This window comes from Hibiscus syriacus, unplaced genomic scaffold, assembly GCF_006381635.1.
Source record: "Hibiscus syriacus cultivar Baekdansim isolate YM2019G1 unplaced genomic scaffold, ASM638163v2 tig00113725_pilon, whole genome shotgun sequence".
Lineage (NCBI taxonomy): Eukaryota > Viridiplantae > Streptophyta > Magnoliopsida > Malvales > Malvaceae > Hibiscus > Hibiscus syriacus.
In genome coordinates, this window is record NW_024063471.1 from 1525618 (window position 1) to 1597706 (window position 72089).

Here is a 72089-nt window from a genome sequence, read left to right on the forward strand (position 1 = left end):
ACACCAAATGGGAAGGCTATGCCGACTGGAGGAACCGACCAGCTTTAAAGAGAAAACATGGTGGCATTTTTGCTGCCTCCTTCGTGTTTGGTAATTGGTTTGTATATTATATATAGCTTTATCTGTTAATCAGCAATGGACCAAAGAGGATTGACGGTGTATTGAGTAATTCGCTAAAAATTCATAGGTTGGTCTTCTTTGATATAAAATCCTGCCTATATTTATAGGTTAACAATTGAGTTTTGGTGTTGTGTTTCAGTGGTGGAAGTACTGGAGAACTTGGCGTACTTAGGAAATGCCTGCAACCTGGTGATGTATCTGTCAAAGTACATGCACTTATCACCATCTAAATCGGCAAACAATGTCACCAATTTCATGGGCACTGCTTTCCTTCTTGCTCTGCTTGGAGGATTTTTGTCCGATACCTTCCTCACCACTTATCATCTCTACCTGATAAGCGAATTCATCGAATTTCTGGTACTACTTCAGTTCACACTGACTTATTATTATTTTGTTTCAGTTTTGCATTCTGCTTATTTTTCTTTATCTTTTTTTTTTCTTTTGAGAAAGCAAATAGTTATAGCCTTTGCATGAAAGATGAGTACTTTCAAGAAAACAACAAATTAGACACAAAAATAAAAGACAATGGCCAAACATCTGATTGTACAAAGCATTAAAAGGTTTGAGGGCCGTCATATGCTCAAGCAACCCTATAACTTCGGTATAGTAGATCCATGGAACCCTTGGTACTATTTGAACTAATTGAGTTGAATAAAAAAATTTGAGTTAGTTGAGTTGATGAGTTCTAATTTATAACTCTTATTTGAAATTCTTTCGACTTCAATTGAGTTGTTTGAGTTTCTGTTTAAATTTAATTATAAATATTTATAATGTTATAATACTATATAATTCAAATTTAAATGATTTTCTATAATCATATATGATATTTATATATATTTTATTATATTTTTTCATGCATGATGTACATATATCATGTAGAGTTGATAGACTCACTCTAACTTAAAAATCAATTCACTAATTACTAAAATTTTTAACTTATTTGATTTATTAGAATTTTATTTTATAAAAGAACCAATTTTTTCAAATTTATTCATCCTTGTAACCAATTCAGCTCTTTAGGTTTGATGTCCAATGATATTACGAAACGGCAAATTTGAGTGATAAAATTCAGACAAGGCGGGACGAGTAAAAGGTGGGGTCCCCATGGAAATAGAAACGTATCCAATCAAAGGCAACGCCTTGGGGATGGGGATTCGGAAGGTGGAGGGGGACCCCTGTATTTCTGTCGCACATGAGAAACTTGTTTTGTTGCTGGGTTTAGGCAAAAGATAGTAAACATGTATATCTATCTTTGTCTTTATTGCTTTGAAATCTTGTCCCTGTTTGGAAAGCGCACCAACATGGGACACATGCTCACTGTTCATGTTTGACGCCTGTTCTCAAAACGTCCTAATCGTCGCAGCTTTGGGTGACTGCCGGAGGCCACGTTTGCGGTTTGTCCCCCAAGTAGCCGTAATGTCCACCTCTAGGATACGGTCATTTGATCCACCGATGACTATATTAAGTGGGACGAAACTAGAAGTTCGAATCCATTATATAATCCCTACATTTCTTTCTTAATAATGGGTAAATCATCTAAAGTGCAAAAATGACAATTTAATATAGAGAAAATAATCTTAGTGATCAAAAATACCTTATAATATACGATTTTAACCAACCTTTTTTGGATTTGCCAAAATGACCAACTAAATCGTAATGCGATCGATAATTCGCAATGCGATCTCCGGTATCGCAAATCAGTTTCCAGATTCGCAACGCGATTCTGACTATCGCATTGCGATTTTCCAAATTCGCAATGCGATAGTCCAAAATCGTATTGCGATAGCACTGTTCACCGTTACGATAGCACTGTTCACCGTTGCGATAGCACTGTTCACCGTTGCGATAACACTGTTCACCATTGCGATAACACTGTTCACCGTTGCGATAGTGATCAAAATAAGAAGAAAACTAATCAATAATGATCTTGAAGGTAGTTTACCTGAAAATAAATATAGTTGAAGGATCAAATCGTGAATGAAGTTGATTGTTATCTATGAGCATTGTTTATCATTCTATCTTAAAGATTTTTAATTATTGAGTAATGTTTTGTTTGTGATGATTATGATGATAGTGAGCATTGTTTATAATGAAGCTGAAAACTATACAGGGAGACCAACACATGGTTGGCCATATGAATTTTCCATGGACCAATTTGCTGCTGGGTTTGAAGCTAAAACATTCCATGGTTTAGTATTTGCCTGGTCTTGATTGATGAGCTATTACTGTCTCTCTGAAATAATGCATCAGTTTTGGTTCTAGAGATGTTTCACTGACATACTAGAAAAAAATTTACTGTATGAGAAAAAAAGATTAAATGAGTCTTAAATGCATCAGCATCTGTTAATTAAGAACTAGACCTATTAGAATAATATTAGAAAAAGAAAATGCACTTGGATCCAGATCTTGTGAACAGTACTATCGCAAAAAAAAAATCCATTCTTAAACAAAATTAAACTTAAATAAATCCATATACCATTAAAGAGAATTCAAACAAAAAAAATCTCAAGTTTGAAGTTTTTTTGCATCCTTCTAGACAGAAAATAACAGTAATATCGTAAATTCGCAATGTGAACAGTGCTATCGCAACGGTGAACAGTGCTATCGCAACGGTGAACAGTGCTATCGCAATGCGATTTTGGACTATCACATTGCGAATTCGGAAAATCGCAACGCGAATTTGGAAAATCGTAATCTGATAGTCAGAATCGCGTTGCGAATCTGGAAACTGATATGCGATACCGGAGATCGCGTTGCGAATTATCGATCGCATTGCGATTTAGTTGGTCATTTTGACAAATCTAAAAAAAGTTGGTTAAATCGAATATTATAAGGTATTTTTGATTACTGAGATTATTTTCTCTTTAATATATATATTCATATACGAATAGGTACTTTTTTTTTGGGCAGGTTCGTGAACCACGTGTGTGGCTACTTGTTACTGTGGTAGACCGATAGTGAGAATCAAACCCACATGCATCCTTCTTTTTAAGGCCAAGTAGAAAACAGCACCAGGTTCATTATAACGAGATTTCATTGATAAATGACAGTGTAGTACAAAATCTTGTGTGTGGATAATACGGAAGAAAGGGACATTTTTTTAATTATTATTCCAACTGTAATTACGTTGATAAATCGATTGTTTATTTCTTCGGATAATATTTAATGTAGAATTGAATATGATTTTATTAGGGTTTGATCATTCTTACGATACAAGCTCGGACTCCTTCCCTAAAGCCACCTGCCTGCAGTCCATCAACATCGTCGATTCCATGCGAGGAAGTTAGTGGAGCGAAAGCGGCAATGCTGTTCACAGGACTGTATCTGGTGGCACTCGGCATTGGAGGGATTAAGGGTTCTTTACCAACTCATGGTGCGGAGCAGTTGGATGAGCATACCCCAAAGGGAAGGAAGCAAAGATCCACTTTCTTCAACTACTTCGTCTTCAGTCTCTCGTCTGGTTCCCTTATTACCGTCACATTCGTTGTTTGGATCGAAGATAACAAAGGCTGGGAATGGGGTTTCGCCATCTCTACGATGTCGATCTTGTTATCGATCCCAATGTTCCTCTCCGGTTCCACGTTTTATCGGAACAGAATACCCTTTGGGAGCCCTTTAACCACCATTTGCAAGGTAAATTTTCGGATGCTAAAAGCAAACCTGACGTACAATACTTGATTGAATTCCTCAAAAGAAGAAATGAATGTATGTGTTTGTACAGGTTTTGCTTGCTGCTACGCTGAATAGTTGCGTAAGCCGAACTCCAAGAAATGCCAATGCGAGCCTTGCGGCGAGCCCCTAGTATCAGACCGAAACCAGCAAGGAAACTGAAGAAAATAATAAACAAATTCCGACGAATAGCCTCAAATTCATCGACAGAGCAGTGGTGAACAAACCGAGTTACAGGGCACTCGAATGCTCGGTCCAGCAAGTAGATGAAGTCAAGGTTGTGCTTAAAATCCTTCCCATATTTGCTTGCACTGTTGTTCTCAACTGCTGCCTAGCACAGCTATCCACATTCACCGTCGAACAAGCTGCCACCATGATCACTAAGCTCGGTTCATTGAAGATCCCACCAGCTTCCTTACCGGTTTTTCCAGTCGTCTTTATATGATCCTAGCACCGGTTTACGAAAACCGAGACCGGCATCTCGCAATTGCAACGAATAGGAATCGGTTTATTTATTTCAATAATAGCCATGGCAGTGGCAGCTCTTGTCGAAACCAAGCGAAAAAGAGTGGCGATTAACTCGGGACTACTCGACTTGAATAATCCACTACCCATTACTTTCTTCTGGATTTCCTTGCAGTATGGGATCGGCAGATCTTTTCACATTGGCAGGGTTACTTGAATTTTTCTTCACCGAGGCGCCATCAAGCATGAGATCCTTGGCTACATCACTCTGCTGGGCTTCTTTGGCCATGGGCTATTTCTTGAGCTCGGTGATCGTATCGATTGTAAATAACGTGACGGAAAATTCAGGAAAAGGGCCGTGGCTCTCAGGTCACTCGATAAACAGTTATCGTCTTGACAGATTCTACTGGCTTATGTGTGTGCTTAGCACGTTGAATTTCATCCATTACCTTTTCTGGGCCGTGTGCTACAAATACAGATCAGTATCATCTTCCAAGTGAAACAGATTATCAACCAGTGGCAAAATGTGTACACTGAATCAGCAAGTGTTTGCGTTGCTCATGTCAGAATATAGAGAGATTCAAAACTCTGATCAGCCAGATACTATCCAAAGGCTACCGACATAAAAGACAGACTCAGTGCTAACCGGATATTGTTGATGGGCTTGTAAATAGGCAACCGTGTCAAAACGGAGGGGGGTTGCTCTTTATTTAATCCGTGACTTCCATTGGCCTTTTATTTGAGTTATGTGCACTATGTTGTTAGTAATATATATTTGAATGAGTGTGACATGCTCGAGGAGTATCGGTGAATATTATTAACGATGATTATTATTAATTTAATTTATAAAATTTTAAAACTATAAAGTACTCAACGTGTAATTATAAATTAATTAAAAATGTAAACATAAATTATTTAAAATAAAATTTTAATTACATTATTTTTATAATCTTATTTTAAATAATGATTAGATCAATATTAACCCCTAAATTAAAAAACTATAATTTATTTTTTGCTTTGAAGTCGTCATCACCGTTACCGTCATCGTTGCCATTGTGTCGTCACTGTTGTACTATCATCATCGTCATCATTGTCGTTGCCGCCACTATTGTTGCTACCATCTTCATCGTCGTCGTCGTTATTGTTATTGTAATCGTCGCCACTGCTATTGCCACCGTCACTACTGTTTTCATTGTTAATATCGCTGCCGTCACGTTAAAACAAGAAAAAAATTAAAATCTTTTAATTTAGAGGTTAATAATTGGCCTAATTATTATTTAAATAAGATTATAAAAAAATAATATAATTAATATTTTATTTTAAATAATTTACATTTAAATTTTTAGTTAGTTTATAATTACACGATGAGTATTTTATAATTTTATAAATTAAATTAATGATGCTTATCGTTAATAATACTCATCGATACTTATCAAATATCGTAAATTTTCCTATATATTTTTACCAATAAAATTAATATTTGAAGTAACACTTTTTCCTCTTTAGTGGAGAAAAATAAAATGTCTAATCTGACCAAAATGTGAGATTTGACAAGTTAGTAGATTGTTCAGTAACTTAAAATTGATAAAATTATTACTTCAATTTTTTTATCTCATAAAGATCAAACTAATACTTAGCCCTTTGTTTTTTTCTCTTCCTTTTACTTTAACACCTAAGTTTCAACTTTTTATTTTAACACCCAATTTTCATCTATTCCATTTTTGGTCACTAGCTCTCTATTCAATTTCGATTATTCTTTAACTCACAATTAAATATAAAACTAATCGATTCTTGGAATGTCAAATATCACAATTATATGTTAAAAAAGAAATTTCCAATCACCATAAATCAAAAAAGATTATAGACCGATATTCAAGATGTTACACAATTGTAGATGAAATTCGGTGTCTACAACGTTTTTCTAAATTACCTCAAAATTCAACCATCTATTGTTGTACCGACCCCATCGACAATTTTCGACCACCGTGTCAACCACCATCATTAGCAGCCGCTGAATTTTAAAACTTTTAGACCACTCGTTTATAGTCGTTTTTCCTTAATAGTCTTTTATAGTCTCTTATGAATTTAGTGTCTGCCTCGTCGAAAAATATATTAAAATAATAAAAAATCTAGACCAAAACTCTTTAATTATATTATGTTGGATCTCCATCGCTTGTCGTTGGATGGTGGTAGTTTTGGAATGTGTCACCTCCCTCGTGGAGAAAGGCCTTCTCATCACTCAAACTGTGGATATGTCCTTCAAAGTTTTGGAAATCCGAGAATCCCACTTAGTTGGATCCTCCTCTTTGAATCTTTTGCCATCTTCTTGCTTTGGTCCTGACCTTTATTTTCCTAATCGATGACTCTTGGTTCGCTATCCTTTTTTTTAACCCACATATGGGATCGAGGATTGATACTGGTGTTGGCACAGGGGGCTCAACTACTAGTAATGGTGGATGGAACTTCGAAACTTCCTGTGGATCCGGTGAGTCCCCTTATCTGAACTATACTTTGTTACCAAAAATGTGTATTTTTATCAATAATATTAGTATTTGGTGTAGCAAATCTCGACGATTCCTTGAAAAAGAAATATTTTGTAACATTGAAACTTATTAAGTGATCTTAATAGTTAAAAAATGATTGTTTTTTTTTAAGTTCTAAGTACGAATACAGTGTATAGGCGTTGTCATTGGACTGATATCACATTATAATCCCTAATCATCCTAAAGTATTAAATATATGTATCGCTACTTTGTAATTCAGAAAGCAAATATAAAAATGAAATGCATGATTGCAAAAGAAAGGACGAAAACTACGGGTGTAAACCAAAGTATAATTGTTGTATAATATAAATCTTCAAGAATGAAAGCGAAAACCCATCAAATTTCAGCTTCTAAACTTACTGCTTGAAGCCTATCAACCTAAACTATGCTATTAATGTATTATTTTCTTTAAATTTTGCTAAAATAAGGAACCAACAGACAAAAAATATTTGAGCAAATTGTGTACACGATGATCGATCAGATTCGATAAATAAATCAAAATCACATCACCTTCACCCAAACTGCATGACTAGGGATGCCCGAGTGGACCACGAACAGCATATAATAACCAGGAGGTGCCACGTTAGCATTGGTGGGCCCATCCAATACCAGCTTGTAATTACCGATCGCCAATCTATCCTCGCTCGCCGTGTTCAAAACCACCATGCGTTGGTTCATCCCGAGCGAGTGCGTCGTGAACGACGGCGATACCAGCGCCACGAACGCCGAGCCGCGCTTATAAAGCGACACAGAAAAGGACACTCCTAATCGACGGCCATACGACACCGTATTCCCCGACTCAACAGATACAATGGAGGGCTTCAACGAGTTGAATTTAGTGTCCATGTAGTAGGGATTATAAGCCTCCAAACTCAACTCGGTGGGGTATGGTCCTGTGAAGACGTACGTAATATGCGGATTGCTCCCACCCACTAATATCCTGCCATCTGGCAGAAGAATTGCCGACGAGTGATACATTCTCGGAATTGTTGACGGAAGAAAAACCGTAAATCTTCGAGATGGTTCTCCGTTAACCGAGTAAAGAATCGGGTTGAGAACCGGGTTCACAGCATCCTCCCAACCAGCGGTTCCATTAGAAGCGCCGTTGATAATGATCACATCACCAGTGGGCAACATTACCATGTCAGACATGACACGTGGCATGGGCATGGATTCTATAAGCCATTGCGGATTTGGGTCGTTCACTCTCAGCCTGCCACATGTCCTCGACGCCTCTACAAAAACTTTCCTCTTATCCGATTTCAAGAATGCCCCTGCCGGTGCTCCGCCGCACACCAGCACCTCAACAACCGGATGCCCCGCTGAAGACAGCCTCAATGGAAGCAAAACTGAAGAGCCGCTGCTGGGATAGTTTCGCTTATCATCTCCGGGAATAAGAGGGAACTGTTTTAGAACAATGCCTTCTCTATAATCAAACAGAATTGATTTTTTGTTGGCGAAAATGAATAGATTCCCATCTGGTAACAAATGAAGGAAAGGGTAAAGGTTGTTCTCTTCAGGGTCCCTGGTTTCCACCAAGAAACGGAAGTAAAAACTCTTGTTGTTGTTCAAGAAGTCGTGTTTAGGGTAAAACTCGTAGGTAAAAGCCCTTCTACCGCCAACAATAATGACGCGTCCGTCGGGTAAAACTTGATTCGTAGCGTACCATCGACGGTCGATAAGGCGAGTATCGTTGAGTTCGTTCCAGTCGCAGGCGGTGCTGTCGACGTCGCATGGTTTGTACAAGCGAATAACTTTTTCGCCGTCATTGAATCCGCCAGTTTGGATAAGTGTACCGTTGCGGTCGAGGGAACCGGACGAGCACCAGGTGTCGGTTAATACACGGAGGGGACGGAAATTGTTGGAAACAACATCGTAAAGGACAGAGTGGGCGGAACAGTCGTTTTTAGGACAGAAGCTTCCGGCGGGTAACGAAATGTTGGAAGGGCCGGCATCCATACGGTCAAAGATGAGAACTTTGTTGTTCGGTAAGAGCTGCATGTGCATGGCGGAGACGCCTACGCTTGACTGCAAGAGCTGCCAGTGACCACCCGATACATTGGAGGAAGGTGAAATTTGGGCCACGAAAAACGATGGGATAGCTTTATTTAACTTCAAGAACGAACAAAGAATGTAGAAAAACAAGTAATGCTGATTCTTGAACACCATTTTAGCTGCAGGTTGAAGATGGTGATCACAAGAGATATAAATGGGAATCGATTGGTTTAATGTGAGAATATTTTAGTATAGATAAAGAAATTGTGGAATGTGAGGCCGAACTACAAACATCGATTCTTTAATATAAAATTTGATAAAGTGATAAAAAGGAAAACTTGAAAACCACAGGGTGCCATTGTCAAAATTGGCATATTTATACGAGACTCTGATGCGAATCATAGTGACCACTGTTCGAATTATTTTTGCAAAAGTTGAGTAGTGCGGGCTTTAATGTCTTGGGAGAGGGACAGAGCAATTTAGTTTGCTTCCAAGGGGAATTGAAAATTTGAAAATGAAAGAGAGAAGATGTGATTGATTTATTTTACGTGTTGAAACTTGTTTATTTATTACTATGAAGAATGAAAATTAAGCCCGTGATTGTTGCAGATACGCTTGTGGGGAGTGTTCATTGTACTGGCTTTTTGCTCGAGAAGGTGACATGGTTAGCCAGGCTGGGAGAATCTTTCTGTGTAGGTTACAAGTTGCATTCGGGTCCCAGCTCAGTTGAACTTTCTGTGCGGTGTAATGTACATTGGGACAGATCTTGGATTAAATTACGAAGGGGTAAATAAGAATTTAAATAGTAGTTAGTTATTTTAATAGTAACTTTTATATAACGGTAAAGATGTCATCTGAAATTGTTATTGCACAATTACGATACTCGCAATAGCATCTGCTATTTTCATAATCGTAATAAACGCAAGACAATTAAAATGGGTATCATAATCATAATTTAAATCTCGGAGTAAGTTATTTAATTTTAAAATAAATATGATATTAAAAAAATCATAAAAAAATTAAGAGATTGAGGGTTTAATTTTACTAATTTTAAAATTTAAATGTCTTAAAAATAATTAAATCATATAAATTTTGAGTCAATGTTTAGTGAATATATTTTAGGTGAATATATTTTTCTCACCAATCATTACCTCTGAAGGAAAGAAAATTTTGAACGTTAAAATGATAGCCAGGGGGATTGCAGCCAAGGTTCCTGGGTTAAAGAAGTAAGGCTAAACCATTGGGCCAAAGTAGTTATTTAATTTAAACTCGACTACATTACTTATATATGTTGTATATTAGTGTAAACTTAAATTCTTAATATTTTATATATCTTAACTTAAATTCACATATTAAATTAATTTTACATCTTAACATTAAAATATTTTTTATCTTAACTTATTAAATATATTTTATTCTTTTCTTAACCTAAAAATATATTTTATTCTTATTTTAATTTAAAAAATATATTTTAATCTTATATTAAATTAAAAAATATAATTTATTCTTATATTGATTTAAATATTTATATTTTGTTATGATAATTCTTTAAATTTAAGATAAAAATATAATATATTTTTTGTAGTTAAGATAAAAATAAAATATATTTTTTAGTTAAAATAAAAATATACTTTTAAGTTAAGATAAGAACAAAAGATATGTTTTAAGTTAAAATAAGAATTAATTATTTTAATAAACTTAAGGTAATAATATAATATATTTAATAATTTAAGTTAAGAATATAAATTATGTAATAAGTTAACATAAGAATAAAATATATATTTTTAAGTTAAGATAAAGACTAAAAAATATTTTTAAGTTAAAATAAGAATAAAATATATTTTTAGGTTAAGACAATAATAAAATAAATTTAATAAGTTAATATAAAAATAAAATATATTTTTAATTTTAAGATGTAAAATTAATTTAATATGTGAATTTAAATTAAGATATATAAAATATTAAGAATTTAAGTTTACACTAATAAATAGAATAAATAACATATGTAGTCAAATTTGAATCAATTAACGAATTTGGCCCAATGGTTGAGCCTTGCTTCTTCAACCTAGGAATTGCGTGTTCAATTCCCCTACGTATCATTTAAGAATCCAAAATTTTCTTTCCTTTAGAGGGTCTCACCTTCTGTTTGGTGAGAAAAATATATTAAATTAAAATAAATTTAATCTTTCAATCGGTTGGTGACATGTGATACTATTTGATATGGGGTTAAGTTCATTTTAATTTATTAAAATTAGGACCAAACTGATCTAATATATAAGTAGCAGTGACCAAATGTGTAATTATACTAAAATATTTTAACTGCCACATCAGGTTCTCTGTTAAATATGAACGACAAGTGACTTAATTGAATGCATTTAAATATATGAGTGACCTAATTGAAAATATTTCCAAAATGGTGATCAATATGAAATGGGGAAATAGTTAGGTGGTCAGTGGTATACTTTACCCTTATTTTAAATAACTTACCTTTAAATTTTTAACTAATTTATAATTATACATTGAGTCTTAAAATTTTAAATTTTTATAAATTAAATTAATGATATTCATCAGTGTTCGTCGAGCGTGATAGACTCATCTTATACTTTTATATCTCTACATAATGATAATCTATATTTTTTATATTCATCTTTTAAACATTACAAACATATATGTTTTAAGTGTTAAATGGTATTTTAACCCTTGAAGTTGTATCTTATTATCATTTTCGTATCTGATTTTTTTAACTTGACACGAAGCGTGTTACTCTATTTAATTTTCATTACGAAAAATATCGCATAACACTCTCAGAACATGACATATAATGTATATTAAATTAGAAATACTCTAGAAGTTTAGAAAATCCATTAAAACTCAAAACATGCTTTATAATTTGTTGTACTTTTCTTAAATTTCGATATTTTTTTAAAAAAATTTCTTATGATTTATTTTAAAAATTAATATATTGTATAACACGTTCCTAAAGCAGAACGTGGCTCTCTGTGATGAAAATTTTAAGTTGAACCAAAAAGTTGAAGGTACTAAAATCATACTCCACTAGGTACAACTTCATGGTCAAAATACTATTTTTTTTTTCTTTTTAACGATGTATAATTATTCAAATTATAATTTAAAAAATTATTCAAATTATAATTTAAAACTCTCTAATTTTTAAATATTTTATGTTTATATTGAAATTATCTTTGCAATAAATAAAATGAAATAATAAAAAAAACTCATATATACTCATGAAGAAAAACTAGTCACTTGATAAATCTATATAATATCGATAAATAAGATGATAATTTATTGTCAATTGAGCAGTAGTTGGATAATCTATACACTATAAAAAACTAAGATAAAATTTATTTGATTGTTAAGGTTGGATTGAGCATGGGTAGTTTACCTAGGAAAATAAGTCAGTCTCTTTGCAGATTCAAAGTCCGGTGTGTTAAGGTTCAGGAATGCACTTGTCTGTTACCGAACTGTTATTTTCATGCAAAAACACATCAGATGTCCTGTATTTTCTAGGGAAAAAATCAATATGACATTCGTGTTATTCTCTAACTTAAAAAATAAATCTAATATGACATTTTGATCAATGTTTTTTTGTTGTTGGCTATTACATTACTATCGTACCAATTCATGGTGTTGATGTGGTGATCTATCTGTCATGTTAGAGACTTAGAGTTACCAATTTAACTCATATGTCATGCTATTTGTCACGTTAATATGTCACCATGGACTACTATATCGTTACCGTGAACTGTCATGTCAGCATCATGAACTCAACATCAACACTTTAACGGTCAGACCAAAAATATTAGCCAAAAAATTACATCATGTTTATATTGTGAGTTGGAATATCACATTAAGAAAAAAAATGAATATGATAATCAGTTTTTTTTCTTTTTCAAAAGTACAAATACATCATATACCTTTTTATCTCATTTTTATTTGTCATATTCATATTGATTAAAGACCAAATGCCAAAAACCTTTTCTCTTGTATGCGTCCACCGCCAACCATCTATTACGTGCATTTATATATTCCATAGTCATAGAATTTGTTACGTTCATTATTGGAATTGAAAAGTGAAATATTATGCAAACCAATCTTCTTGATATGACAGATTGATGTCGTTAATTCATGACCCGTGCTTAAATTCATGACGGGTTTTCTATTTAAATTTTGTTATTAATTATTTAATTATATATAAGTTATAGATTTTAAATTATTCCAAATGTTTTAAATTTGTTATTTTGTTTTATATTTTAATTTTTTGGGTAATTTATTTGTATATTCACTATATTATAAGGCTGATTTTATTTTGACCATCAAACTGTAGATTTTATCTATGAGATCTTCAAATTATAAAATAATTTCTATCTAGCCACTAACGTATAATATGGAATAATATTTTTATTAAAACAGTAAATATTATTAATTATATTATTTTTATTATATATTATAAAAATATAATATTATATATTAGTATATAAATTATTTATTACTTACATCTCAGCTATATATGATATGTTGTTAATTTTAACTAAGTATTGAACTTCATTTAATGGTAAAATATTCATGTATCCTAAAATTTTAATCAATAAGATAATTTTTCATAAAACAGAGATATCTCATATATGCCCCTAAACTATGACTCTTATTTTATATTAGTCCCTAAACTTCAAAATATTCTATATCAATCCTCAAATTATGAACTCCATTCTCAATTAATCTTTAATTAAATCTTTAAAACTTTAAAACATTATGTATCAATACTCAAACTATTAGTATTATTTCATTTTGATCATTTCGATAACGTGCTGTTAAATTTACTAATTCAAAATTTAATATATTTGTAGAGGTCTTGAGAATTGAACCCATGACCTTCTAAACTTTCTAAGGACCTTCAAAAATAAATTATCCTTTTAGATGATCATAGATTTAATTCTCAGAGCCTTCAAAACAAATTAATGTTTTAGGTCACATAATAATTATCATGACCTTTAAAAATTGGTAGAGTTAATGAAACGTTAAGGGGGTGATTAGAATGGCACGATATTGATAGTTAGAGGATTGATGTAGAATGTTTTAAAATAAATAGACTAATTTAAAATGAAAGTCATAGTTTAAAAATTGATGTATAATATTTGAAAGTTTAAAATTTAATTTAAAATTAGGGTTATATTTTAGAGACCTCATGTACAATTATTAACTCTAAAAACATGTTGTCAAACGTTAAATAAGGGTTGCCCAAGTACCGAAAACTACCATTTCCTATTTTACCTGAATCTAATTTTAACAAAGGTTTTTTTTTAACTCATCAAGCTTGTTCTTATTAGAGGTTATGGGTTTAAGTAACTGTGTCTGTAAAGTGTGTCTGCACTGTTAAAGACTATGAATGATCATAAACAGAGAATACCATATAATCATCCGACTATTAAAAAAATAACAAAGTTTTTCGGATTGCTTTTAGATATAGTACTGGTAATGGTTAAGAAGATCATCAAGCAGATTCAAAACCAAAGTCTTTGTTTAGACAACTATGGTGAGCGGATCTGACAAGTAAAACGATAAAGAAGGAAATAATATTGTATAGGTTTTGTATAACAATTCAATTCACACTTCTTCAACTGTCGCTTTCATCAAGTGTTAGTAATAAAGAACTCCATCAAAATGGAGTTCCATGTGATGATAGTTTTAAAATTTATATTTATACATTATAGCTACGAGTTTATAAATATCATAGTTGAGATAGTGATGGAAGTTCTACAAATTGAATGAATTCATTGAATCAATGAATGAACAATAATTAAATAACAATAATAATTGAATCAATGCTCTCAACTCTGATTGGGATACCTTAACCAATAATTAAATGTAAATCACTAAATCATATTCAATTAGTTAGAGTTGTTTCAAATAATATTAGGACCCCGACCGAAAATTGATAAATAAGTTCCTATAGAATGAGTTTCGTTGATTTGATTGAGTTTCGGTTCGATTGAGTTAAAAGAGGATTTTTAACAAAATTCATATATTTTTTAAAAAGTTATGAATTTTGTTAAAAAGTTCTTATAGAATGAAAAAAATATTTTATCACTTTGAACCATATAATTTAATATTTTATTAATAAATCATAAAAATATAAATATATTTTTAAAACACATTATTTATGTTATTTTATTAATAAAATATCTTAAATACAATTAAAATAATTACGATTTTATTATACTATCAAGTACATTATTTGTAGTGGAATAATTCATGTTATTTCTCCTCCATAATGGCTATGTAATTGATAAATCACATAAATAAACAGATAATTATAGTTTTAATAAAGAGAAAATAACCCAAATGACCAAAAATGCCTTATAATATACGATTTTAATTAACTTTTTTTGGATTTGCCAAAATGACCAACTAAATCGTAATGCGATCGATAATTCGCAACGCGATCTCCGGTATCGCAAATCAGTTTCCAGATTCGCAACGCGAACTTCGACTATCGCATTGCAATTTACAATTCGCTTTGCGATAGTCGAAGTTCGCGTTGCGATTTATTCCAAGTTCGTTGCGATAGTCGAAGTTCGCGTTGCGATTTATTCCAAATTCGTTGCGATAGTCCAAAATCGCAACGACGGTATTGCATTTGTTTCTTAAGAATTTTCTCTAAAAAGATAGTATTCGCGCGGACGTGTCGAAGACACGTATTACCACGACCACGACCCGAGACGAGACGAGACGAGACGGAGGCGGCGGCGCGCGAGAGTCTCCCTTGTTCTCTATCACTCAACAAGGAAGTGGGAAAACCAAGCCTTAAATACCATTCCCAATAGTGTTTCCAATACTATGTGGGATTGAGCATTACCAACACTTGTTTCCAATACAATGTGATTATTCAGGAAACAATTAACAATCATGCACCTTAAAACAACTGAATCAGCAACCAATTGCATTAGTATTATACGATTAAATATGTCATAATTAAAAGTCAATCTACAATCAATCGCGATTATTGCAATTTTAAGCAAAACATTCAAAAATAATATCACTATTTAAGGCTCAATCACACATAGTATTGAGAACAAGTGTTTGTAACGCTCAATCCCACATAGTATTGGAAACACTATTGGGAATGGTATTTAAGGCTTGGCTTTCCCACTTCCTTGTTGAGTAATAGAGAACAAGGGGGACTCTCGCGCGCCGCCGCCGCCGTCCCGTCCCGTCTTGTGATCGTGGTCGTGGTCGTGGTAATACGTTTCTTCGACACGTCCGCGCGAATACTATCTTTTTAGAGAAAATTCTTAAGAAACAAATGCAATACCGTCCTTGCGATTTTGGACTATCGCAACGAATTTGGAATAAATCGCAACGTGAACTTCGACTATCGCAACGAACTTGGAATAAATCGCAACGCGAACTTGGACTATCGCAACACGAACTTGGACTATCGCAACGAATTTGGAATAAATCGCAACGCGAACTTGGACTATCGCAACGCGAACTTGGACTATCGCAATGCGAATATGTAAATCACAATGCGATAGTCGAAGTTCGCGTTGTGAATCTGGAAACTGATTTGTGATACCGGAGATCGCGTTGCGAATTATCGATCGCATTACGATTTAGTTGGTCATTTTGGTAAATCCAAAAAAAATTAATTAAAATCGTATATTATAAGTTATTTTTGGTCACTGCGATTATTTTGTCTCTAATAAATGATATCTTGCAGTTTAGTATGGATATATAAATTTATACGCAAACAATCTTTATTTGGAGTCTTGAGACATTGCATTTCAGATTCGGAGTCCCGTGTTAAGATTCAGGTATTCAGTTGTCGTGTCGGACTGTCATGGGATCATCGTATTGGCTGTCATTTTTAGTTGTCAAATACGTTTGTCATATTCCATGTTTGATTAATGCTTGCCTGACGACGGAATATTCATTCTCTTATCCCAGTTACGTCTACACCGCTAACTAAATATTATTTTATAATCTCTTTAGTTTAATTAAAAATAATAATAACAACATAATTGTTGAATATATATATCAATGTAAAGGGTAAAATACATAAATGGTCCTTTGACTATAGGATACCGTTTCATTAAGTCAATCGACTATTAAAAATTATGAAACAATCCTATGATTATAGAATATTGCTTTAGGTGTCTCTCAACTATTAAAAGTTACAAAATAATCATCCGACTATTCGTTATTTTACCAAAGTTGTCCTTTTTGTTAAAAAATTGGTGGTTGTCTAAGATGAGCGTTAGCATGATGACTGAGATATGATAATCATTTGAGATTATGAGATCATATTTGATCATATCACAATCAGCAAGTTAACGTTCAACTCAGAATATCGTCAACGTTTTTATGAAAAGGATGAGTATAGAACATAATGAATAATTGGATGACCATTTTATAACTTTTAATAGTTGAGGGACTTAATAAAATAACATTCTATAGTCGGAAGACCATTTTATAATTTTTAATAATAAAAAAACTTAATAAATCAATATCTTATAGTCAAGGACCATTTGTGTACTTTATCTTAATATAAAATAAATACGTTAGTATCCACCGAAAAACAAATCAGACAATAATTATATTATACAAGAACCATTGCCTTGAGTTTTATTTCACTCAACTCAAGAGCACGGTAACCGTATGGTAGCAACAAGGAACTACTTTCTTATCAAAATTCAAACCGACGTCTTTAAGCCAAGAAGAAGACCCAGGTGGGCTATGATTTGACAACAAGGAACCGCTTCCCAACCAGATTTCAACATAGCTTAAGTCAAGAAGAGTTATATGTCCACCAAAGCTTTCAAGTTCGGTTCCACTTAACTCAAGAGCACATTGACCGCAAGGTAGCAACGATGAACTAACTTTTGGTCAAAATTCAAACCAAAGTCTTTAAGTCAAGAAGAAGACCCCAAATCAACTGTGATTTAGCAATAAGAAACTACTTTCCAGGCCAGATTTTGACATAACTTAAGTTAAGAAGAGCTATATGTGAACCAAAGCTTTCGAGTTCAACTCCACGAAAGAGGATATCTAGCCTGAAGAACCAATAATCCAAACTAACTTTAACATTCACATGCACTTTAACTAATAATTTTGTTAACTTTTGCTGATTCAATTACTTGGGACCAAGATGAACAAGAGTAAGATTTTCAAACCTATATACTTGAAGATGCAGAAGATGTAGACAAACCTTGAAATGGACTAAAAAATGCCCAATCATTCTTGAAGATGTGGAAGAGCATATTAACTGAAGATTAAACGAAACTATATCAAGTGAACAAAAAATCGATAATTTTTTATCTTTGCTCTAATCACATTACACGCCAATAAGCAAAGAGGGGCAATTGTAATACCCGATTTTTGTCCGACCTAGTTTTCTTTCCCAAAGCCCAAACGTTTTATTGAAGTTGATTTTGAAGCATAAGATATCAGCCGACTTGCAACAAATTTTCAAGCAATATCCAAACGTTTCATAGGGCATAATGTCATCTTGAGTTATGATCGGCTTTCAGTTAGCTTTCCAACACATTTTGAAACGCCTCAATCAGACGTCAGAAATTCAAGATATGTTTATTTTAGCGAAGACAATGCGTGTAGAAAAATAGATATGGGCCCAATATGGAAATTTTAATTTATTCCAAAATTTCAATTATTTTATTGATTATTTATAAATAAATTCATATTTATACTTTCCATTATTTTTTTAGGGAAATTAAGTAACTTTTCATCATGTTAATATTACTTTTCTTAATTAGTGTATTTAACATTAATGAAAAGATTCTAGGATTTTTTTTGTTTTTATGGTTTTTGGGAGCCTATTTAGGCACTCTTATTTTGTAATGGGATACAAATTGTAACCGAAAAGATGCGAGCAATAAGAGAAAACCTTTGACTAAAGGTAATTCTTTTGTGTGTGTTCTTTTATTTTGTTCAGTTTCATTTTTTTCTTCCTTTTAAAAAAAAATTGGTGGAGAGAAAAACCGAGGAATAAGAAAAAAATATTATCTTCATAAAATTTATATTTCTTGGGGTTTCTCATTGAAAATTGACTATCCTTTTCTTTTATTTTTATTTTTATTTTCATCTTTTTTTCATCTTTTTTTTTCGTTGCTTCGATCAATTATGATATTCTTTTTCTTTTGCTCCAAAAAACTTTGTTGAATAAGAGAAGACCGAGGAAAAAGGAAAAAGTGGATTTAGACATATCTTTATAGATTTAGTCCTCTTTGATGTTTTTCGATGAAAATCAATACTGGATCTCGAATGAATTTCTTTTACCTTGGTTTTATTTTGATCTATTTTTTATTCGATTAAATGACTCGATGACCCGATTCAAATTCCCCAGGGGATCTGAGCTCTTTAAATGGGTAGGAGATATATGTGATCATTGTCCTTCAAAGTTCTCTTGAAAATTCAATATTATCATTCTTTTTATAAATTTTAATTTCTTTTAAAATGTAATTTTAACTTTTAATACAATTTATTTTAGTCCCTTTATTTTGTTTTCAATTTCATTCTGTTTTTTTAAATCGCAGCCTACTCATCCCTTCTTAACTTTTTTTTTAAATTAATTTACATTATCGTTTTACCATTTTACAATTAAATAGTTGCATTTTTTTATTATGCTAATTATCGTTGTAGTTTGACTTTTTTCTTCATGTCATATGTGTTTTTTTAATATTTTTCTTTTTTTTTTTGGCTCTATTGGTTTATTATATATATATATATATATATATATATATTGTGGTACTTCCAAATTTTGTGTTTAGTATTTTTGTTGGTGTGAATTACGCTACTTTTTATATATTTGTATCCGTGACCCTTTTGCCTCGTGTTTGTAGATTAGATATGAGGGTTTTTTCCTCCATTTTTTAAACCTTAATTTATTTTATTATTATAACAAATTCATCAAAGGTAAGTAATTTGGATTGATTTTTTAATTTTTATTTAAATTATAATTTCTTTAATTAAGACAACAGGGTAATTGTGTTGGTATTAAAAGGGCGATTCGAGGGTGCTCATCCTTCCTTGTTTGTAAACGACTCCTGGGTCTGACAATTCTCTGGTAAGATGTAGATCCGGTAAAACGGTAAGTTTAAAGTGTTTGATCTACCTAATTCGAAATGATCGGTAGCGACTCCATCACACATTCCAAGTCGAGACAAGAATCTAAGACCACCCGAAAGACCGTTGCGACACTACCATAAATCTCATTAAAAAACCGATAAACCTAGTAAGAGGAAAAGAGTACCCATAATTGTATTACAACAAAACATTCAAAAAAAAAAAACTCAACGGACAAACCAAGCTGCCAACCACTTACATGACAAAACAAACAAAACAAACTAAAAACAATCTAGCACCTAGCCACTAGTCGTTTCCAGGGACATCACTTCCAAGAACAATAGGAGGAATACATATTCCATCAGCTTGCAACAATTCAAGAATATCCTAAGAAGATAAAAAATAGTGAATAATATTGAATCTACCATGGAGCGCCATCTTTGCAAGACAATCTCTCATCGCATTGCCTTCACGTCTAACATGCGAGAAGATGATCATCCATTGTTTTTTGACAAGATCGTGGATAAAATGTAGAATTGTTAGAACAATTTTTTACAAACATTTCTCTTATCACCTCCAAGAAATACAATCCCAAGAACAAGATGGAATTTTTTAGAATTATATTTCTATAAGAATTATTATTTGAATATAAACTATAAAAATTATACGTATAATATTTTATTGTATTAAATATGAGGTATCAATCAATCAAAACACTCACTTATGGAAATTCTTCAAAGCCATTTATTCTGAAAAAATAAATATTGAAAAGAAGATGACGATGCCTTTATTAATGTTGGGACAAAATTTATATGCGATTTTGATGCATGGTGGCGAAGCTTTGTCAAGGTTGAGGAATGTGGACTTTATCGTCTTTCCAGAGAGGGAGAGCTTTTTAGCCTATCTTTTCATTTGAAGGAAGGGGAATTGAAAATTTGAAATCATGAAAAGGAAAGACTGCCATTAATTAATAGTATTTAGATAATTTATATTATTTGTGTAGAAAGATTGCCAATAATTGATATATAGATAATTAAACGAATCCTTAAATTTTAGTTTAATCGATTGATTTTATCAATAAATTATGACAATCATAGTAACAGTGGCTTCAACCCGCATTAGGATAAGTTTTAATTCCAAGAAATACATTTATGGTTCAGGTATGTAATAATAATGGGAAAGTCTAATGTGCAACAACCTTAATATACGACTAAGAAAAGACGTTATCAGTTTTGTTATTAATTTTAAACAAAACCGGCAAAAACTTATCGGAAACATTATTATTTCTACCGATTTTGTTATTATTGGCCGCTTTACCGGTTTTGTTAACATATCCGGTAAAGCGCTACATAAAACATTATTTTTTTTTCTATCGGTTTTGTTATTATTGGACACTTTACCGGAAATGTTAAAAATTAATGTTTTTGGTAGTGTCATAACCGTTTTTTTAGAGTGAATAATTAAATGTTGTTTTAAAAACAGTTACGACTTTAATTTAAAAAAATTAGTGATTTTAGATTAATTTGAATAGAGTCTTCATCGACCTTTGAGTTAGGTAGGTCAAACACCTAAAAACATCTTTTAAAAACAATTTTAAGAAAAAATATTTTTAAGGCAAAAGTTGGTCTGCATTTACAAAGATTCAATTAAAACGGGTTCGGGAGTCGTTTACGCGTGGGGAAAGATTTGCACCCCCACAACGCCCAAAATTAGTACTGTGTCGCTTACACGTTGTCGTAATGGTGGAAATCCTGAATCAAATATCAAGTTAAAATAAGATCCATTTATTGAATAATAATTAATTTGCTTCAAATTAATAACTTAAAGGAGGAAATTTAAAGGGCTGAAATAAGAACAAATAAATATTACAAACCTAAATACAAATAGAAAAAATATGTATTTAAATTTATAAAGACAAAATTAGAGAAAAACAAAAACTTTAAGTATTAAAATAGCAAAAACATAAAATTAAAAGACTAAAATGACACAAACATAATTTTAAAATATTAGAATAGTAAAAATAAACATTTAAGTAACTAAAATATGATTAGCAAGAATTAAAAGAACTAAACAATAATTAAGAAATAATCAGATCTACACTCAATATTTACACAAGTATAGGTACTAATATTGTAATATGTCCACAATACTATACAAAATTAAAATTAAAATAATAAAAATGCATTCTAATAAAAATTTAACCAAAGATCAAATATCAACAAACAGAGGACTAAATTAAAATAATGTAAATCATGCATCTAATTTGCAAATCATAGAAAATGAGCAGTAATTGGGGACCAAATCACAAAACACGCTAAAATGAAAAGGACCTACGACATGATTAACACTAAAAAGTTACTGAAACACGAATCAACTTAAACAGAAAGGATCGAAATGATGATTTAACATAAAACTAGAGATCAGAATGTAAAACACGCTAAAGGTATAGACCTTAGCGTGATTTACCCAAAAATCCTTAAATATCAACACTTCTCCCTTTCCAAAATCACTCCTGCCCGATGCACTCAACCCTAACTCTCTCCTTGCTTTCCACTTACGGCCGAGAGAATGAAGCTCTCACAAACAACACCGACCACCACGTGTTGGTGGCCATTTACTACTCCAAACGCTGCTTGCCACCACCGAGGAAGCTCTACTGTCCCTAGATGAAACGAAAAGCTTCGATTTCTTCTCTACCCCGAAACCTAAACGACCAGAATACTAAAGGCTATACCCCTCTCGACCTTATATCCTCGACCGAGGGCCAAACCTTCCCAAAACCGGCCACCTACACATCTCTCAGGTAAACAAACATTCGATTCTCTTATTCTCTAATTTTGTTTTTATTCGAATATGCTGGAAAACATAAAAATTACCTTAGAAATATAATATTTTGCTTGTATTGTTTTCTTGAGAAAAATAGGGAGAAAATTCCCTACAATCTGTTTTTAGTTCGAATCAATGGCCTCTTTTACATTTTTTCGAATCAGAGCCCCTTTCTCTCTGTTTGTTTTTGTTCCAATAACCTCTAGAATGGTCCCTTTTCATTTTTCTCACTCATCTTTCCAGAAATGGCTTCATTTCTTTTATTCCTTTTTCTTCACCAACTCCCCTTGTCATTTCTTTATTTTTCTTCGTTTATGCTTTATTTGGCGAGATGGCTCTTTGACTTTGGGGATTTATTTAAACTTTTGGTGGATGATAAGAATGATGTGGGGTATGAGAAATGGCACATCATGGGGGAAAAAATTGGTGTTTACAACTGCCCCTCTTTGCTCATTGTTGTGAAACAGAAATAGGGCAAAGACATAAAACACCAATTTTTTTATTGTCAACAAGTCTCAAGCTCCGAATTCTTCTTATTATGAGCTCTTCATTCTTCTTTAAAGGCATCAGTTGAGGTTGAGCAAGCTCTTCTTTGATCGACTCCCATTTCAAGTAAATTATTTGCTGAAGAAGACATTGTTCCTTCTCGTTGAAGAAGTCTGGTTAATTTGGAGATACTTTGTTGCTGAAGACGAAACTGCTCATCCATTTTGAATAAATACGATCGCTTTCAAATAGATTGTTTGTTGAAGAGGACTTTGTTCCTTCTTATTAAGGAAATCGGGTCAATCTGGGTCAATTGGATCCTGATGGGCTACTGGAGCTGAAGCAAAAACCTGATGGGTTTTCCATGTGAGTTGTACATTGGGCCACTGTTTGGGCTTTTTGTAATGGCTTCATTTCTGGGCACTATCAAGATTTCTGGTCGTCTAAAGGTGATAAGACTCCTACATAATGAAGAGATCTAGTCAGAGGATGACACTGCTCCTACATGATGAAGAGTTCTTGGCCATCTTTAAGAAGGGTGATAACACGGCTCATACGTGATGAAGAGTTATGGTTATCAAGGATTAACACGGCTCCTACGTGATGAGGAGATCTGGTCAGTGGATGACAAATTGTTGTGACACTAAGTCGATCCATTGGGCACAATATCATTCTTCGTGAAGTTGAAATTGTGGATGGCTCATTCACTATGAAGTTGGGTCAATCTTTTGGGCACGATATCCTTCGTTGTGAAGTTGAAATCGTAGATGGATCCTTCATCCTGAAGTTGAGCTTTGAATTGGATATCCTTCGTTGTAAAGTTGAAATCCAATCTTGTGTAAGTTACGTTGTTTCGAGTCCAATATCCTTCGCTGTGAAGTTGAAATTGACTCTGAATAAAACTAGAAAGCTCATTCGCTATGAAGTTGAGCTTTGAATTGGATATCCTTCATCGTGAAGTTGAAATCCAAGGGTTGCACTGCTGCTTTTGGGTACGAGATCCTTCATTATAAAGTTAAAATCATGGATGGCTCATTCGTTGTGAAGTTGAGCATTGAATTAGATATCCGCCGTCGTGAAGTTGAAATCCAAGGGTTGCATTGTTGATGGTGGGCATGATATCCTTCGTCGTGAAGTTGAAATCGTGGATGGCTTCTTCGTTGTGAAGTTGAGCTTTGAATTGGATATCATTCGTTATGAAGTTGAAATCCAATGGTTGTTTCACCAAATTGGTTTTGAGTTGGATATCCTTCGTTGTGAAGTTGAAATCCAAGTACTATTTCACCAAATTGGCTTTGAGTTAGATATCCTTCGTTGTGAAGTTGAAATCCAATCTCGAATATTATGTCGCTTCGAGTCCAATATCCTTCGCTGCGAAGTTGAAATTGACTCTAGTATGAACATGCAAGATTATGCACATATGCGATGATATGAATGCAATGCTCTTATGTGTGCCTAAAATGTATATGTGAGATATGTTATTTGAGAAATCTCAATTCTGGTTATCATTCTTGATGACTCTTGATTCTGGAATCTTCAATTTCTGATTCTTGATATTAGATTCTTCAACATGCTTAAATTTGATGTTCATAATGTTGGTCTGTGAAGGGAACGGTTGCGTGAGCACTCTTCATTCTATCATTGTCTTAGTTTGTCTTCATTTCCACCACGATGTACTCTTGCAAACCTTAACCTGAGGCAATTTATTTTACTTGCTCCACCAAATTTTACCTAAAAAATTTGGCTTCTCTTGCCCCAGCTTCAATCTTGAACTTCGAAGAGATATTCATTGATTTTCAAGATATGATTCCAGAGAACTTATCTTGTTTGAAAATGCTTTTATTCCTTTGAATTTTTAAAATTTTGAAACACATCAAAAGGAATTTTAAAAAATATTGCCTCTTCCTAGGTTTCACAATTGAAGCAAATCATAAAACAGGAGTTCATTGGATATCAAAAGAATCAAATGCTCTTTAAATATTTGGTAGCTGTAAATTTTTGACAAATATCAAGATCAAAAAGTTGGTTTAGAGGTGGACTACCTAAATCCTAAGGTTTATTTCCTCAAATTCGGTTATGGCTTTCCCCTCTTTTTTGGTTTGACATTTTAATCAGAGGTGAACAAAATGACACAACTAGCATAATCAATGGCTAAACCGTTTAGAACACTTATGTTTCAGTTTTCTGAAATCTTTCATTTGTTCAAGCTTTGTAAACTCACCTAATCAAGGTAGTGCAGAAATATCAGTCTAAAAATGATATTTATGAGTGCTCGTGTGAGTTTGACTATAACAGGTGTTCCTCAACTCTCTTAGTCCATATTCACCGAAACTCCTTATTTAGTAAATTTGATTTAATTTTCCATTGTCTGGCTAGGTGAATTCTATCCATAAAGCCGGGGCGTTTAACCAATTGTTCTAGAGGGACATCTCAAGCTTTATTGTATATATATTATAATCACCTTTATCAGGCTAGCTGAAGGATTCATGTCGTCACAAAGTCTTTGACTTGACAATCACAATGGAGCATACACCGAATTACCAGGTACCCGATCAATGTCATGGTTTGAATATAATCTATTCATAAAGCCAGGACTCTCGAGTTTCCTCTATAACCAATTGTCTTAGTGGAATAGCTCAACTTTATTGTATATATATATATATATATATATATATATATATATATATATATATATATATATATATTTTTTGTTGGGTAACCGGATTCTATTTCTTAAGCTTTCTAAGGAAAACCTGTTATAGTCTAGGTGTTTGTCGAAGATCAGAAAATCTCATCGTTAGAGTTCAATTCCCAAGCAATTGACCTAAACTAAATTCACCCACTTGGCCATTCCATCTAAAAAGATTATGATCATCATTGAACGTCATAAACAGAGGTAGAAACCAATTAGTTGTGAAATCCCATGTGCTAGTTTCCCCATTCTGTTCGCTCCTAACACATACCTGAATACCAAACCTTTGATTGGTTGTACATGCGAGGAGAGGGCTAACTTGGTTCATGTAAGAGAAGTGTATGTATTTCAGTGTATGTTGTGGATCAAAAGGGGTCATTGTTTTGTAGGGATTCAATCTAGTTATTTGTCAAAGATTTATAACCTCAATTATTATAAATCTTTTAATTAAGGTGATATTCAAAGAATTCAAGGTTAGAATTTGCTCATTGTTCATTTCCTTAGAAGGAAGCATTTTATTTAAAATATTTGAACTTCAAATGACTTACAAACATTCACACATAAGAAGTACGAAAGAAAAATAAGTTCAAACAAGATGACATGCATGAAAATGCAACAATAACTCCTGATGGATGCCCCAACCGACTCCTTATCAGAATGCACCTATTACACATTGAATGTTAGGTGTACAATTGGATTAGGGTCTTTACCCCCATTTGATCCCCATTTCTTGATCATTTTTCATGTCAGGACTCCCTTGTCAATAAGCTTTTCTATTTCCTCCATTATGGTATGCACTTGTCAATAGGATGTCCCAATGCCCGGAGATGAAAATCGCAAGCACTATTCGAGTCATATCCATAGGCAGAAGTGCTAGTCTTCATTTTCAAAGGCCTTGGGGTGAGATGTTGACTTTTGATTAAAGGGGATAACAAGTCAGAAATGGCCACTTGAAAAACCTTGAGAGTCGTATTTTTCCAAGACATCTTTTGAGTCCAGTCTCGAATTACTTCTCTTTTAACTTCCTTTTCATATTTCCTCATTTCCTTCTTCTTTTTCAGCATCAAAGAAGTCTCGAGAGTTGAATCCTTTAAATTTGCCTCACATACCTTACTTTCCTGGATTTTGCTATTTCCTTTCTTCATGTATTCTTCTATATTCTCTTCATTTGTTTTGTCCCTATCAACTCCATTCTGGGGTCTGACTCCCAATTTTTTGATTAAAACCAACTGATTGTTGACATCCACCTCTATAACTCCATGAGCCAAAAAATCTCAGACTTGTCGTTTGAAATGACCACAATTCCTGATGGAGTATCCTCGGGCTCCAACATGATATTCATAAGAAACTTTCTGATTATACCAACTCGGATAAGGTGGTAACAGCTACTTAGCCAGACGTGGAACAATCAGTTGGGCCTCGAGCAACTTGGAATATATTTTGTTGTATGGAAAACTGAGTGGAGATTCTTTTGACTTCATTTTCTCTTTGCCACTATTATGATCATCCTGAAGGCTTAGTGAAGAATCATTGAGATATTCATTTTGAAGGTTCAACTTTGGACAAACGACTTGTGGGAAACATTGGTTTGTAGATTTCCCCTCATTGATAAGTTTTAAGCCTCTGGGAAGTTTAGGTTTTCCATCTTCAAAGCATAACAATTCTTTCGCGATGAGGTTTTGAACCTTTAATCTCATAGCCACACAACTTTCTGTTGAGTGACTAAAATATCCAAGATGATAACTGCATGAATTTTTAACACCTTGCCAATCTGAACGCCAATAAGTATTAGACTTTGGAGAAATAGGTGTTAGAAGACCACTTTCAAAGATAAATGGCAACAATTCTGAATATGACCCCGGAATCTGAATGAGATGTATCTTCTTGTTTTTTAGCCTTTTTGACTGGCATTTGAACTTCTTCTATACCTTTCTTCTTTGAATCAGACTCAACTTTCGTGTTAAAAGTTTCATCCTCAATTTTCGCTTTTCCTAGCTTGATCTATGTCACATTTTCTAGAATCACACCCAATTGTTGGAATTGACTTGGATTACCGTATTCCTCAACATATTCTTGATTATCTTCTGTCGTCATATTGGCTGCACAAGCAACATTCAAAGTCTCATTGAAAGCCTCTATAATAGGATCCTCTTGTGGTTTTTCTCCATAAATCAAGACATTCATCAATTTAGACATCTGCTCCTTTGACTCATCCTGAAACTTCTTTGCTTGATCATTCATTTCTTGTTGAATATTTACAAGTTGCTCTTGGAGTTTTTCGATTCTATTAACACGTGCTGAAATCTCATCCATGGTTCTTCTCGTCTCCTCAGGAGCGGATATTTATGATAAGTAGAATTACCCTGAGGATTTAACACAGTGGCTTGAGTTTTACTGGCAGAGAAACCTAATGGATGCCTTGGAAGTTTGTCGGGTGAAATGAGTAGTTGTGAACTAGCTCGTGTATTCACACATTCAGAGGTTTCACGGGTTAAGAAATTTTTCTCTTTGCTTATTTCCTGGTTGAGCCCAACCATCTTTGCTACAATTTGATTAACCAGGTCATCTTGGTTTTACAAGGTACGATCCATGGTGGTCTTTTGAGTCTGCTCTATTTTAGCTTCCCATTCTGTTTGCATCTTTCGCAAATTCGCTTCCAATTCTTTCTTCAGTTGCTCAAATTTTGCATCCATTTTCAGTATTGTGTGAATGCAGTTGTATAGTTAGAAATGCTTCCTCAAATTTCCCCATAAGGTATGCTTAATGTATGTAAAAATGCTTAAATGAATGATGCATGAAATGTTTGAGGCATTGATCCAAAAATGTATTTGTTATTATAAATAATCCTTATTGGGACAAAAGTGATATTTCTTAAGAGACAAAAACATCCTGACAGCTTATGACAGGTTGACTAGTATTCTGCCTTCGTCTGTCATTGGTTGCATACCCTGTCAAACCAACTCCGGTTTCTCTGGCTAAACAATGTAGGTGACAAGCTGTTTTTTACTTGCTCCAAAAAGTCTCAAATGACTGCATCTTTGGTTTTCACTATCTGCTGAGTCCATTCCCTAACGGAAACACCATTGAAATCCTCCATCAAAGGGATTATTTGAAGTTCATTTGCTTGTTTCATGAATTTGTCAACAATGTCCTCTAATTCATCTATCATTTTTCCATCTTGTTTTTGTTGTCTTTGAATAAACTCTCCATATCAGTAACCTTCATCTTGCCCCTATAACCTTTACCAACCCAAAGTTGATTTTTGATGTGCTTGGTGTAAACTCGGTCCATTCTGAGTCCTTCACAATGCATCAAAGTGATATACTCTTCGATTGTAGGCACCACGTCTTCTAGATTAAATGTGACACATAGTCACCTTGCCGACTGTCTCCATTTTCTTTCTGAGTCTTTTTTTACCATAGTCAGACTCTTGCGTTTTCACCTCTTGTATTATAACCCCTTTGTCAATTAATGCAATTTATTTATGTTTAACGAACACATTTTTGTTGATCAACACCTCTCTTGAATGATGTAATGCAATGCAAAGAAAGATGAAAAATGACACAAACGAAAGAAATAAGTTAGTGTACTCAAATAAAAAAAGATCCATTTTACAAGTAAGACAATTAGTACATATAAAAATGTCATTCAAAGGTGAATATAATACCTACCCAGTCATGATATATACCCGAACATGCTTTAATTAAATAACATTCCTACCCGGACATGCTATCTACCTAAAATGATTTTTAAGAAATTAATCCTAACTGCATTGTATCTAGTTTGCATGTTGTCATTCAAAAAAATTTAAAACAAAAGGAAAGGTTCATAAATATTCCTCCTTTGTGTATACTTAATTTGGCTACCTACTGACGGACAGAGGTTCGATATAACTATACGTATGGTGACTGTTATACGGTTCACTATATGCATTGTTTCGGCTCTATGAGGAAAAGGGCACTCAAATTGTCCTTGATGTCAGTGCCCCCTTGGGCTGCCAAACCCTCGATCCTCACCCATTACAGGTTTCGAGCGGAATGAGTTCAATTCGAGAGGATATATTCCCTTATGCCCATACGAAGAATAAATTTACACGAAGACATAAGGTATATGATCCCGAAGGTTACTTGTTAGACCCGCACGAAGAATAAATTCTCACGAAGGTGTCGCTTTCGCCCCCACTTAGAAAGGGTTCAGAGCTCGGGTGTAGAGCTTATGTTATGCAAATGCCCGTGATGTGTGTGAGGAGGAACATTCAGCCCTTTGACTCAAAAGGAAAACGAAACTCGATCATCTTGAAAAGATCTGAAAGCAAACATTCAAATATTAGTATGAAAATGAAAATATGAAGCAATTAAAACTTCAATAAATGAATCATAAGTTAACTAAAGATTCGAACTCATAATTTCCACCAAACGACAATGTGTAAATGACTAACAACCTGAATCTCTAAAAATCCTCAGCAGAGTCCCCAAGCTGTCATAACCGTTTTTTTAGAGTGAACAATTAAATGTTGTTTTAAAAACAATTTCGACTTTAATTTGGAAAAATTGGTGATTTTATATTAATTTGAATAGAGTTGCCATCGACCTTTGAGTTAGGTAAGTCGAATACCTAAAAACGTCTTTTAAAAACAATTTTAAGAAAAATTAATTTTTAGACAAAAGTTGGTATGCGTTTACAAAGATTCAATTAAAACGGGTTCGGGAGTCGTTTACGCGTGGAGAAGGATTAGCACCCCCCACAACGCCCAAAATTAGTACTGTGTCGCTTACACGTTGTCGTATTGGTGGAAATCCTGAATCAAATATCAAGTTAAAATATGATCAATTTATTGAATATTAATTAATTTGCTTCAAATTAATAACTTAAAGGAGGAAATTTAAAGGACTGAAATAAGAACAAATAAATATTACAAACCTAAATACAAATAGCAAAAATATGTATTTAAATTTATAAAGACCAAAATAGAGAAAAACAAAACTTTAAGTATTAAAATAGCAAAATTAGAAAATTAAAAGACTAAAATGACACAAACATAATTTTAAAAGATTAGAATAGTAAAAATAAACATTTAAGTAACTAAAATATGATTAACAATAATTAAAAGGGCTAAACAGTAATTAAGAAATAATTAAATCTACACTCAATATTTACACAAGTATAGGTATTGATATTGTAATATATCCACAATACTATACAAAATTAAAATAAAATAATTAAAATGCATTCCAATAAAAATTTAACCAAAGATCAAATATCAGCAAACAGGGGACTAAATTAAAATAATGTAAAATCATGCATCCAATTCGCAAATCATAGAAAATAAGAAGTAATTGGGGACCAAATCACAAAACACACTAAAATGAAAAGGACCTACGGCATGATTAACCCTAAAGAATGATTTAACCTAAAACTAGTGATCAGAAACACGCTAAAGGTATAGGGACCTTAGCGTGATTGACCCGAAAATCGTTAAATATCAACACTCATCCCCTTCCAAAATCACTCATGCCCGATGCACTTAACCCTAACTCTCTCCTTGCTTTCCACTTGCGGCCGAGAGAATGAAGCTCTCACAAACAACACCGGCCACCACGTGTTGGTGGCCATTTACCACTCCAAACGCTGATTGCCACCACCGAGGAGGCTCCATTGTCCCTAGATGAAACGAAAAGCTTCTATTTCTTCTCTACCCCGAAACCTAAACGACCCGAATATTAAAGGCTACACCCCTCTCGACCTTATATCCTCGACCGAGGGCCAAACCTTCCCAAAACCGGCGATCTACACATCTCTCAGGTAAACAAACTTTCGATTCTCTTATTCTCTAATTTTGTTTTTATTCGAATATGCTGGAAAAACATAAAAAATACCTTAGAAATATAATATTTTGCTTGTATTGATTTCTTGAGAAAAATGAGGAGAAAATTCCCTGCAATCTATTTTTAGTTCGAATCGAGGGCCTCTCTTACACTTTTTCGAATCAGAGCCCCTTTCTCTCTGGTTTTTTTTTTGTTCCAATAACCTCTAGAATGGCCCCTTTTCATTTTTCTCCCTCCTCTTGCCGGGAATGGCTTCATTTCTTTTATTCCTTTTTCTTCACCAACTCCCCTTGTCATTCCCAATAATAATAGTTTGGGTACTTACAACCCTGTTTTCATCATTTAAAAGTGAAGTTATGACAAATTGGTGTTGTTAATCCTGGCCTGCACCCGCACTTAAATCCATTCATATTATCATATGCTACTCTCATATTTTAAATTAACTTTAATTCACATGTTTTTTTTATATTTTTAAGTTCCAAAATTTTAAATGATAGTCGTTATTAATCTTAACATTGTACTTAAATTATAAATTTGCTCATTATTTTTTCTAATTTAACTATTTTTAAATCAAATCTAAACTTTAATCGTTATTCTATGAGTCATAACTGAAATTCCTTAATTCAAAAAACTATTATATGAATGACAAAGTCAGAGTACAAATATCATATCAACAACTCATATATAATATATGAACTAATAACATAATACCAAATTCTTAATTAGCTCAAAAATTAGCTTCTCAAATATCTCAGTTTATTTAAAATCAAATCCTAATTTAATTGGTTTATGCAATTGATTAAAGATCTAATACAAAAATAAATGTCTAAATTATAACATAAGATAAATTTATATGTTTAGAAAAACTTTCATTTAAAACAGACGTCTAATGTTTCTAATGTTACATTTTTTAAGTGTTTATATGTTACGGCCATTAAAAAAAGTCTGTTATATAATACATGTTACGATTATATTTTTAAAAAATTATTTTAAAAAAATCCTCAAGTTTTCTAAAATCTCACAAAAGAACCTCAAACCCCTCAAAATCCACAATTTATAAGTTATAATTCATTTACAAAATGTAAAATTAATGAGTTTGACCGTGATTTACAATCACTAGAATGATATAGATCATGATTACTGAAATTATATTTAAAATCATTAGATTATATTTACGACTTGAAAATGTACAGACAATCAAAGCGAAGAGATAGTTACAGGTTTAAAAAAGAAAAAGAGTTAAATATAATTCCAGCTATTGATTTCTATTAATCCAATGAATGTTAATTAATATAAAATTTATTAATTTTGCACGTATCATATCCTTTATTTTAATTGAATTGTACAATTCTTTAAATTATAAATTAAATAAATTCATGATTCAAATTCTAATATACACAAGGTTTTTCTCCATTCAAAATTTGATTGTGTTTATTAAAATCAAAATTATTCATTAGATTTAAAAGAAAATATAAAAATTTAATAAAATGGGACTTCAATTAAATACTGTTATGAATTTTATTCATTTATTTTATGAAAAATTTTAAAAAAAAGTTTAACTTTCATAATTTAGTTTGTTAGAATTTAATTATTATACTTTTAAAAAATAAAAATTTAATCCAATTGGGTAACAATTTTTAACCTTGATGTCTATCTTTGAACAAAAAATAAATATTCATATAATTTATATGCAAAAAAACAACAAAAAAAAACAATTCAATAATTTCTATGCTACATATTAGTAGAAATAAACAACTCAAGTCTATTTGTTTGTCAACAAACTGACTTTTTCAAACAAAAAAAGAAAGGGGTTAACTTTTCAGTTCTCATAAAGTATAGAATGAAATTATAAGAAATTAAAGTATAGGGACAATGTTTCTTATTTCATATAGTAAATGGATGAAATTCGTAATTAACCTTAAGTTTAATTTCGAAAGACAAATCATGGAGTATTTAACTCCCCGGGATTGAAAGCAAGTCATTTAGGCCCAAAGGAAAAGGAAAATCACAAAAGATTGGGCTGCAAACGTCATCGTTTTTTTGGAATGGGCTCAAGGAAACTGCTATCAAGTTAGCTAATAAGGAATGGGCTTTAGCAGATCAAAAACGTAAACTCAAATTAATGGACCTAACGCCCGAAGAATAATGTGAGAGAAATTCAGTGGCAAGAGAGGAAGTGAGTCATGGTGGTGCTGTAATGGATGAGAATGATGAGAGCTTGGAGAAAGAGAAGATTGATCCACCAAAAGGCGTCTATGATAGTGAATGGAAGAGCAGAGAAGACAAGCTGAAACACTGTTACAAAGGTATAGTAACTCTCATTTCTGTCCGATTATGTTGGATGTGTGTTAATTGTCAACCTGCTAAACATTCAGCTCATGCAATTACAGTGGTATGTACGCCCATTTCTTAGTTTACAGCATGACCTGGAAAATGTTAGCAAGGGTTAATTCATTTTGATTGGATCAAACAAATCAGTAACACGTCTAAGCAAAAATGGTTGAATTGAAATCTAGCAATGAGATGACTAATCGCCTTTAAGATTATTGAGCTAATAAAATTTAAGCAACACTTCAATTTCACAAATGAATAGACAACAAGAAACTTGTTCAACAGAATTTCACTAATTTCAGTTTACCGATCACAATTATTACCATCCATGGAAGTACATTAGTCCCAAACCAATCAAAATAAAGGCCGCCCCTTCTGTCTGTCTGTCTGCCTTCCTGGGCACAACAATAATTGCCTTTGCCTAGGGCTTGAGTGCCAATGCCAGACCAACTTTGGCACTCTTTTCAATTGCTGCGGTGTCCACCTCTCCGGATATTGTGATGAGTGATCTTGGGCGCCATTCATGCTGGATCAGAGCACTTGCTCTGCCAAAGTTATTCACACGAGCCTTCACTGTGGTCAACGGGTCAAGAGCATGCTGGGTACCGATTGTAAGAGTGTTCTCATTACTTGAAAAGCTATGGGTCAGCTCCGCACCAACTGCCGTGTTAGTCAACGGGCTAACTATGTGGTAGTAGGAAGCATTAAGAGTGTCGCCTCTATCATTCCTGTAGTGTATCATCAAAATACCTGATTAAAATCAGAAACATGTCAAGTAGAAATAAAAGAATCCACTCAGGCAGATAATTCTAGGTAATTTTTCATGCTTCCGAACCAATATGTTCAATTAATTAATTACCACAATCACATAAAGCAATTCAATCTAAGTTCCATATAAGAGAAATATATATAGAGTGCACAAGAAAATATATAAACCTAAAGGCTATCCCCAGCTCTGCTGAAAGAACTTACAATTCCAAGGAAGCAATGAGGTCGGAATGGGTGAAATTCAACCCAGCATTCAGTTTTGTAAAGTTTCCACTGGCAGTGTCAAATGAGAGATCAGTTCCAATGGTGACAAAATTGTTCCCTACCACACCAGAGAAGTTAACGAGGGGACTTGCAGTCAAACCAATGCTAGTGCTTATGCCAGCATATTCATGTTGGTATTGCAGTTCCACCTGTTACAACAACAATAAAGACTTTGTCATGTACTCATGAAACCAAATAAGTTTACACAAGGGAAGGAGAAAACAAAGCTGCACCACATTCGTTAAACCACGATGCTGAAAATATTGGTATCAAGAACATAAAGCTTAAGTACAAGAGTAAGGAAGACTCCATTACCTTGCCAGACCTTTGATCAGGGACAATGCAACTAAAGATCGTCTTCAAACCCGGCGCAGGTTCATCAACAGTAATAGTGGTAAAAAGCTACAAAATAAACAGAAAACCACAAAAAATTAACAATTAGACCATATTTAAGTGGTAAATTAACCATGAAAAGTGACTAAAAAACTTTACCAAGAAAAAACATTCCCTAACTTTGTATTAATCATAATGAGATGGCATTCGGTGATTATACCAGTACGGCCTTCGAAATTAAGGATTTATCAAATTGAGAAAAATTAACAACTTACCTTAGAATTAGTGTCAACTTTCACATCACATTGGTTGTGATGTTCTTGTTTTTCAGCTCCGTGCTTATATCACCCAACAGCAATTCACCTTTTTTAGTTCCAGTTGATGTGATTGCCTAAATATTTATCAAATTGAAGAATATGAATATAAATTACATAAGAAACTGGGAGATAAAAAAGAAACAATGACCTAAAACCATAAATCTCTATATCAATCACAAAATCATGCATTACTGCAAACAAATTCAAAGAAATTATATGAATTGTATAACTAGATTACTAGACCACCCCACCCCCCACCCATAAAAAAAACAATATTAAGTTCATAATATGCTGAAATTGCTACACATATTTTCAACAAACTTGATAGATTAATGATCGATATAAAGAAGAGAGATCAATACTGAGAAAATTCAAATATGAGTTCATTCACACAAGGAACATAAATTAAAATAATAGCAGAAGCTTCACTAAATAAGATGAAAAATGAAGCAATATTTAAATAACCAAGAAAAAAAACAAAAATAGAGAAACTCACAACTCCATTGGAAGTGTATGTAGTGACAGTGAACTTGTGGTCGGCCTGGTAATCCTTGTAAAGAAGATCTAAATTAAAAAAAAAAAAATCAGTAAAACTTAAATTTTTTTTTGAAGATAAACTAAGAAACAAGTAATCCTAATTTGACCTCTAGCCTTTTTGCCTATATCGGTGTAGAGACCAGGGCCTTTTCCCATGCTTCTTTGCTTTCTTTTTTCCCGAGAAAATGGAGAGGAAAATGAGAGAACTCTTCGTTGTTAACGAAACACATGGAAGGAGCTTGATTAAAAAAAATAATTAATAAGTATTTGGTTATTGTGGACCGTTGATCCTGCGTGGACAAAAATATCCGCTGTTATTGACCGTTGACATCAATCGCATGGTTGTTGAGGCCTCGGGTGTTTGGAATCCAGATTGGGCATATTCGTCTAAACAATATCGCGTTTTCGATTCCCTGGTTGGTTTTATAAAATTATTTTACTCCAGCCCAAGCAAGCTTTTATGCTTGCTGAAGTTAGGCTAAAGTCGGGCTAGACAAACATGCCTTGACGTTTGGGCCTGCTACTAAAAGCACTGTTCGATTTTTTTGGGTAAATATATATTTCGATATTTAAATTTAATTTTATTGTTCAATTTGATATATGAATTTAATTTTATTGAAAACTACAGTTTATGGAGTCGCACAGTGAAGATGGCCTTGACGGGGAAGAACAAAATGAGTCATGTAGATGGTTCTTGTACTCGAGTTGGCCTTCCATAAAATCTTGTTGCTCAATGGGATAGGTGTAACGCTATAGTGCATTCATGGATTCTAATCACAGTCAGTCAAGAGTTATATGCTGGAATAGTGTTTGCTTCAAGTGCTGCCTTGGTCTGGAAAGATCTAAAAGAACAATTTGATAAAGTTGATGGTTCTCGAATGTTTTTTAAAGTGTTTTTTTCTTCACAGAGAAACTGCTTCTTATCTGCAAGGTACGAGTTCCATTTCAGTCTATTTCACTAAGTTAAGGTTATTTTGGGATGAATATGATGCTTTAGTGTTGGCTCGGTGCGATTGTGAAGTATCTCGATCTAATGTTGATCATGTTAATCGTCAATGTTTGTATCAATTTCTTATGGGCTTGAATGATTCCTACTCATGGTACGTAGTCAAATCTTATTGTTAGTACCTCTGCCGTCGATCAACTAAGCTTATTCGATATTGGTTCAAGAAGAAGGGCAACACAGAAACTCAAATGCTAATTCACTGCTTCAAGAACCAACTACCTTATTTTCTGGAACTTCTTCGAAGAAACGGTTTCAAGGAACATGTGATCATTGTCATATCAAGGGTCACAAGAAAGATTGTTGTTACAAGCTTATTGGCTATCCACATGATTTTAAGTTTACCAAGAAGAACAAGATTGCAGCAAATAGTGTAGATTCATTAGATGCGTTGTCTTCTGGAAAGTTGGTTGTTACGCAGCCCTCGATTTCGGTTTAGGCGCCTCATTTTCCACATACACAATATCAGCAGATACTTGATCTGCTTGGCAAAGATTTAACGATGCATGTTGCACACATAGCAGGTGCGGTTTCTGAATAGAATCAACTCAATTAATGTTGGGTTCTTGATACAGGTGCAACTGACCATATGATTTTGACTTGCAATGCTTGAATTCTCCAGTTTCATGTGACTCTCATTTGTTCGTTCAATTACCAAATGGTAGTTCAACTAAGATTTCTCACAAAGGATCCTTTGTATTATCCCCTTCATAACCTTGAAAGATGTTTTCCACGTGGCTAACTTTTGTTATAATTTTCTTTCCATCTCTCAGCTAACCAAAGATCTAAACATTTCTGTCATTTTCTATCCAAAATTTTGCCTACTGTTGGACCTTTGCAATGGAGAGATGAAGGGGATTGGTAGAATGAGTGGTGGTCTCTACATCTTTCAGCCTTTTAAGTCTTCACATTCTCCACCTACTATTTCTTATTTGTCATCTAGTTTAACTAAGAATACACTATGGCAAGCAAGGTGACGAGTGTTCTGAATCGGTAATATTTGCTCGTTAATTCTTAGATCTTATAGATTTATTGTTGTTAATTTAATTTTGTTATGCTTATTTTCGTGCAGGGTCTTACTCTCCAGAATTAGTAGTAAAACAGGCGCATTCTGCAATTTTTTTATTATTTGGTCACGGCTGGAGATATGGGCATGACTCTGGGCATGACACGGTTTGACGTGGTAGTTTCTAGAAGATCCAGTCAGCGCTTCTAGAAGAACGAATAGATCAACCGCACGTTTATGCAATTCGGATTTGAATTAAACTCATGTTTTAGGATATTATTTTAATTTTATCTTTAGGAATTTTAGTTTAAATAGTTTTAAGTATTTTAATTAGGATTTATGATATTACTTTTATTATATTTTATCTTATCTTTGTTTTAGGAATTTTAGTTTAAATAGTTTTAAGTATTTTAATTAGGATTTAAGATATTTAGGAATTATCTTTAGCTTGTTTTTAAGAATTTGAAGGCTATAAATACTCTATCGGGGTAAGCCTAGAAACACATCTCTCACATCTGAGAATTAAATCTTTTTTTTCCTCTCTAGCTTTCTCTATATTTTTCGCATACTTTCTTTATTTTCTTTTAAAATTTTGTTTTCAAATATGCTAAGTATGACTTTGGTCATGCTTAGCTAATTTCGCATACTTTCTTTATTTTCTTTTAAAATTTTGTTTTCAAATATGCTAAGTATGACTTTGGTCATGCTTAGTTAATTTTCTTTTAAGCCAAAAGCTAAAGCGAATGCTCAATTCCAAACGTGAGAATTGTAAGATACTTAAATCGCTTCAGATTTTTCTCTATGTTTTTTGGTCTTATTTTTCAAATCAAAACGATTTTCAAAACCAAAAGTCGACGTTGGTATGGATATTATGGTTAACGTTGGAAGAAGGATTGGCTTATTGAAACACATTCGACTTTCCGAGAGCACACTTAGCAAAATTGTTTGCTAAGAGGAAACTGATATCGGAATCAGTTATTGTTGAAACAACATAATCCGAGTCAGCCGCGAGGAATCGTCCTTGTAGTAGCCGACGTGAATCTTAAAGTAAAGATCTGTTTCGATGATCTGTTTCGATGATCTGTGGAATTTGAGGCAAAGCTGAAGTCTGAGGCTGCTTTTATCATAGGTTTTATTTATCCTTATCTCTTTTATTTATTTTTTATCTTTTATTTTTATCTTTTTATCTCTTTAAATAATTGAAAAACCCCTTTTATCTTTATTACTATTATTATTTATTATTTTATTATTTTTCATTTTTTAAATTATAATTTTTTATTTTATTTTATTATATCTTTTCAACTTTATTTGGAATTCTATCTTCTTCTAAATCAAGGAGTTTTACTAAATCAGAAACACCACAGTCCCTGTGGATCGACCATGCTTCTCTATACTATTTTTACTTTCTATTTATTAAGAAACCAGAATTATTTTGATAGCAAAACGACGATTATCACAAGGCTAGGTCATTCCTCTATGTCAACTTTGAATAAAATGTCCCAAATTCAATGTAAAATTTCTCATGATGATAGTGTAACTCAATGTGGTGTTTGTCCTTCAGCTAAACAATCTCGTTTACCTTTTCCTATCAATCATACTTGTGAGAATGATCCATTTTCGCTTATACATGTTGATCTTTGGGGGTCATATCGTATTAGCACGTATAGTGGTCATCGTTAATTTTTACCATTGTCAATGACCATACTCGTATGACGTGGGTGCATTTTTTAAAACTTAAGAGTGATACTTTTGAAGTTCTCAAACATTTTATTGCCTATGTGCGTACTCAGTTTTCAGCTTTCATCAAAACCATTCGCAGTGATAATGTTACCGATTTCTTCCCTAGTGAGGGTACTGTTTTCTTTTCATCTAATGGAATAGTTCACCAAATTTCATGCCCTCGTACACCTCAACAGAACGGTTTCGCCGAACAAAAACATAGGTGTCCTCTAGAAATGGCTAGAACATTAAAGTTTCAATCAAGCGTACCTTCTAAGTTCTGGGGTGGAAGTCAACGTTTGAAGTGTTGTTTCACAAACATGCATCTTTGTCACATCTTCGAGTATTCTGTTGTTTATGTTTTGCTACAATCACAAATAGCACTCATAAGTTTAAACCTCGTGCCATTCCATCCATTTTTATGGGATATTCATTGGCTTAGAAGGGTTACGTTTTGTTTAACCTAAAGTCTATATCTTTTTTTGTTAGTCGTGAAGTTATATTCCATGAAACTATTTTCCCTTTTCGTTCTTCTTTGAAGCCTTCTCCATTGTTTCCTTGGCCACCTTCATGCACCACAGATGATTATGAATTCCTTCAAATACATCACGCATCATTAAATAATGTTGATTTACCACCTTCTCTTGTTAACCCTGATACTGTTACTATCCTCTTTCTCTTATTGTTGAGGCTCCTATTGCCCCAGATTTTGATGAAAGTGAGGTCGCCCCAGTGTCATCTTCAACCAGTTCTGAGGGTATTGTTGTTCTTGTTGTTCCCCAAGAAAATCTTCTCGAGTTATTAAAACACCTGCATGGTTTTCTGAATTCATATGTTCATATCAATCCTCGACATCAGCTCCGTTTTCATCATATACACATCCCATTTGGAATTGCATTTCCTGTTCCCATTTAGCATCACATACTTTTTCTTTTGCTACCTCGTTGTCCAATATTGTTGAACCTAGAACTTACCATTAGGCGATTCAAGATGAATGATGGGTTGAGGCCATGAAACAGGAAGTTTAAGCCTTGGAGTTAAATGGCATGTGAGAACTTGCACCTTGCCTCTTGGGAAAACTGTTATTGGATGCAAATGGGTAAACAGAGTTAAATACAATTGTGATGGTTCGGTTGAGTGATTCAAAGTCAGTTAGTGGCTAAAGGTTATAACCAACGTGAAGGTGTTGATTATCAGGATACTTTTGTAACGAAACAGGTCACGGTGGGAACTGTGATTGCATTAGCTGCGATGTATCAATAACCGTTATTCAAAATGAACGTTTTCAAAGCCTTATAACAGGGTGATCTTCATGAGAAAGTTTACATGGCTATTCCATATGGTTTTCACAACCAGGGGGAGACTCGAGTGTACAGGTTGCTCAAATCTTTATATGGTCTATAGCAAGTTTCACGACAGTGGACCCTGAAACTTTCCGAAGCGTTGATAGTCGATGGTTATTTGAAAAGGTTGTATGATTACTGGATATTTACTAAGAAGCAAGGGGAGAAACTGGTAGTTTTACTGGTCTATGTAGATGATCTCTTGATCACAAGGAATGATGATGGGCTGATAGTATAACTCAAGGAAATATTGCATCAAAACTTTAGGATTAAGGACCTTGGTAATCTGAAATACTTCCTTAGCATTGAAGTTGCTCGATTTAAGGAAGACATAGTATTAAACCAAAAAAAGTATGCCCTTGAGCTTATTTCAGACTTGTGTTTAGGGGGAGCTAGCTATGTTTTAACACCACTTGAGAAAAATCAGAAGCTTACGTTGGTTGTGTACGATGAAGGCATGAATGGTTCTTAGCATGATGAGTTGCTGGAAGATGTTGGATGCTTTCAAAGGTTGTTAGGATGCTTGTTTTACCTTACGCATACGAGGCCGGACATAACTTATGACGTTCAACACCTAAGTCAGTTCATGTGGCATCCAAAGAAAACGCATTATGAAGCAGCTCTGCGCATCGTAAGGTACATTAGAAAGAACCCTGGTCAAGGAATTTTGCTTGCAGCTGATAGTGTTTCTCTGCTTACTGCTTATAGTGATTCGGACTGGGCATCTTGTCCCATGACAAGACAATCAGTGACGAGATATTACATCAAGATTGGAAGTTCTCTGGTGTGTTGGAAGTCCAAGAAGCAGAGCGCAATATCGAGATCATCGGCTGAAGGTGAGCATAGGGGTATGACAACTGTTGTTGTAGTGTTGGTATGGTTAAAAGGTTTGATTGGTGAGTTGGGGGTAAAGCATGAAGATCCAGCGGTTCTTTGGAGTGATAGTCAGGCAGCATTGCAGATCGCAACAAATCCGATTTATCACGAGCGAACCAAACACATCAAAATCGTTTGTCATTTTATAGGGGAGAATATTCAGAAGGGAATTGTGCAGACGCAGCACGTTTCGACAAAAGACCAACAAGCATACATCTTTACTAAGGATTTAGGAGTGACACAACATGCATACCTCTTGTAAACATATATCACTCACCAACTTGAGGGGGAGTGTTGAGGTAGTTAAAGTCTGTTGGAGTAGTTAGAAGATTTTTGGTTACTTGTAAGTTTGTATATAAAGTTTACTCTGTCTGTTTGTATAATACACAGATGAAACAATAAAAGTTTCCTTTAAATCAAGAACCACGCTCAACATTATATTTTAAAATTTTAAAATTATTTAAATCCCTTTAAGTAATATTTAAATATTTAATTAGAAAAAAATATAATTATCAAACTAAATAAAAAAGTTAAATTTTAATTTGAATAAAAAATTAAATTCACATACTTAATTAAATAAAAAACCAAATTCTTGTATCAAAATATATAATCACTTATATTTTATGGGCACCTTTTTAATGTTTATACATAAAATTTGTATTAATTAGTTTTAATATATATATTTTTAATATCTTTTTATAAATATGAGGTAAACATAAGATAATATATATTTAAAGATTATCAATTATTTAACAATAAATACCCATATTTATATATATGTGATATTCGAATCCGAAACTTCGAAGAATAACAACATATCTTTTAACAATTAAGATTGATTGATTCATATTTTTTAAAATAGCAATTTTAATATATATTTAACCGGAATGATGTATGTTATAAGATAATAAAAATGACAGGTAACTTTCACTTTGCCCCGTGAATGGTACGATACATGTTTCTTTAGCTTTTAAGGGTTATAGTTAGGGGTGCGTGGCTCATGTTTCACGTTATGGTTCCAAGTTTTGATTTGATATCTAACTAGAAATAAATATTGGATAGTTTAAATTTATTTTACTGGTTAAAATAATTATTTTGGGTCATATTTTTATGAAATATTTTGATTTCTAACTTTATTATAGGATAAAATATCTTTATTTTAAAACATTAATTATTTGTTAATTAATGATTTTTATTCATAGATGGATTTTATTATCCTAAAATAAAATATTGGGTGAAAATATTAAAAGAAAAAAAAAAATAAAGACTAAAATGAATGTTCTGATAAACATTGGGTGTTGATTTTTATTCATAGATGGATTTTATTATCCTAAAATAAAATATTGGATGAAAATATTAAAAGAAAAAAAATAAAGACTAAAATGAATGTTCTGATAAACATTCGGTGTTGATTTTGATATTATGTTTTTGTTATTTAGTAAAGATGAATTTAATTTTTCATATCTCGAGGTACTTTTTGTAACCCCTCAGATCGATATAGGTAACCCGATCTAATCCGAGGTATTACATTAGGGTCACCAGAGCGACCCAGACTGAAAACCCTAGAACTTTAAAATTTTGTTAAATAATTTGAAAGCGTAAAAGAATTATAAATAAACATACAACTTCAAAAATCATTCATATAATTAGAAATAGAATTCAACAATATCGAGTAATAAATAAATTTTCAGACTCGAATATAAAAACAAATTATAACCTGCATGCCCCCTAATTACATGCACCGTACTCCGCCAGACACCGATGGAACTCCTTTATTGATGTCGTAAGATCATACTCTTTAACCTGAAATAGTAAGTAATAGAGTGAGCTTTGTGAAGCTTAATAATACATAACTATCAGATGAATGCAATAGGCCATCTAGTATAAGGTAAAACATAAATTTCTTATCGATACTGACAACATTAGGCTATAGCAACGAACACAGATTTCATTAATTAGTTCTTCGAGTAACACTCAGGAAATATTCAAAGAGTCAGATTTAGGAGTTTGATATTAGGAGTTTGATATTAGGAGTCTAGTGTGTTCCAACAAGACTAGAGAAAAATGTACAAATCTTTTTAAAACAGTAACAATTTAAAACATATTTTTAAGACCACAGTAGTACCCTCCAACTGAACACCAATATACAGTTCCCCATAACTGTATCCATAAGGACTTGCCCTTTACCTATTGGGTATATGAGCCAACCTAAGGGAGCATCTTGGGTTCTGAGAGCCTACCCAAGAAATTTTCTCGCAGCCCACCCAAGGGTCGCCTTAGGACCGTAAGGAATTACCAGCTGATCAGTGCTGAACCTATGTAAGGATTAACCAGCCGATCGGTGTTGAACCTATATAAGGAATTACCAGCTTGATTAGAGTTGAATCTCCATACTCCAGAATCCTACCCATACAATATCTCAATAATCGGTTCATACAGTAAACAGTAGATTACATGATCCAAAAATCAGAAATGATTACATTTTCCAATGCAAACATGTAACAGAGAGCACATATCATGCAACAATATTTCATAAAAGTAAATCATTACATCAGTAAATCAGAATATCAAACAGTTAAAAATACTCAAAAACTAACCAAATAACAAATCATATTTCAAAATAGATGAAACCATCATATAGCAAGCATGGAACATACTAGAGGATCTAGTTAATTTTCTGAGATACTTTGTATTTATCAGGTAGGAAGCCAAGAAATTTTTGTAAACTGATCGAATTCCAAAAAAGATATCCCTATAAAAAGAGGTCAACATCTAATGAATTAATCAATCATTTTGAAAAAAAAATATAACATGATCTTAAATTATTCATATCTAATTGTAGGACATTCAGGATCTGTTGCATCAGAATTATTCAGGATTCGGATATTCTTGAGGTGATTCCATAAATCATACACATTCAAGGGTATTTTAGTCATTTTAATTTTTGTGAAATTTAGTTTTATAAATGCAAGCAGTGATTATAGTATTTCCGATTTCAAGTGTCTTATCCAGCTTCCAAGTCCAGTCGAACTAATCAGATCCCAACAATGCAACACTTTCGAGGTTTCGGGTAAAGTAGCCTTACGATTATTCACTTCTTAGTACCAATTGCGCCATAGAGTTGAATTGAGCTGAACTGGACTCATTCAGAATTGCCATCAAACAAATCTTGAGGAGACGAACAAGTATTCATGTGGTATTTATCTCATCCATACACTGAAATATTATTAGGGTTGGTCGACATACTTAGGTTATCCTCCAACTTTTAAGGGCATAACAATATTTAGGTTTATTGGATTTCCTTAACTAATCTAAAGGCATTCACTTATTCTAAGTCATAAGGGTATTTAGGTCATTTTGGAGCTTAAGGCTATTTAGTCATTTCATAGCTTGAGGATATCCAATCATTCATAGGCTTGGTGGTATTCTTGGGTCATTTACACTCCATGGGTATTTAGGTCATTTTATAGTTCTAGGGTATTTCAGTCATTTCTTTCTGTCTAGTATTTCTATTTAATTCAAATTTGTCATTTATTTCAATTATTTTGAACAATTCTGACAATCAGAGTACCTTCGATAAGTTAGTCTTTAGGTGAATGCTCACAAATCAGAAATTCTGGGTCTAGTGCGTTCTCAGAGGTTACAAACTATTTATTAAAAAATCTTCCGAACAAAATAGTAAGGCGACAAAAAATTCCAGATTTATATATTCGCACCTTGGGAATCTCATGGGGAGGCGGTGTTGCGAACAAATGCTGGGATCGATCTGAAAAAAAGAGAACCGACGATGACAATTTGGGTTTTCAGTGTAACTTCAAGGCATTCTCCACGACAATTGGTGACACCTTACAACAATCGACCACCAAGGTTTTGATCGAATGATCAAGGTGCTTCTAGTGGACGGAGTAGTGTTAAACACAGTTGCCGGTGGTGGAGACGGGTAGAGGAGGCGTCAAACAGTTTTCCCCTGATCTGTGACGAATGGTTGGTTTCTCGGGAAAATAAAAGTCGGGGTTGAGGTTATACGAAAAGGGCAGAGCTATTGGTGTGGGCGGTGTAAGCCACCACTGGCCAGAGATCGGTGAACGAATATGGGACGGCGACGGTTGAGACTTGAGATATTTAGGGTTTTGGGGGTTTAATTTGGGGTTTTGAGGTTTATAACACAAACCTTAACCAATTAAATATTATATTTACTTAAAATATCATAAACAATGACCTAACCTAAACAGTAGGGTGATGGTCGACCATACTGATGAATAGGGGTTCAAAACCCCTCAACCATAACTTGAATATTTTTGTCTACCTACCAAAAATGGGTAAATTCAAGGTTAAGTCCCTGAACTTCTTATAGGTTCAAAATCGAGCTACTAGTTTCTGAAACTTACATTTTAGTCTCCAATTTAATTAAATTAATTTCATAATTCTCCACTCCTTAAAAGAAATTTCATCCTCGAAATTTACCTGAGTCAAGGAAAAGTAGAAACTGAGCTTCCATCCATTCTTCATTCTCTTAGGTATCCTTTACATGCAAATAATTCCTCTACCAGAGCTTAACCAGCTGAATAAGAGTTCTAGGAAAAACTCTTTCTTATCAAAATTCCAGAATCTGAACATAATTCTCCTCGTAGAACCAAACATACCTTAATTACTAATCATTAATCAGAATAATACTTGCTTAACTTTTAGTGCAACACGCAGACATAACTGTTTTCTTTTATACGGGCAACATCACCTTGAGGTTACACATTTACCAAGTATTTGAACATTTACTTTAATCTCATACAAGTAAAATCATTGGGGTACAAAGCTCATCACTTATTGGGTTTCAAACACATAAAATTGGAGCAAGAATAATTCCAAAAATTCTTCAATTCAATAAATCAGTGCAGAACCTTTTGGGGTAAAACACATTGCCTAAGTTTGGACCTAATACATTGTTCTCTAATCTACTTGGGTAGCAGATCTAAATCTCAAAATTTTACTTATAAAGTTTGGTTACGATCTTATCATCACAGAACGTTTGGGGGGTAACAACTTAAATTCATGTCGAGAGTTGGGTCAAAATTTTCAAACAAATAATTCGATCATTACTCGGGAGGCAACTTTCAAAACATGGGTGAATGTTAACGACATTCTTTCCCTCAAAGATCAAACCATAACAATAAAAAAACATGAGTACACTTATTAAAGACTGATAACTTGACATCAGAATTTCGGTTCAGAGGAGTACGGTTATAAACTAAGGGCATGTACTTACCAGACATCCTATAACAGCTATCGGTTGATCTACCCAGAAGACTTAACTCAACCTAGGCTCTGATACCACTAATATAACCCCCTTAGATCGATATGGGTAACCCGATCCAATCTGAAGTGTTACATTAGAGCCATCAGACCCAGACTGAAAACCCTATAACTTTAATTTTTTTTTAAATCATTTGAAAACGTAAAAAATTATAAATAAACATACAACTTCATAAATCATTCATATCATTAGAAATAGAATTCAACAATATCCAGTAATAAATAAATTTTCAGGCTCGAATATAAAAACAAATTATAACCTACATGCCCTGTATGCATCGTATTCCGCCAGACACCGATGGAACTCCTTTATTGATGTCGATAAAAGCGTAGGATCAGACTCTTTAACCTGAAATGGTAAGTAACAGAGTGAGCTTTTGTAAGCTCAATAATACAGAACTACAATATGAATGCAATAGGCCATCTAGTATAAGGTAAAACATAAATTTCTTATCGATACTGACAACATTAGGCTTTAGCGATGAGCGTAGATTTCATTAATTATTTCTTCAGGTAACACTCATGAAATATTCAGAGAGTTAGATTTAGGAGTTTGAGGTGAGAAGTCTAGTGTGTTCTAACAATACTAGAGAAAAATGTACAAATCTTTTTAAAACAATGATAGTTTAAAACATATTTTTAAGATCACAATAGTACCCTCAAACTGAACACCAATATACAATTCCCCAAAATTATATCCATAAGGACTTACCCTATACCCATTGGGTATATGAGCCAGCATAAGGGAGCATCGTGGGTCATGAGAGCCTACCCAAGAGTCGCCTTAGGTCCGTAAGGAATTACCTGCCGATCAGTGCTAAACCTATATAAAGAATTACCAGCTTGATCAGAGATGAACCTCTATACTCCAAAATCCTACCCAGGTATTATCCCAATAATCTATTCATACAGTAAACAGTAGATTCCAAGATACAAAATTCAGAAATGATTACATTTTCCAATGAAAACAGGTAACAAAGAGCACATATCATGCAACAATATTTCATAAACAATAAATCATTACATCAGTAAATCAAAATATCGAACAATTAAAAATACTCGTAAACTAACCAAATAACAAATCATATTTCAAAATATATGAAACCATCATATAACAAGCCTGGAACACACTAGATGATCTAGTTAATTTTCTGAGATACTTGATATTTATCAGGTAGAAAACCAAGAAATTTTTGTAAATTGATCGAATTCAAAAAATGAGATCCTTATAAAAAGGGGTCAACAGTTAACGAATTAATCAATCATTCTGAAAAAGATATATCAGGATCTTAAATTATTCAGATCTAACTGCAGGACGTTCATGATTTGTTGTATCATAATTATTCAGGATTCAGATATTCTAGAGGTGATTCCATAAATCATACACATGCGAGGGCATTTTAGTCATTTTATTTTTTATGAAATTTAGGTAATTTAGTTTTATAAATGCAAGCAGTGATTACAATATTTCCAATTGTAAGTGTCTTATCCAGCTTCCATGTCTAGTCGAACTGATCAGATCCCAACAATGCGATACTTCCGAGGTTGCAGGTAAAGTAGACTTACGATTATTCACTTCTTAGTACCAATTGTGCCCTAGAGTTGAATTGAGCTGAACTGGACTAATTCAGAATTACCATCAAACAAATCTTGAGGAGACGAACAAGTATTCAGGTGGTATATATCTCATCCATGCATTGAAATATTATTAGGGTTGGTCGACATACTTAGGTTGTGCTCCAACTTTTAATGGCAGAACAACATTTAGGTTTATTGGATTTCCTTAATTAATCTAAAGGCATTCACTTATTCTAAGTCATAAGGGTATTTAGGTCATTTTGGCACTCAAGGTTATTTAGTCATTTTAGAGCTTGAAGATATCCAATTATTCTTGGGCTTGGTGGTATGTTTGGGTCATTTATACTCTAGGGGTATTTTGGTTATTTTACAATTCTAGGGTATTTCTGCTCTTTTCTTCCGTCTAGTATTTCCATTTAATTTAAAATTGTCATTAATTTCAGTCATTTCGAACAATTCTAACAATGAGAGTACCTTCAATAAGTTTGTCTCCGGATGAATGCTCATAAATCAGAAATTCTAGGTCTAGTTCCTTCTCTGAGGTTACAAATTGTTTATCAGAAATCTTCTGAACAAAATAAGAACATAACATTTAAGTCACTATTTTATCGAATTAGTTAAGAATCCTCAGGGTACTTTCAAAATCAGAGTGAATTCGGGTTATTTTTACCTCTCAAGGGTAAATCCATAATTTCTCACCTAGGTATTTTCGGTGTTTCAATTTTTAACAAGAGTAATCAAATTTTAAGAGTTATGAGGTTAAAAGCTTCACTAGTTAATCACGGAGCTTGGAATTATTCCTTATAAATATTCTAATTTCTTATACGAGCCATCAAAGTTTTATTCAGTTACTCATTTTTTATCGCATTCGAATCGAGTTTAGAAATAAATAACTACATAGATGAGATTGAACATAATCATCTATGCATTTAGCAATATCAACATGTACCATAATGTGTACATATGGTAGTAAAGTATTACCTCAATTCTCAAGCTACACTTATCGAACATTAAAACTCTATTTGATCGCTCTCGAACTCAAATCCAATGTCCAATAATATCTCGGATACATATCAACATAATTTACTTCAGAATCATAGCTTAATTGCCAAAAGCTGATCGAATTAGGAGGTTAATCAGTGAAAAAAAGCTAATCGAGTTCGAATTTGGTGAAACAGGCTTAAAATACGGACCCAGGACGTCGAAACACATCAAGATGGGTGTTCCCAGACAAAGTCAACGGCCGGTCAACGACCAGTCAACTGTCAACGGCTGGATCAACAGACAATGGCTGGGTCAACAGCTCACCCAGGCTCAGCTCGATCGGCGGCTCTGTGGGTTGGCTTGGCCCAAACGGCTCAGCTCTATCCAAACCGGTCCAGTCGGTCAACACACTTCCCAGGCTGGCAGACAATGCCCATGCATAGGGAATGGCATGTGTGGCGGCTCCGATCGTCGGACGGCGACGAAAATTTCTAAATCGATAAATCAACACCTTGGGAATCTCATGGTGATGGCGGTGTGGCGAACAAATGTCGGGATCGTTCTGGAAACAAGAGAACCAACGACGACAGTTTGGGTTTTCGACACAACTTCAAGGCGTTCTCTACGGCAACCGGCGGCATCTTACGACAATCAACCACCAAGGTTTTGATCGGACGATCGAGGTGCTTCCAGTGGACGGAGTGATGTCGAACACGACTTCTGGTGATGGAGACGTGCGGAGGAGGCGTCGAACGGTTTTTCTCTGATCTGCGATGAATGGTTGGTTTCTTAGGAAAATTGCAATCGGGGTTAGGGCCGCACAACGATGGTGGAGCTATTGGTGAGGGCGGTGTAAGCCACTGTTGGCTGGAGATCGGTGAACGATAGTGGGAGGGCGATGGTGGAGGCTTGAGTCATTTGGGGTTTGGGGGTTTAAGGTTTATAACTCGTACCTTAACCAATTAAATATTATATTTACTTAAAATATTATAAACAATGACCTAGCCTAAATGATAGGGTGATGGTTGGTCTAATGGATGAACAGGGGTTCAAAACCCCTTAACCACAACTTGAATTTTTTTTGTCTACCGACAAAAAATGGATAAATTTAAGGTTAAGTCCTTGAACTTCATATAGGTTCAAAACGAGCTGCAAGTTTTTGTAACTTGCATTTTAGTCCCTAAATCAATTAAATTAATTTTATAATTTTTATTATAAAATGGGGTTGTTACACTTTTAATTTAAAATAAAAGTCCATTAAACTTATGAATTGTGTAAATTAAATATTTAAATTTCATTGGTTTAATTTAGTATTTAAGTTTGATTTGAAAACTGAAAGCATTGGCAGACCGAAAACCCCAATCAAATGTGTTTGTTATTTATTAGTTCGATTATGATAGTTTCTGAACAGATTCATACTTGAAGAAGCTAATTAATTTTTCAAAGAAAAGATTGGCATATGTATATAACGTAAAAACTTCAACTATTATTTATTTTTTGGTATTTATTCAATAAAATAAATTTTTAAAGAGTTAAACAAATTAATTTGATTGTCTTTACCTTTAACTCCTTACTTATAATAAGATCAGGGCTAAAACTATCCAAATACTACTTAAGGTTAAGAGTAAATATTCGACAGTTGAGATGTGATTATAAAATTTAGGTAGAGTTTAATTGAATATATTAATTCAAATTTTCATTTAAATTTAGATGTAATTGTTTATAATATTATGATACTGATAATTCTATTTTAAAAGATTTTCTCTATTCATATATGATAGTTATTCATAATTTTTTTCCCATATTTGTACGTAAGATTCCTAATATTATTTAATAAATCAAATATCTTTTAAACTATATAAAATATTTATAATATTATTTTTTCCCCAATCGGATTCAAACTTCAATCTAACATTTTCCTTGCTCCTTTTCCTTCGGATTTCGGAATTGGTAAGTTATTTTTTCTTAAATTCGTTGGCTTAAACTGTTTTTAGGGTAAGGTTTAGTGCGGATATTACCATTCAAGTTGCCTGACCTAAGAGAGTGCATCGTGCTCCATTGGAATCGAGCTTGCACCTGTCGGACCAGGTGCTATCTATTTTATTTTGATTTTGCTTCTATACATTCGTATGCTGTACAATATTTTTTAGGTCTCTATTTATCTTTTGCGTAAATCTTTTTCTTCTTTCCGATATCAATTCTCTCTTGATTTCTTCAAGTCCTTACCTGCATCATTTCTTCCTCCCTCTGAACTCTTTCTTTTTCTTTTTTATTTTTTATTTTATTTTTTAACAAGTTATCTCAAGGGGGCAGCATCACTAACTCGAAGGAATACCCTCGTATTTTATTCGAAGTTTCTATTTACAGATCTGGTTTTGGTTTTTTATTGCGTTACCGGTTATCTGTATTTATGTTCTTAGGGTGTATACCTCAATCATCATTCACAAACCTCCGAGATTTGTTATTTACAAGACCAGGTTTCACAGATCAAAGATCTACTTCCGATATCTAAAACGGTTTCGTTTTGTGGACCTCAGCTTTAAAGCGTTTCTTTGAGGTTAGGGATTTTGGATGTTGCTTTATGTTAGGTTCACAAATATGGGTTTGGTATTGTTAATCGCTTTGATTTGCTCTTCTGTTTTGATTTGTTTCTTCACTTCTTCTTTTAAATTTTTGTTTTAGATCTTTTAATTTTTTTTAAACTTCAAATTTATTATAATTGTTAATAAACTTACTAGCAATAAATTAAAATCCTACTTAGTAACCAACTAGGCTTTTTAGTACCCCTCAATTCTCTAGTGTTTTATTGGTGCATCTTCTGTCTTCTTTGGATTCTTTTTTTATAGTTTCTCATAGCTTCGACTATAGATGATTACTTGAGGTCATGTCCTTCTTTTAGAGCCCATGGGGCATATAGGGGGAGGGCTCGACAGAGTGGTGACAAGGAGACTAGACTTAGAGTTTTCTCGTTGAATGTAGGCACATTAAATGCTAGGCTGCTAGAGCTGTCCGACATACTTAATAATAGAAAAATAGATTGTGCATGTATTCAGGAGACTAGGTGGAAAGGGGCTCGCGCCAGAGAGTGTAATGGGTACAAGTTGTGGTATTCAGGTGTAGATAACGCTATAAATGGGGTGGGTATCTTGGTATCCTCTAGGCTCAAGGAAAATGTAGTTGAAGTTTGTAGATACCGGGATAGGATCATGATGATTAAGGTTATTATAGAAGAGGAAGTGGTGAATGTCCTTTCAGTGTACGCCCCACACGTTGGCCTAGGGGAGGGGGAGAAACGTTGCTTCTGGGATCAGTTAGATGATGTACTTAGGAGCATTCCGGAAGACCAAAGAGTTTTCATAGGGGGAGACTTCAATGGCCATATAGGTAGTACAACCGACGGGTATGACGGTGTTCATGGGGGTTTCGGTTATGGTAGCAGGAACGATGAGGGGCGTACGTTTCTTGAATTTGTTACTGCACACAATTTGGTGGTCACTAACTCCTTATTTAATAAGAGAGATGCGAACTTGATTGCGTTTCATAGCGGGGGACATTGTACCCAAATCGACTACATCCTGGTTTGAAATCGGGATCGATGGGCTTGCATTGACTGTAAGGTGTCCCCTGAAGAGGCATGTGCATCACAACACAAATTGTTGGTTTTGGTGTTCCGCGTACCGCACAGGCGGAGCACTCATAGGAGGGCTAAACTGGGTAAACCTAGGATCCTTTGGAAGAAGTTACATGGAGCGATAGCTGATGACTTTAGGAGTAAGGTTTTGTCTAATACTGGTTTTGGTACTACAAACTCAAATAATGCAGATGTGTTATGAAAAAATATGGCAAATTCCATCAGACAGGTGGGCAAAAACACCCTGGGGTTTTCGACAGTGAAGGCCAAGGAACATAAAGAATCGTGGTGGTGGAACGACGAAGTCCAAACTAAGGTGAAGACAAAGCAAACTTGCTTCAAGGAGTTTCTAAAATGCAATGACGAAGAAGAAAGGTCGAGAGCTAAACAAAGATACAAGGAGGCAAAGCGGGAAGCTAAGAATACGGTGGCTAAAGTAAAGGATAAGGAATACGAGGAAATGTACAAGATATTAGACACCAAGGAAGGATAAAACGGCATCTTCAGGCTTGCAAAATCTAGAGAGAATAGGAAAAAGGATCTAGGTAGCATAAGTTTATTAAGGACAACAATGGTGTTCTTTTAGCGAAAGATCATGATATTAAGAGGGTTTGGGGTAGTTACTTCTTTGGCTTATTTAATGACGGTGCCTCTTCCTGTAGAGATAGTATCGTTGATGGGTCAGCCGACCATCATACTACGACCAATGACTGCCATACAAGTAGGATTGGGTTTGAGGAAGTCAAAATGGCTCTTAGAAAGATGGGAAGGGACAAAGCTGTTGGTCCTGATTAAATTCCTATCACTGTGTGGTTGGCCCTAGGAGAAGAGGGAGTTAAGTGGTTGACTAACATCTTTAATATTATTTTAGAGACTGCCAAGATGTCAGAGGAGTGGAGAGAGTCTACGGTGATACCAATCTATAAGAATAAAGGAGATCCCCAACGTTGTGGTAACTATAGAGGTATTAAACTACTCAGCCATACCATGAAGCTATGGGAAAGGGTGATAGAGGCTAGATTGAGACAAGTTACTAGGGTTTCAGAAAACCAATTTGGCTTTATGATAGGTAGGTCTACCACAGAGGCGATTCATCTACTTCGATGACTTATGGAGAAATATAGGGAAAAGTCAAGAGATCTTCACATGGCGTTCATTGACCTTGAGAAGGCTTATGATAGCGTTCCCCGCGATACGATCTGGAAGACTTTGGAAACGATACGGATCCCAACTGCTTATATCCGGGCGATTCGTGATATGTATTGTAGATCTACTACATACGTCAGGACTACAGTTGGCGACACCGAGGCATTCCCGGTGGAAATCGGACTCCATCAGAGGTCGGCTCTTAGCCCTTACATCTTCGCCTTGATTATGGACGACATCTTTTGTGCAACACCAGACGATGTACCATGGTGTATGCTTTTCGCTAACGACATTGTCATAGTTGCTGAAACAAAATCTGAGTTGAATAGTAGACTGGCTACCTGGAAGACTGCTTTGGAAGAAAAAGGTATAAGGATCAATATTGAAAAGAAAGAGTATTTATGTTCAAACTTCAGTGGGGACCAAAACGATGAAGATGTAGAAGTATGCATAGAAGGACACGTTCTCCCCTCAAAGGATTGTTTCAAGTACCTAGGGTCTATGATACATAAAGATGGGAGTGTTAATGATGACGTTACACACCGTATAAAGGCGGGATGACTAAAGTGGAGGGCCGCTACTGGAGTTTTGTGTGACAAGAAGGTGCCTCTAAAACTTAAGGGAAAATTTTATAGAATGGCAATAAGACCAACGCTGTTGTATGGATCAGAATGTTGGGCAACCAAGAAGGATCATGTAAGGAGGATAGAGGCCGCAGAAATGAGAATGCTTCGATGGACTTGCGGTAGGACTGTGGGATATGACAACAAACTCTGCTATTAGGATGTCCTTGGGGGTGGTGCCTGTTTCCGAAAAATTGAGGGAGGGAAGACTACGGTGGTTTGGGCATTTTCTTAGGCGACTACCGTCGGATGCGGTCAGGAGGGTAGAGTCGATTACAGTCGACGATTCCAGAAGGAGAGGACGGCCAAGGCGGAAGTGGGAAGACTGCTTGAGATCTGATTTGATGGATTTAGCCCTTACAGAGGACATGACATCTGATAGGAAATTATGGAGACTTAAGACTAGGGTAGTCGAGCAGTGTGGGTCACATCTCTAGGGTGTATCATCTCTGTCTTCTTTTAATGCCTTTGTAGTAATTTCCATGACTTTTACTTTTTATACGTTTCTGTTATTGGTATTTATGAAGGCTTAGAACTGGGCTTGCTATCATAGACTTCTGTGTATCATTCTCTTCACTTTTAAATTTAGTCGGGTCTTACGTTTCTGTCTATATGCAGAGATTTTTTCGCAGGGGTTTATTTGCAGGGATTATTGCCTATTACAGACGCGCATATGATATTAATGACTGCATATGAATACTGTTCAACTATATATTTATGTATTTATTTATATATGCATTGCATTTTATCAATATTTTTAATTTTCTGACTGCCGGAGGTCTTCCACGGAAGCTACTCTCAACCTGGCGTTGGGGGCAGCCTACTATCCTACCTCCCCCTTACCCCATTGCATATGGGAATTGGGTTTTGTTGTTGTTGTTGTTGTTTGCAGACAAAAGACTAAATTGAATAAAATAGAACAAAATTAAAAGACTGTGTTGAAAAAGATGACATTTATTTTAAAAACGAGGAATTAAAGTTATAGCAACAGTATATAGTACTAGAGGAGCATGAGGTTCAATGTTAGTAAAAAATAGACTTAAAATGAACGATAAATTGAAGAAACAAGGAAATCATACAAAATTAAGAGATTCAATTGTAAATAGAGAAAAAATTTTGGCAAATAGAAGAATTGTAGATACACGTTTATTATATGTTGGTTTGAGGAGTGTAAAATGACCCATATACATATCCGCATATGACTAAAAGATGTCACACCAATAGAATAAAATGTTTACTATTTGAAAACCAATAAAATTTTGTTTCTTTAAAATCTTAAAATGCATTTCTTTATTTTAAAACTAATAATCACATAAAAATCATAATTTAATATTTAAAAACACAATTTAATATTGTACTAATCATTTATATTAATAATAATACTTAATATTATCGATTTTAAAATAGTTCAAGATATTATGTTACAAACAGTTATATAATTATTATATATATTAAAGCAGTTAAAACCTCACTAATATATATGCCACTAACTACAAATAACACAACAAAACAGGATATCCTTATTGATTTTGGTGTGGGACTTGATTTCCCCGGAATGACGCTGGTACGTTCTCTATTTTTCTCACTTTCTTGTACCTACGTGTGAAACACTCATACGCTAAGTTCTCACTTAGTGAGACATTAGAAAATTTTTAATAAAATCAAATAATTTACAAAATATTATATAAAAATCATGGTATAGAAAATTAACTGAATTTATACAAAAATGCATAAAATCAAAATTTTCATAAAAAATTTCACATATAACACACACACACATAAATTAACAACAACAACAACAAAACCCTATTCCATATGTAATGGGGTTAGGGGGAGGTAGGGTAGTAGGCTGTCCCCAACGCCAGGTTGAGAGCAGCTTCCGTGGAAGACCTCCGGCAGTCAGGAAAAATTAAAAATAAAGATAAAATACAATGCATGTATAAATAAAGAAATAAATAAAGAAATACATGGTTGAACAGTCTTCATATGCAGTCTTCATATGCGCGTCTGTATTGGGAAGTTATCCCTGCAAATAAATCCCTGCATACAAATCTCTGAATATAGACAAAAAACACGTGAGTCCCGAAATAAATTTAAAAGACGAAACATGATAAGGATATACATAAGTCAGTTGTTGCAAGCTACGATAAAAGAAAAATGTCAAATGGGTTAAAACCTAAACTAATGCAACACTACTCCGCTATCCTAGTTTTAATCCTTCAAAAATTTCCATGACAGAAACATATTAAAAGTATAAGTCAAGGAAATTACTATAATGGCATTAAAAAGAAGGCAGAGATGCTACACCCTATTACTGTGACCTACACTACTCTGCTACCCTGGTCTTAAGTCTCCATACTTTCCTATCAGAGGTTATGTCCTCGGTAAGGGCTAAATCCTTCAAATCAGATCTCAAGTAGTCTACCCACTTCCTCATTGGTCGTCCTCTCCTTCTGGCACCGTCAACTATAATCGACTCTACCCTCTTGACCGCATCCGAATGTTGTCTCCTAAGGACATGCCCAAACCACCGTAGTCTTCCCTCCCTCAATTTTCGAATACAGGCATCACCCCCAAGGACATCCTAATTGCAGAGTTTGGAGTCATTTCCCATACCACAGAGTCTTACCACATGTCCATCGAAGCATTCTCATTTCTGCGGCCTCCATCCTCCTTACGTGATCCTTCTTGATTGCCCAACATTCTGATCCATACATCAGCGCTGGTCTTATTGCAACTCTATAAAATTTTCCCTTAAGTTTTAGAGGTACCTTCTTGTCACACAAAACTCCTTTAGCTGCCCTCCACTTTAGCCATACCGCCTTTATACGGTGCGTTACATCATCATCTACACCCCCATCTTTATGTATCATAGACCCTAGATACTTGAAATAATCCTTAGAGGGGGGAACGTGTCATTCGATGCATACGTCTACATCTTCATCGTTTTAGTTTCCACTGAAGTTTGAACATAAATACTCTGTCTTTTCAATATTGATCCATAGACCTTTTTCTTCCAAAGCTTTCTTCCAGTTATCCAGTTTACTATTCAGCTCAGTTTTTGTTTCAGCAACTAGGACAATGTCGTCAGCGAAAGGCATACACCATGGAACACCGTCTGGTGTCGCATAATAGATGTCGTCCATAATCAAGGCGAAGATGTAAGGGCTAAGAGCCAACCCCTAATGGAGTCCGATTTCTACTGGGAAAGCCTCTGTGTCCCCAACTGTAGTCCTGACATATGTAGTAGATCGACAGTACATATCACGAATTGCCCGGATATAAGCAGTTGGGATCCGTCTCTTTTCCAAGGTCTTTCAGATCATATTGTGAGGAAAGCTATCATACGCCTTCTCAAGGTCAATGAACGCCATGTGAAGATCTCTATTTTCCCCCCTATATTTCTCCATAAGCCGTCGAAGTAGATGAATCACCTCCGTAGTAGACCTACCTGACATAAAGCCAAATTGGTTTTCTGAAACCGTAGTAACCTGTCTCAACCTAGCCTCTATCACCATTTCCCATAGCTTCATGGTATGACTGAGTAGTTTAATACCTCTATAATTACCACAACGTTGGGGATCTCCTTTATTCTTATAGATTGGTATCATCGTAGACTCTCTCCACTCCTCTGGTATCTTGGCAGTCTCTAAAATAATATTAAAGATGTTGGTCAACCACTTTACTCCCTCTTCTCCTAGGGCTAGCCACACAGTGATAGGAATTTGATCTGGACAAACAACTTTGTCCCTCCCCATCTTTCTAAGAGCCATTTTGACTTCCTCACTCCCAACCGTACAAGTAGGGCAGTTATTGGCCGTAGTATGATGATTGACTGACCCATCAATGGTACTATCTCTACAGGGAGAGGCGTCGTCATTAAATAAGCCATAGAAGTAACTACTCCAAACCCGCTATAAAATCATACCTTTCATATACGCTAAACATGTAAACTCGTACTTTTAACTTATTCAACTCGTATTAACTTGTAGTTTTCATTTATTTTAAGTATAGCCCAATGTATCTTAATCGAGAATACCAGGTACGCGAGTTTCGTAAGCATGCGTGCTATATGCACTTAAAAATGTCTCGTAGAAATATTTGCACTCGAAAGTGCCTCGTAGAATTGCACCATATGTTCCATATAAACATGTATCATATAATCGCTCCACCTTATTGTATGCCATTTGTACATAAAACTCTCAATACACTTATATTGAGCTTTTACTGAAATCATATACATTTCACATGTCAACTCATCCACATATATGAACAAAATAAAAATCTCATAAAACTATGCATTGGGCAATTCATGCCCAAGATCATTCAAATCATTAAATAAAATACTATATAAAAAAATGTTGGATAATTCATACCAAAAATCATTCTTATAACATATAGTAAAAGAGTAATAAAATATATTTTAAAAATACTATTTTAAAACTTTTTTTTCAAATAAATCGAGGTTGACTCATCGCAAATCTTCCTTATCATATAATTATATAAAATAAGTTAGATGCACTCACCTGATGACTCACTAGCAGTTACTATTACGATCAATTTCACCTTTGTACTATATCCTTGTATCTGGTTTACTTTGACTTCGATTACGATCACGAACTATATGATTGTCGATTTCCGACATATAAAAAATTTCAAAAGCATATTAGTAGTCAAACTAATAAAATAAACTCGGATTCAAACCAAAATTCTAAAAATATCGTTCATGTACGCTCGATACTAATTTCTGTCACTAAATTGAAATCAACCTTAACCAAATTGTCCTTTCAAAATCTTCAATTAATCACTTATCACAATAATTCCCTCAACTTTTCCATATTTTACATTTAGTCACCAACTTTTCCATTACTTACAAATTAGTCCTCAACCTTTTATAACTTTTCCAAATTAACCTAATTTCCATATTCACTCATCATTTTCCATCATTCACACAATACTTATCAGTTAGGACATTAATGTTATACTTTTACAATTTCACCACTAAGATATCAAAACTTTCGGATAAGTCCCTAAAAAATTACATAACTTTCCATTTTGATCCAAATTCAACATTTCATCATTTAAACCAAATTTTTTATCATAGTACAAGATTTCCCCATCATTTTCGCATAGGTATTTCAATTTTCCCAAAATTGCAAAATGGTCTTTAAACTTTAACAAAGTCTTAAATTAGTCCAAAAATAAATTTCAAACACACAAGATCACTCTTATACTCAATCTAAGCCCTTAAAAAAATTTCAAAATTTTTTCCAACAATTTCCTTTATGTTAAATACTTTAAAATTCTACATAATTGTCCCTAAATTTGTTTCAAACTCAATTTCATCACCGACACATCAATTTCATTCTTTCCAATTCATTTCCATATCAAATACAATTCAAACTCAATATTTTCTACCAAAACCCTAATTGTCAGACATTTATTCAAGGTTTTCTACTTGATTTCAACCAATTTTCATGCTTGATTTCAACTCCATAACACTTCTAACATCAAGAACCAATCTTAAATCATAAAAATTTTCTATTCATACTTAAACTTAAAATCCTAAGAAAAATATATCAAAATTGGAAAAAAAGTTTTTCTTACCTTGTAGAAGAAGCTCGCGGCTGGAAAGAAAGAACATGAACACTTTTTCTTGAATTTTCTAGTGATATATGTAACATCCCAAAAAGATGACTAGTGACCAAAATGCAAATTCTGAAAGTTAAATGATCAAAGTAAAAAATTGGGAAACATTTAAAGATCTAAGTGGTATTTTTCTAAAAAAGAATTTTATTCCATAAATGGATTTAGTTAGTGACCAAATTATAAGATTTTGAAAAGTTTGGTGACCAAAGTATAAACTTTGAAAAATTTAGGGACCAAAATGGTAATTTTGAAAAGTTACAATTGGTCTCAAAAATAAGGAAATAAATATATTATTTTCACATTTTTAAATATTAGAAAATAATATTTAATGGTTTAATTCCATATTTAATTTAGACTGTTGGATTAAAGTGACATAATTATAAGTTTTGGAAATTTTAAGGGCAAAATGGTAAAGTGAGAAAATATTTTGTTCATCTTTGACTTTAGAAGATGATAAGGTTGTTGTGGCTTGGTATTAATGTAAATATCAAGTTCATTAAGGGTAAATTAGTATAGATATTTTGATTTCAAGGGTAAAGTGGTAATTTGTCATTTAATGAATTTTTATTCAATATTTAATTAGGAAAGATGAAGAAATATCATATGAATTTCTTCATCTTCCAGCATCAAAGACATGAGCTCTCCCAAAGGTAAGAAAACATTTTGTTTTCAATTTTTGAGTCAATTCCTTTGGAATTCGAGTTATGTCGTGAAATAGGAAAGTGATCTACTCGAAAAACGGTATCATTTGGTACCAATATTTCTTTCTAATCTTGTTGAATTTCAAAGACCCCAAATCTAAGGGTTTATGTTCATGATAGGATTCATGAAATTGATGATAGATCTCGATGATTTAGAGGTTATAGATTCATTTTCAAGCTTGAATAATGGTTAAAACATGTTTAATCTATCTAGAAATTATTCTTTAAAATTTTGAACATGGTAAATTTGAGTGAGAAAAATTATGAAAAAATTATATAAGGTCTGTAAATGATGTAGAAAGTATTCTACAAGCCTTAGAAAATTCAGGGACCATTCTATAATTTTTGAAAAGTTGGGGGACCAATTCAAAAATTTTGGAAAAGTTGTGAATAATTATATAATTGTTTAATAGTTGATGACTATGCTGGATATTACTGTTTTGGAGTTTAAAATGAGCATTTAGATGTGAAATATGACCATTTTAGAAGTTTGAAAAGATGGGTGATTTAAGTGCAACATTCACATAGTTGGGGTATTGATACCTTAAGGAGAGTACCGATATTATTTTTGGAATAAGAACTTCGAATTTAAATTGTGTACCGATACATAGGCAATGTACCGATACACCAGTGAAGGGATGTACCGATACCCTATAGTGGGTACCAATACACTAAAAGGGGAAATAGAATTAAATCTTTCTTTTAGTCTAAGAAATGAAGGATTGAATCATAATATTTGGAATGCTGATATGGATATTATATGTATGATTGTGTAGATATCGAGCACAAGCAAGTTCTAAAACTATCGCAATGTTAGGATCAATCCAAAGAGATAAATCAAAGAAGTGGATTTTGAATATATAAAGTGTCAAGGTGAGAGAAATTTAATTTGTACTTATGTTATCGAACAAACATTGGCTTGCGATGAGCCAGTGAAGGAGTTACTATGGTAAGAAGTGACTCCTAAAATGCTATTTGATTTTTGATTCTTATATGTGCATGAGTACATGAAAATGGGTATATGTGTCATATGTTATTATATGTGACATGATCTACATGATTATATGTTTATGTAATATGTGATACTGAAATACATGAATATATGAAATTATAATACAAGCTATGTGGTATTGACATAAGTGATTATAGGAATATATAATATAAAATATGTAAATTCAACATTAAGTAAATACATAGAAATAATATAATTAATGTGATATAAGTGATTAGGTAAAATTGTGAGATAAGTTATATATTATTGATATACGGATTATATGAAAGTATATACATGAATACATGTATAAGTTTATATGTTATTCTATGTGCTATGTGATGTATATATGAACATATGTGAACAAGATATGACATACTTGTTTACATGAACACATGAGAAATGATATAAACTATATGATACGATCTATGTGATTACATGCACATGTGATATATGTTACATGATATGAACCTATATGATATGGGTTATATGACAAGAATGATATACAAGCTATATGAAAATGAGTTATGAGATTACATGTTTATATGATACAAGTGATGTGAATATGTGATAAATATGAAAGATAATACCCTGTTATGTGTCATGAGATCTAGAGGTATAGTTGGCATGCCAAGAGTCGAGGGTCTACGCGTCCTTCGGGACAAATACAAAGGTCATTCGGGATAAATTTCACATTCCCCTAGCGAGACCCCATACGAGCTGTGGTGACAACATAAGTGCACAATCTCAATGTACTCGGATACCTTAAGTTCTCAGTAATGTAAATGGGCCTATAAAAGATATCAAAAGTGTTTGCATTATTATATGATATCATGTTATTATTGTTTACACTGAATCGCAAATGTACCATGGGTTAATAAAAGAGATAACATAAATACACTGTATGTGATGTATATGCTTTGTTATATGAAATATGTTACAAGATTTATATGTGATACTGTGTTTATGGTTGAGTGAAATATGTTACATGATAATGATATTGATATTGATAATGATAGAAATCATGATAATGATGTTGATAATGATGGTATATGTGCAAGTATGCATTCTGTTATATGAAATGTTCTATGGTTTTATTATATGCTTTATATGTCTCACTAAGTCAACGACTTAGCGTGTGATTGTTTCACATGTAGGTTCCGAGAAGAAAAAGGAGTAAAGTGAAGCAAGACAGGTCAGTTTCTCCTTTCCAAAGATCAGATCAGAAAAGAATTGAGTAGTATGTATTTTGTAATACTGAATGTGGTTGGCATGTAAATAAAGATTTGAATTCGATATGATCTAATCGGTTTTGTAAAATCATATGATTGTATTTTATGTAATTATTCAGTTGTATTTAGTAAAAGTTTAAAATTATTCATTATTTTGTACAAGCAAATGTTTTGAAAAGTCAATATGACACATTAGATTCGTATCCGGGTAGAGTACGGGTTGGGGGTGTTAGATTTAATGGTATCAGAGCTACGGTTTAGCCGATTCTAGACTAGAATTGAAGTCAAAAATGTTTTAAAAAGTATACATGCCAACACAAAGTGAAAAATTTTCTGATATGATAGTGTAAGAAGTGTGTTGTCTTGTTAAAAGAGTTAAATTGTTATGTTAAATGTTTGAATATGAGAGCTTCCAAAGTGAAGCAGGAGGCGATAAACCTGAAGAAAATAGCAATTCACCTACCCTGGTTAGGCAGGATGAAGAGCGAACACCTCAGGGAGTGCCTGTATAAGATTAAAGAGTGTTTCATGATATTGAATGATATTCTAATGTGTTTTCAATTTTATGCTTCTATAACTCATAGAATGAATGTATCGAAATAGTTAAAAGAGTTAAGAGCACCCGAGTTCAATGGTGAATTTGAGAAAGGTTCTGTTGTTACAGACCTTTGGTTAAATGATATGAAGATACTGTTAGAAGGTTATTATTTCTCCAAAGTGGAGAAGTTAAATTGAGTAGTTTCGTTACTACGTGGGCAAGTTAGAGTATGGTGGAAAAATGTCACCATGAGAATGTTAAAAGATAAAGTGACGTGGTTATTGTTTGTATAAGAGTTCAAGAATAAGTACATCGATGACCAGTTTATAAGACAAATGAAGCTATAATATACGAGCTTGAGACAAGGGAATTACACCTTGTATGGATATGAATGTAAGTTTAATAAGCTAAGCAGATTTGTTGATGAGTTAATTCCGATTAAAAAGAATACATGTGATTGGATGATTAGGGCTTACGCCTTAAATTAAAGAGTGTTACTGGTTTTGAATTTGTTCTTATTTCAAGAAATGGTTAATCGCGTTAAAGCTCTAGAGAGAGCTCAGAATGAAAGGGTTGGATAATAAAAATATCAGATGATTAAGAGAATTAGTGATTCATAGAGTTTAACACCATCAAAGAGATGTAGAGATTCTGGTTTTCAATTTCAGACCATGTATCAATTAGTTGTATTCTCTACTAGAGAATCAAATCTGATGAGATCCAGACTGACTCAAGTAGTAGGGTCTGATACTAGAAGATTAAACAAGGAGTTAATTGATAATAAATCAAGGTTAAAGACAACCTTTGTGAATTGGATTAAAATCTCTATTAGAAGTTATGTAAATTGAAGTAGAAAAAGTATTTTAAATGGATTAGATGAGTATTGGAGTTTGGTAATCATTGAATCAAGTGGAGAAAATACAAGTATAAGAATGATAAAGAATAAAGTTTTGTGCAAGTAATGTTAACTATCAAGGATATGAAGATGTGATAATTTTTTTTAATTAGATATGAGTATAAGTGTTATGATGATGTTTCTCATATCGATATGAGAAGAGTAATGGAATATGAAGAAAAAGATATGACATAGGTTTCAAGGAGATTTTTATTTGTGAAAGAATAAAGGGCCAAGGAAATTAAATGATGGAGTTTAAAAACTCAAGTATGACAAGGGTTATCATGAGGTATAAAGTATAAGTTTGGTATAGAAGTAAGAAAATTTCAATTCTAAGTGGAAACGATAAAGAGTTGTTATGAATTTTGTATCAGAATTTCTGAGGAGACTAAATTTGAACGTTTATGAATAAAATTGATTAAGTTAACATCCTTTACCATACTGAAGTAAATATTTCTTGGATAAGTACGTAAGGTTATATGAAAAGATTTTTTGATTTTGTGAAGTATATGTCTCAATTATATCTGATGAAGATTTAAGGGAACCTCAAAATTATGGAAATCTTTGAAAAAGGTCTCCAGAATTCAAATTAATTGTAGCATTGATATATATGCATAGACAGATAGTTAGTTTAAACAGATTATTCAAGCTTTAAAAAGGGTATGTATGATTGAGTTCAAGGAATCATGGGAAAAGTATTTACCTTTAGTATAATTTGTCTACAATAACAACTATTAATCGAGAATTAAGATGGCTCCGTATGAAGTTTTATGTGGGATAAAGGCCGAACACCATTAATTTGGTTCGAGTTAAAATATCAGAATTTTGTTTGCCAGTCTATTGAAAGAGGTTGAGAATAAAGTAAAGATAGTTCAAGATAATATTAAGATGACATCTGATCGGTAGAAGTATTATGCATACTTGAAACGGAAAGAGAATGAATTTCATGAAAATAAAAATGTTTTTCGTAAAGTATCGCTTTCGAAAAAGATTTTTCGTTTTGAATGAAAAGGAAAACTAGGACCTACATTCATTGGACCTTATGAGATCTTTAAAAGATGTAGATCTATAGTATAACAGGGAAATGCAAATAAGATATGAGTAGACAATTTCCCATCTCTTTGTGCAGTGTAAATTCGAGGATGAATTTTCATAAGGGGGAGATTTGTAATATCCAAAAAAGAGGACTAGTGACCCAAATACAAATTTTGAAAGTTTGATGGTCAAAGTAGAAAATTGGGAAAATTTTAAAGATTTGTGGTATTTTTCTCAAAAAGAATTTTATTCCATAAATGGATTTAGTTAGTGAACAAATTATAAGATTTTGTAAAGTTTGGTAACCAAAGTATAAACTTTGAAAAGTTTAGGGACCAAAATTGTAATTTTGAAAAGTTATAATTGGTCTCGAAAATAAGGAAATAAATATATTATTTTCAAATTTTTAAATGTTGGAAAATAATTTCCAGAATCGGTACCCATTCAAGAGGAATCGATACCCCTTCAAACGAACAAAAATTTCCAGAATGTCATGAGGGAATCGATACCCCCATAGTAGGGAACCGATTCCCCCTAAAGGAAAATTATAAATATTGGTTTAATAAGTTTGTTTAAGTTGCTAGTATCAAATTACAAGGTGTAGGTATCTAATAATTGTCTTAAAATGTATAATTATGTAGATTCAGAGCCTAAACGAGTTCCGGAATCATTGACAAGTAAGATCGATAAAAAGGGGAGATAAGAGATTAGAATGGACTAGTGAGGCCAGGTGAGTGCATACAAGTTAGTTTATGATGTTTAATGGAAATAAGACTTGCGACAAGTCTATTTCCTATATTAGAATGCATTAATTTATGATCATAGGCATATGTTTGATTTGGGTATGTGATATATATTACAATATGTGTTAAATGATTGTGTGAATACATGTATTATGATAAGTATAGGAATTAATATGAATGGTCTATATGATTGCATGGGAATGTGAAATAGGTTATATGATAGGTGACCATACATGTTAATAGTATACGTGATCAATTATAAGAATTAATATAATAGATTTATATGCCTACATGAGAAAGGTGATGAGTTAAATAAGATTAGACTATAGAGTAATATGAGAATAATATATTAGTGAAGGGAATTGAGTATAAATGATGATACCAAACCATAAGATAAGTATTTACTTATAGGATAATATATTATATGAATATAATATATAACTTATGAGGAAGAATTGGGTGTTATATGATTTAGGTATGAAAATGATCTATGCGTAAGTAAATTACGTGATTATGTGACTATGTGTGAAATAGAGTAAACTAGGTAAGTATAAGATATGTAAATATATGGCTAGGAACAAAGTATGTAATAATACAATGTTATTTGATTTATGATTTTGATATTTGCATGGATACATGAAATGGATATAGGTTATTATATATGTTACATGATTATATGCATGTGTGATATATGCTATGAGACATGCCCAATGTGAAATGAAATAAGCCAAGTGACTATATGAAATATGTAATTGTAAGATCAATGATTACACGTACATGTGGTACGTGACAGAAAGGAAATGATATGAATAAGTGAAGTGAAATGATATAAATGACAATGCTCATGTTATGTGTCATGAGAGCTAGGGGTATAGTTGGCATGCTAAGAGTCGAGGGTCTATGTGGTCCTTCGGGACATATATGTATTCTTTGGAACATGTGTGAAGTCTGGTGAGACACATACTTGATCCTTGGCATATGTATATGATTATTAAGGAATGATATGTGGTCCTTCGGGACATATATGTATTCTTTGGAACATGTGTGAAGTCTGGTGAGACACATACTTGATCTTTGGCATATGTATATGATTCTTAAGGAATGATATGTGGTCCTTCGGGACATATATGTATTCTTTGGAACATGTGTGAAGTCTGGTGAGACACATACTTGATCCTTAGTATATGTATATGATTCTTAAGGAATGATATGTGGTCCTTATGGACATTATTATATGGCACTACGGTGCAATTCTACGCGGCACTACGGTGCAATTCTATGAGGCACTTCGGTGCATTTATATAAGCTGTGGTGACAGTATTAGTGCACAACCTCCATAAACTCACATATCTATAGTTCTCACATATATACATGGGCTAATCAAGAGATATAAACAAATATATGTTAGTGATATGATAAATGTTATACAAATGATATGATGTTGTGTGTGTATAGTGTTTGATTGAAAAGGTTAAGCATAAAAGTATGTGATTACATGATAAACTGCTCATGATGAGTCATGTAATTTGATATAGCATGATAGAACATAACATGCATGTATTGATATATGTTATAAAGTGCATTATAAGTTTTTATGCCTCACTAAGTCTTCGACTTAGTGTGTGATTGTTTCACACGTAGGTTTCGAGAAGAGTAAAGAGTAATGCGGAGCAAGACAGGTCAGTTCTCCTTACCAAATGTCAGATCAGAAAATATATGTATTGTATATAGAGTGTAGTTGGCATGTATTCTAAAGATATAAATTGTATAAACTCTGATATATTTTGTAAACGTTTTGAATAAGTTAAATGTTATCAAAGTTTCCAAATTACTCACTATTTTATACGAATAAATGTTTAAAAAGTTCATGTGACACTTCGGACTCGTATCCGGGTCGGATACGGGTTGGGGTGTTACATTTAATGGTATCAGAGCTAAGATTTAGCCGATTCTCGGTATAAACCGAAGTCCAAAGTGTCATAAAATGTGTACATGCCAACATAGAGTGAAAAATTTCTGATCTGATAGGGTAAGGAGTGTGATGTCTTGTTAATAGAGTTAAAGTGTTATGTTATATAAGATAAGTGAATACTGAGAATGAGTTATGAGATATATATATATATATATATGTTTATATAATATGATAGATGATATGTGAACATATACAAATGACATACGTTATATGATATGAATTGGATGATCATATGCACACGTGATATGTGATAGAAGTAACGATATGAGCACATGAATATATGAGAGCTTTCAAAGTGAAGCACAAGGCGATAGACCTGAGGGTAATAGCATTCACCTGCCCTGGCCAGGCAGGGAGAAGAGCGAAAATCTCAGGGAATGTATGTATAAGATTAAAGAATGATTCATGATGTTGAATGATATTCCGATGTGTTTTTAATTGTATACTTCGTTAACTCATAGAATGAATATATCGAAATAGTTAAAAGAGTTATGAGTACCCGATCTCAAGGGTGAATTTGAGGAAGGCTCTGTTGTTACAGACCTTTGGATATATGATATGAAGATATGCTAGAAGTTGTTCATTTCTCCATAGTGGAGAAATTAAATTGAGAAGTCTGTTATTATGTGGATAAGATGGAATATGGTGAACGAGTGTCACCATAAGGATGTTAAAAGATCAAGTGACGCGGTTATTGTTTGTAAAAGAGTTTGTATTCTAGATGGAAAGAGTTAGCATTGGCTAACCAGAGTATGTGATAAAAATGTATTGGAATTATAAGATTATAAGATATTGTCAGGATATGATAACCAAATCTGAAATGGATCTGGATACAGTTGTATATTTGGATCATAGTAATGTGGTATAGTAAAGGAAAAGGAAGTAAGAATTTGTATATTTGAGTAAAGCTGAGGATTGATAAGAAGAGTATGAGAATGTGTATATCGATGATCAGATTATAGGACACAGGAAGTCAGAATGTTGAGTTTGAGCAAAAGAAATTTCAGGATGTATGAGAATAGAGGTAAAATTGATAAGTTGAGTAAGCGAATTTTGAGATAATTTAGATTGGAAATGATGTATATGATTGGTATAATAGGGCATGTGCCCTAGATTGAACAAAAGTTATTATCTAGCTGTTAGAGTAAAGGTGCTAGAGTTATAAGATTGGAGGGAATATAAAGTGGAGTTAATCAAATATGATATGAATCTGGATGTGGTTATGTATCTTGATCATACAGATATGATGTAGGCAAAGAGATAAGCATTGATATGTTTTAAAAAGTGGCTTTAAAGAAGAAAATACAAATACAAGAGATGATAAAGAATAAAGTTCGGTATAAGAAATAAGGATATGAAAGTTATGAAAATGCAAAAAAGATTGTTACACAGAGATGAATATAGGTGATAAGACAAGAGTATGTGAACATGAAAGGAAAGATATGATTTGTGTATAAGGAATAAATAAAGGAAGAATGGAATAAAGAAATGAAAAGGGATTGAGTTAAAGGATCAAATACGATAAAGGTTATATGGAATGTAGATGATAATTTTGATATATAAGTAAGAAAAGTATGTAAGGTTATATGAAGAGATTATGTGTATCGTAATACAGACAAGGATGAAAGAATGAATAAAAGTTGGATTGTGGTGAATTAATTAGAAAATAAGGAAAGAAATCAATTGATTGATTTTTGATTTTGAGTGATAAGAATTGATGTTACTGTATACAGGATAAGTAACCTTATATGAATGAAATCAGAGTTATGAATTTGAAACAAAGGGATAGTATTGTGTATAAGAAAGAGTATAGAGATGATAAGGATTTGTACTTTAGAATGAAAGAGTTAGCGTTGACTAACAAGATTTTGTGATGAAATTATATTGGATATAGTTGTATATTTTGATTACGTAAATGTGATATAGTGAATGAAGTGAGGATTCGTATGGAAGTGTAAATGATAAGTTCGATATAGAAACACGAAAAGTGTGCAAGGTGATGTGAAAATATTGTTTGACTCCTTAAAGTATATGTTTAATCACAATTGAAGAAGATTTAAAGTTGTGTTTTGGTCAAATGATGACGAAATACAAGTTTGGTATGGTTATAAGGCAATTATAGAGTTATGAAGAAATAGATGGATTTATGATATAGAGTGATGAGATGGATGTTACTGTCAACGTGATGAGTGACATTATATGGAATTTTAGAAAGGTCAAAGGAAAAATGCATAATCGAATGAGAGAAAAGACAACAATGGATTGGTATTATTGGTTATTGTTTATATGATAAGAAACAGAAGATGAATGTATAAACGAAAAAGATAGTTGGAAAACTAAAGGATTGAAAAGTAAGTTTCTGATGATGACAAGAAAGAATAAGTCAGGGAAACAACATAAGAACATTAGAAGATATGTTCTTATTAGGATGTGCAGTAAAAATTCAAGGACGAATTTTCTTATAAGGAGGGGAGAGTTGTAACATCCGCAATACCGGGTTAGTGACTAAATTGAAAAGTTTCAGAATTTGGTGATCAATTTAGGAAAAATTGAAAAGTTTAGGGATTTAAAGTGTAATATTTTGATAGTGGATTAAATGGTAATTATGGAAGAATTGAAAGGGTATTATGGTCTTTTTATGTAAAAGATATTTATCTCTTATTTAAAGAGAGAAGCTTATGGGTGAGGAAGTATCTGGAAAGCTTCATTCTTCTTCTTTCTTCTTCCCGTTGGTTTACTTCATAAGGGTGAGTTTAATTTCAGCTTCTTAATTCTTGAATTTATAAATTAGTTTTGATTCTTTGGGTATTAAATAAGCTTAAGGAAAGCTTATATGGGATTTAAAC

General features: G+C 33.3%; 1 protein-coding gene and 2 pseudogenes across 1 annotated transcript; 1 reads left to right on the forward strand and 2 right to left on the reverse strand.

Moving 5' to 3' along the window:
- The window catches only part of LOC120187557, a 4960-nt pseudogene extending 147 nt beyond the window's left edge, over window positions 1-4813 (forward strand).
- A 2268-nt stretch (window positions 4814-7081) lies between these two features.
- Window positions 7082-9100, reverse strand: LOC120187786 (aldehyde oxidase GLOX-like). Its single transcript, XM_039191423.1, has one exon. It carries the CDS (start codon window positions 8964-8966, stop codon window positions 7299-7301), a length of 1668 nt encoding a protein of 555 aa, XP_039047354.1. The 5' UTR covers window positions 8967-9100; the 3' UTR covers window positions 7082-7298.
- A 25178-nt stretch (window positions 9101-34278) lies between these two features.
- Window positions 34279-36478, reverse strand: LOC120187439 (annotated as a pseudogene).
- Between the last annotated feature and the right edge of the window lie 35611 nt (window positions 36479-72089).

Bases quoted from the DNA above. Each gene is read 5' to 3' on its own strand.
- LOC120187786 (XM_039191423.1), bottom strand. From the start codon at position 8,966: ATGGTGTTCAAGAATCAGCATTACTTGTTTTTCTACATTCTTTGTTCG.